Below are 70,724 nucleotides of genomic sequence, written 5' to 3' on the forward strand. Positions count from 1 at the left end.
AAGTGATGCCCCTTCCTCAGCCTCCTGAGTAGCTGAGACTACAGGCGCCTGCCACTGCACCTAGCTAGTTTTTTTTCTATTTTTAGTAGAGATGGGGGTCTTGCTTTTGCTCAGGCTGGTCTTGAACTCCTGAGCTCAAGCCATCCACCTGCCTCAGCCTCACAGAGGGCTAGGATTACAGGTATGAGCCACCGCACCTGGCCTACTCTACTCTTATAAAATGTGACAGGGTGCCGTGGGCAGGCACTTCTCCACTCCCAGCCATACTGGGGCCTGACCCCGTAAAAAGTAGACATAAGAACAGAACTTGTACTCCCTTACTCCAGAGGGAAGGAAGGAGGAAGGGTCTGGCTGCATATAAAATGTGAATAAAATTTTATTTCTCAGAATTTGAATGAGAAACAATGACCCCTAACATGTACAGAAAATGCTCTGTAGTAGTAGGTACTGGGTCTTCCTTTTTGATATGTATACATATTCAAGTTCTTCTCTTGTTGGGGCGGCGCCTGTGGCTCAGTGAGTAGGGCGCCGGCCCCATATGCCGAGGGTGGCGGGTTCAAACCCAGCCCCGGCCAAACTGCAACCAAAAAATAGCCGGGCGTTATGGCGGGCGCCTGTAGTCCCAGCTACTCCAGAGGCTGAGGCAAGAGAATCGCTTAAGCCCAGGAGTTGGAGGTTGCTGTGAGCCGTGTGATGCCACAGCACTCTACCCGAGGGCGGTACAGTGAGACTCTGTCTCTACAAAAAAAAAAAAAAAAAAAAGAATTAAAATTCGCCGGGTGTGGTGGCTCACGCCTGTAATCCCAGCACTGTGGGAGGCTGAGGTGGGAGGATTGCTTGAGCTCAGGAGTTCGAGACTTGTCTGAGCAAGAGTGAGACCCTGACTCATGAAAAAAATGGAAAAACCCAGCCGGGCGCCGCGGCGAGTGTCTGTAATCCCCGCGGCTTTGGAGGCTGAGGCAGCAGGATGCCCACAGTCGGAGTCTGAGGTTGCAGTGAGCTACGATGCCATTGCCCTCTGCTCAGGGCATAGGGTAGAACTGTGTCTCGACAAAAAAAAAAAAAATAAAATAAAATTCATCTAGATCCTCATACATGTAATAGTTACATTTGACTTCAAAAGAGTAGCATATGGTCTTGAAGAGTTTGAAGAGTTTGGAGAGTTAGACTGCCTACCATGTGAGTGAAGTGACCTATTCAGTCTGATTTCCAGTACCCAGAACAGTGTCTTGCACCTGGTTGAATGAATGAATACTTCCTCATGTCATGTCCTTCTTACCTGCTACAGCTCAACCACCCCGTATTTCCAAACCATAAGCACTTTTCTGATCATATGTTTGTGTAAGCTTCTTTTGACCCTTGATGCTGCTGACCATTTTCACCTTGAAGTTTCCCTTTCTTGGGTCTCTGTGACCTCATCCTCCCCTGGTTTTTGTTTTCTTCCTACCTGGCTGATCTTACCCTCTCAGTCCGCTGGTCCTTCATCCTGTATCCACCCCTAAATATATAGAAGCTCTATCCTTGGACTTTGTTCCTCTCTGTTTTTCTGCATATTTCCCCTGAGTGATATTCAAATCCTTAGCTTCAACTACAGGCTTGATGAGCTACAAGCCGTGGTGTGGGCCCAAACCTCCCTCCTGAACATCTGTCTACTGAACATCTCAAGCCCCTCAAACCCAACAAGCCGAGCAATCAGATTAGCATCTCCAGCACTCTGCTCTTCCTTCTGAAGAATGGCAGCCCCATCTACCCAGTTAAGTCAGAATCTTTGTGTCATTTTGACTCTGTCCTCCCCCATGCCTCTCATGGAGGCCTTCACCTTAGACTGTCATGATACCTCCTGACCGTTGGCCCTGATCCATCTGCTGCCATCACCACCACTCAGGCCCTCGGGTCCTCTTCCTGGAGACTGTAATAGCCTTCTTGTTAGTGTCTTTGCCTTCAATGTTATCCAATTAATGGGTCTTCTATCCATGAGGTGTTTCCAGAAAGCAATGATGACTACGTCACTCTGCTATGAACATCTTTTTTTAACTGTTTTTTTGTTTGTTTGTTTGTTTGTTTGTTTGTTTTTTAGAGACAGAGTCTTACTTTGTCGCCCTTGGTAGAGTGCTATGGCATCACAGCTCACAGCAACCTCCAGTTCTTGGGCCTAGGTGATTCTCTTGCCTCAGTCTCCCAAGTAGCTGAGACTACAGGCACCCACCACAACACTCGGCTATTTTTTGTTGCAGTTTGGCCAGGGCCAGGTTTGAACCTGCCACCCTCAGCATATGGGGCTGGCGCCCTACTCACTGAACCACAGGTGCCACCCTTTTAAACCGTTTTTATTTTATTTATTTTTTGCAGTTTTTGGCTGGGGCCGGGTTTGAACCCACCACCTCTGGTATATGGGGCCAGCACCCTACACCTTGAGCCACAGGCGCTGCCCTAAACCATTTTTATTTTGTATTCATTTATTTATTTTTTTTGGGGGGGGGGACAGAGTTTCACTGTGTCACCCTTGGTAGAGGGCTGTGGTGTCACAGCTCACAGCAACCTCAAACTCTTGGGCTTAAGCAATTCTCTTGCCTCAGCCTCCCAAGTAGCTGAGACTACAGGCGCTCACCATGACACCTGGCAATTTTGTTGTTGTTACAGCTGTCATTGTTGTTTTAGCAGGCCCAGGCCGGGTTCGAACCCGCCACCCTCGGTGCATGTGGCCGGCCCTGTAACCACTGTACTACAGGCGCTGAGCCTGCTATGAACATCTTAACCCATTCAGCAGCTGCCTTTTACCCTCGGGTCTAATGAAGCATGTCAGGGTCTGTATATCACTAAGCCTCATTGGTGGCCACGCCCACCTGGAATGCTAGGCTCCTCTCCTATTTCTTCCCATTCTCCTTATAAGTGGTAGCATTTCATGCATCTTTACCTTTGCACATGATGTTCTTTCTGCCTGATGAGCCTCATCTCTGTGCCCTGATGTGTTCCTACTCATCTTCCCAGAATCCACCCACGCTTGGTTCCAGAATCTGCTCTGTGGTTTCATTATCACTTCATGTACACTGTACTTTCTTTTTTTTTTTTTATTTTTTTTGTAGAGACAGAGTCTCACTTTATGGCCCTCGGTAGAGTGCCGTGGCGTCACACAGCTCACAGCAACCTCCAACTCCTGGGCTTAAGCGATTCTCTTGCCTCAGCCTCCCGAGTAGCTGGGACTACAGGCGCCCGCCACAACGCCCGGCTATTTTTTTGTTGCAGTTCGGCCGGGGGCCGGGTTTGAACCCGTTACCCTCGGTATATGGGGCCGGCGCCTTGCCGACTGAGCCACAGGCGCTGCCCACACTGTACTTTCATTTTACTGTTATTCCCAATGCATAAAGCATCTGTTTGCTCGTATGACTTCAAGAGGGGAGGATCCTTGTCTCATCTTCCTTTATATCATCAATGCCTGGCACAAAGCAGATTCTTTAATGAATCATTATTTTTATTAGAGGCATAGTATTCTATATTATAAATATGTGAGTCATACTTTAGTCAACTAATTCCAAATATTAGACATGTTCATAGTTTTTGAATTACTATTGTTCATTTTTCAAAATAGTGAAGGCAGTTGTCCTCTTTTTTTTTTTTTTCTTCCAACCATATCCTGCATGGTCTCTTCTTTTTTCTTTTTTTTTTGAGACAGAGCCTCATGCTGTCACCCTGGGTAGAGTGCCATGGCGTCACAGCTCACAGAGGCGATTCTCTTGTCTCGGCCTCCCGAGTAGCTGGGACTACAGGCGCCCGCCACAATGCCCACCTATTTTTTGTTGCAGTTTGGCAGGGGCCAGGTTCAAACCCGGTATATGGGGTCGGCACCCTACTCACTGAGCCATAGGCACTGCCCACTAAGCTGATTTTTTGCTTCAAATAGAATCCTTGATATTAAATACTTGGGTTGGGGACTTGCACATTTGTAAATCTTTGGCCAGATTGTTTTCAAGGATTGTACATGTTCTCTTCCACCAGCAATGGAAGACAGTGCCGATCTCCCCTTGCCAAGGAGAGATTGTCAATATTGACAGCCTCGCCAATATTGTGTATTGCCACATGCTTCACCTCTGTCAACCTGGGGTAGGGAAAGAAATGTTCATGTTTATATTCCCTTTGAGAGAATGCTAAGCAGCTGTAAGGTCAGTATCTTCACAGATAATCGCAGGGTAGGCGCTTACTAGGTCTCTTATGAAAGAAAGAATTGATGAGTGAAGACAGATGCATGGAACTAACCCCCCTGCCCCACCCCGCCCCCTTATGGGATAAGCTCTGGACGTGGGTCAGACACGTTGGGTTCAAAACCTGACTGTGGCTCAAGGAGTAGGAGTATGCCGGAGGTGGCGGGTTCAAACCTAACCCCAGCCAAAAACCAAAAAAAAAAGAAAAGATTGTTCAAAACCTGATTCTGTTACTTAATGCTTGTACAGTCATAAATAAACCATGTGACTTTATTCAATCTCTATTTGCTCAGTTGTGAATGGAAGGTCCTAATTCCTACCTCATAAGATTATTTTGAGATTAATGAGATACTGTGTTTTTTTAAGTGCCCAAAGCATTCAAAAAATACTTTTACATGGCAAAAAAATACCACAGATTATGTTATAGAAAGTCTCCTTCTCACTCGCTCTACTGTAGCTTATTTCACCAATCCTCTTCTGATTGACAGGTTGCTACCTTTTGCCTGCAATTATAACACTACCACAGTGTGCATCCTTGTACGTATATCTTTGTACACTTACCCAATTATCTTCTTTAGAAAAATTCTTAGATGTAAAATTGCTGTGTAAAAACATAGGCATTTTAGGGCGGCGCCTGTGGCTCAGTGGGTAGGGTGCCAGCCCCATATACCCAGGGTGGCGGGCTCAAACCCGGCCCTGGCATAACTGCAACAAAAAATAGCCAGGCGTTGTGGTGGGCGCCTGTAGTCCCAGCTTCTTGGGAGGCTGAGGCAAGAGAATCTCCTAAGCCCAAGAGCTGGAGGTTGCTGTGAGCTGTGACGCCATGGCACTCTACCAAGGGCGACGAAGTGAGACTCTATCTCCCCCCCAAAATATATATATATATATGCATATTTTTAAGGCTTTTAAACAATTTGTGGGATTGATTTTCAGAAAGGCTCCCCAGGTCACACCTTGACCAGCCAAGTACATGTCAGGTTTCAGTTTCTTCATATCCTCACCTGCTCTAAACATCAAGGGCATTCCCCCCGATTTGGTATATGAAAAGTAGTATTGGCGGCACCTGTGGCTCAGTGAGCAGGGCGCCGGCCCCATATGCCGAGGGTGGCGGGTTCAAACCCAGCCCTGGCGGGTTCAAACCCAGCCCCGGCCAAACTGAAAAAAAAAAAAAAAAAAAAAATGACTGAAAAGTAGTATCCCCCATAATCGTAAGCTGCTCTTACCTCTCAAGCAATGGAAGGGAAGAGAGCAGATGCATGTGCCTGCATTCTCCAAAGAGAGTGTAATTTTCCAAACCTAGCATTTGCTCTGCCTGGAGCATTCCCTGCTGGCTAGAAATCAGCCAGGGAATCAAGCCTGTGGATATAGGGGTCTAAATCCCAGCTTGCCCTGTGAGCACATGAGGTAGATGAGGACAGAGCCAGGGATGCTGGGACTTTCCCCTGGACACTGTGGCTTGGGTCACTGAGGCTGGTGGGTGTGGAGGTGGGCAGGTGAGCTTGAGTCATGCAGGACGCTGGGCGTGGTTTCCTGGATCAGCTCCAGAGTCGACATGCAGGTTCCAGTAACGGGCGGCTGAGCTGGGCTAATTGCTGCCGCTATTGCTTCAGCCCAACCCTGCACGTAGCAGGAGGAGGAGGAGGAGAAGAAGGGCAGGAGAGGAATGGAGAAGGCAACACCCCCAAGGGATGGCCACCATGAGAATCTCTCAAGAACTGAAAACTCACCTCCCACCCTTCCCATAGGATAAAGGAATCTCTGGAAAGTACCCCCCCCACACACACACACCATAAGCACAGGGCGCTTCTCAAACTGCACATCTAGTGGTGAAAGTTTAGGGACCTCTCAAAATGCAGTCAGTTGTGCAGTTGCAGAAAGAGGGTCAGGAAGCCAGGGTTCAAGTCCTTTTTTCCTGAACTTACGTAGCATCATCAGAGCTTACTGCAACCTCAGACTGGACTCACATAATTCTCCTGCCTCAGACTCCTGAGTCACTGGGACAACAGGTGCCCACTATGATGCCTGTCTAATTTTTCTACTTTTAGTAGTGACAGGGTCTCACTCTTGCTCAGGCTGGTATCGAGTTTCTGAGCTCAAGAGATCCTCCCTCCTCAGCTACACTGAGTGCCAGGATTACAGGTGTGAGCCACCAAGTCTGGCCTCGAGCTATTTCTTTTTTTTTTTTGCAGTTTCTGGCTGGGGCTGGGTTTGAACCCACCACCTCCAGCATATGGGGCCAGCGCCCTACCCCTTTGAGCCACAGGCGCTGCCCTCGAGCTATTTCTTAACCTTTCTAAAGCCTCAGCTTCCTCAGCTGTGATATGGGACACTCATCCTCTACCTTGCAGACCTGTATACACACACACACATCTCAAGTTCTAGGCTCCAGTGTTAGCCCTCTACTCCCCTCGGGTGATCACTTCCCTACTCGGTCCCCTGCACTCAGTGTGGAGCCACACAGCAGACATTAATGACACTGAGCAAATAAACGATGTATACGAAGCAATAACCGGATACATTAGTCCACTGTCAAGCTCAATCTCCGTATCAATATGCTATAGTATTTTGAGCAAGTCACCTTCCTTTTCTGAGTCTCAGTTTCCTTATCTATAAAGGCAGGTTGTTCTTCTAGATCTAGCGCTCTGTTCTACAAATCACTGGTGAATAGTCATGATATATGGACTAATTAAAGGTATGTGTTCTTCCTAAAAAGAGATGAGTTGAGGGGAAAATATATGAAGAGCTATTATTATTATTATTATTATTTTGAGATAGAGTCTCACTATGTCACCCTCGGTAGAGTGCTGTGGCATCACAGCTCACAGCAACCTCAAACTCTTGGGCTTAAGTGATTCTCTTTCATCAGCCTCCCAAGTAGCTGGGACTACAGGTGCCCACCACAACCCCCGGCTATTTTTTGGTTGTAATTGTCATTGTTGTTTGGCAGGCTCGGGCTGGGTTCGAACCTGCCAGCTCTGGTGTATGTGGCTGGCACCCTAGCCACTGAGCTATAGGCATCGAGCCTATGAAGAGCTATTATATAGACAATTGTGGTTCTCCTAATGCTCTCCCCCCAGCAGAGAGCGCAGTGTGTGGATGGGATAAGACTGTGGCAGTGGTGACATCTTCGGGCACTCTGAGCTAAACAGCCATGCCCAGCACAGAAGATGGTGGTGGGGAGATACTCCACTGTGCGTGACAAAACTGATACGCCACGCATTGAACTGGGCTAACGGCAGTTGTGCACGGGGGTGGGCCAAGATGTCGAACCCGTTGTCGCCTCCAAAGTTGTTCCCAAAGTATGTTCTGTCTTCCCTTGCCACTCTGCCCCAGACCCTCGACCCAGCCAAATACGACATATCTCCGGAAACCCAGAAGGCACAAGCCAAGTGTTGGCTATAAGAGCCTGGCTTAAATGGGAGTACCTGCTTCAGTACAAGGACCCCAACTATTCAGGGCTCAACAAAGATCCTGCCTTGATTTCTTGGACCTGTGCAAGATCAGCAAATGTCTATCCCAAGAACTCATTGTTAGGAGCTGTGTTTGGAATTGGGCCCCTCATCTTCTGGTATTATGTTTTCAAAACTGACAAGGATAGGAAAGAAAAATTTATCCGGGAAGGAAAATTCAATTAAACATTTAACATTACGTATTAAGTCTGGCAATGATGACTGGATATATTCTTGCTTAAATAAATCTTCTATTAATTACTAAAAAAAAAAAAAAGAAAAGAAAGGGGCTAAAAATGGTATTGGAGGTGAGAACATTTGATACTTCTCAGTATCAGGGGGCTCTGATCCCATCCTAGTCCCTCACAGAAGTGTCTAGTTGGGTTTTCACACTCAGGACCATCACTCTTCTCCTCTACCCTCAGTCAGGCTCCAACATCTGTTCAATTACTGACATCCTCAACAAGCCATCACTTTGCCATGTAGAGGGCCACAAATGTGCTCCTGGCCTAGGAGCAGTAGGTGGGGTCAGGCATAGATGTTTTTAACCGTGGCTTGAAAACTCTGTACCTCTGCATGGTGGTGATGGTGGTAGCCTTAAGACTCCACTGCTACACATCGTGGCCCAATGAGAAAGCTGGCTCAGCTCAGAAGGTCTTCTGATTTTCTTTTTTTTTTGAGAGAGAGTCTCACTATGTCACCCGGGGTAGACTGCTGTGGTGTCACAGCTCACAACAACCTCAAACTCTTGGGCTTAAGCCATTCTCTTGCCTCAGCCTCCCGAGTAGCTGGGACTACAGGCGCCTGCCACACGCCCGGCTATTTTTCTTTTATTACAGTTTTCTTTTATTACATTATTGTTTAGCTGGCCCTGGGCTGGGTTTGAACCCACCAGCCTTGCTATATGTGGCTGGCTCGGTAACCACTGTGCTATGGGTGCTGAGCCGGTCTTCTGATTTTTTTTTTTTTTTTTTTTTTTGAGACAGATCCTCAAGCTGTCACCCTGGGTAGAGTGCTTTGGCATCACAGCTCACAGCAACCTCCAACTCCTGGGCTCAAACGATTCTCCTGCCTCCGCCTCCCAAGTAGCTGGGACTATAGGCGCCCCCCACAATGCCCAGCTGTTTTTTGGTTGCAGCCATCATTGTTGTTTGGCAGGCCCAGGCTGGATTCGAACCAGCCAGCTCAGGTGTATGTGGCTGGCACCTTAGCCGCTTGAACCAAAGGCGCTGAGCCTGGTCTTCTGATTGTTTTAAAAAAGAATCCACAGGGCTGGACATGATGGCTCACAGCTATAATCCTAGCACTCTGGGAGGCTGAGGTGGGAGGATTGCTTGAGTTCAAGAGTTCAAGACTAGCCTGAGTAAGAGCAAGAGCCATCTCTACTAAAAATAGAAAAATTAGTTGGGTGTTTTGGTGGGCCCCTGTAGTCTCAGCTACTCGGAAGATAGAGGCAAGAGGATTGCTTGAGGCTCAGCACCTGTAGCTCAGAAACTAGGGCACCGGCCACATATACTGGAGCTGGCGGGTTCAAACCCAGCCCGGGCCTGCCAAACAATAATGACAACGACAACAAAAATATAGCCATGCATTGTGGCAGGTGCCTGTACTCCCAGCTACTTGGGAGGCTGAGGCAAGAGAATCACTTAAGCTCAGGAATTTGCGGTTGCTGTGAGCAGTGATGCCATGGCACTCTACCAAGGGCGACGTAGTAAGACGAGGTAGGCTGATGGGACACTCTAGCCTGGGCAACAAAATGAGACTGTCTCAAATGAAAGAAAAGGAGAGAGAGAAGCCATAAATTCATTTTTTTTTCCATGAAAACTTTTCATATTTTAAAAGGTTGGCACGTTTTCATTTTTCGTGACTATTGCAAATGCATCTATAGTAGAAGTCATGGTGGGTAGCTCCCTGGGGCTCTTACCCGTTCAAGGGCAGGGAGGCAGAGTGGCTTCATGGGCATGTGACCAGTGCAGTTGTCCTGCAAGACCCCAAGTTTAAAGGACTGGGCCCCATCAATGGTAATGAGCCGCTCTGCTATGGCCATTTTGAAAGTCTTTTTTTTTTGAGACAGAGTTTTACTTTGTCACCCTCACTAGAGTGCCGTGGCATCACAGCTCTCAACCTCAAACTCTTGGGCTCAAGCGATTCTCTTGCCTCAGCCTCCCAAGTAGCTGGGACTACAGGCACCTGCCACAATGCCCAGCTATTTTTAGGGACGAGGTCTTGCTCTAGCTCAGGCTGGTCATGAACCTGTGAACTCAAGCCATCCACCCGCCTCAGCCTTCTAGAGTGCTAGGATTACAGGCGTGAGCCATCGAGCCTGGCTCATATTTTGAATTATTTTTTTCTTTTTTTTTTTTTTTTTGAGAAAGAGTCTCACTATGTCACCCTCAGTAGAGTGCTGTGACATCACAGCTCACAGCAACCTCAAACTCTTGGGCTTAAGCGATTCTCTTGCCTCATCCTCTCAAGTAGCTGAGACTACTGGCACCTGCCACAATGCCTGGCTACTTTTTGGCTGTAGTTGGCCTGGGCTGGATTTGAACCCACCAGCTCATATGTATGTGGCTGGGCCCCCTAGCCGCTGAGCTACAGGTGCCAAGCCCAAATTTTGCAATTTTTAATAATTTTTTTTTTTTTTTTTTGTAGAGATAGTTTCACTTTATTGCCCTCGGTAGAGTGCTGTGGCGTCACACAGCTCACAGCAACCTCCAACTCCTGGGCTTAGGCAATTCTCCTGCCTCAGCCTCCCGAGCAGCTGGGACTACAGGCACCCGCCACAACGCCCGGCTATTTTTTTGTTGCAGTTTGGCTGGGGCTGGGCTTGAACCCGCCACCCTCGGTATATGGGGCCGGCGCCCTTCTCACTGAGCCACAGGCGCCGCCCAATAATGTTTTAATAAGTAGCCAAGTTGTCACTTTGCCCTGGGCTCTGCAAGTTACCTAGAGGGTCCTGCCTGGAGGGAAGGGTTGAACCCACTTTGTGGAAAGAGAGGACAGAGGGAGGTCAGGAAATGCTTCACAGTTGGGAACCAGTGGATGGGAGAGAGAGGAGCTATGTAAACCAAAGGTTGATCCTGTGAGCAGGGGCTGCTGATTTGAGCAGGGGATTGCACCTGTACATGAGTGTCGGAGGCTGTGGTGTGTGAGTGTGTAGAACCTGCCAGTACGTGCAAGCATGCGTGTTTGAGACTGTGTGAGTGTGGATGTAGTGTCTGCAGTGTGTGCAAGTGAGTGAGGGCTTAGGAGAGTGTGCGAGTATGTATGTTGAGTATGTATGAGCGTGGGTAGCATGTGTGAGTGTATGTGTGTTACATGAATGTGTATGAGTGTGGGTGGCATGTGAGTGTGTGGTGTTAGTGTGGTTGCTATGACGTGTGTGTGTGTGTGTGTGTGGTGTGTGAGTCGGTGGGGGTGGGGGGGTGGCGGCCAGGGCAGGGAGAGGCACAGGGCAGTTTAACAAATATTTATCGAGCACCTTCTCTGTGCCAGGCACCGTGCGGGGCGCTGAGGTGAGTAAGCCCCAGAGGTGCTCACAACCCACTAAGGGAGCGAGATGTGTAAACAGATCGTGGAATAAAAGCAGACTGAAGTAAAACTCTTGATAAAAATGCAGCCTCTTTACCTACTTTCCCCAAGAGGGCCAGCAAAGCTAGTTTTCCTGGGAATGGGTGGGAGGGGTGGGGCTGTGCAGGGACTCTGGGAACGGCTGGGGAGGCTGACCCCAGCTCCTCCTCGGGCACACCCAAACATGGGAGGGGTGACCTCCCTCTGACCAGCACAGCGACAGACATGCCCTGACCCACAGATGCAGATAAGAGGTGACCAGCAGCTCAGGGCAGGATATAAACAGCCCCACCCTGTGGCCTCTTCCCACCCCCACTCCCCAGCCCAGGACACACCCAGGGAACAGGGAGGGCTTGGAGTCTATTCAGAGGCCCCTGGGCTGGTGAGAGCTAGGGGACAGAGAGGGGGCCAAGAAAGTTCAGCCTGGCGATCTGTGCAGGTATCCGCAGAGACTCTGTTACCTGGGCTAGAGTGCTGTGGCATCATCAGAGCTCAGAGCAATCCCAAACTCCTGGGCTCAGACGGTCCTTTCTTGCCTCAGCCTCCTGAGTACGTGGGACTATAGGCACCCAACTAGTTTTTCTATTTTGAGTAGAGATGGGGTCTCGAACTCCTGAGCTCAAGTAATCTTCCCACCTTGGCCTCCGAGAGTGCTGGGATTACAGGCATGAGCCACCACGTGGGCAGAGAAATACGTCTTGGGGGAGAAACAAGGCTGTCTCCAGGGCTGCTTTCTCTCAGGCTCTGCTCCTAGAACCTCAGGGCAGCCTCACTGAACCTCAGTCCCCACTCTCACCTGTGCTCCCACCCCCACCTGGATCCCCACTCCCACCTGGCTGGTGACCTTGGGCCAGCCACTAGCCTCAGCAGTGAAACAGGGACACCCAGTCCCCTCAGAAGGCTGTGGGGCGGACCAAATGAGATAATGGGATGAGGAAAGCGCCTCATAAACTGAAAACAGCAGGACAAAGGTCGGCCAGCAGTGCCTCCCAGCCCTTCAGCGTGGAGGATGAAGGGGCTTGACCTGCAGCCTCAGCCCTCCTCCCCCACACGAAGCCTCACAGGGTAACTCACTGCTAGGATCTTCTTAGAGCTGAGGAAACTGGGGCCAAGTGAGGCTCAGCAAATGCGTCCTGGGTTCCAAAGTTTCCTCCCTTACTCTTTGGCAAGGTGACTTCAGGCAACACTAATGTCACCTCTCTTAAGGGCCCTCAGATAATGCAGGTGGAGAAATCAGCAAGTCGATGTGTTTAACACATATTAATTTTTAAGATATGAGGCTACTGGTCCCCCCCACCATTAAGTGGCCAGGTCAACATGGAGCCAGCTCTGTTGAGGTCCCTATTACTGCTACCCTTTTGGCTAAACCTGTTCAGACTTCAGAAAAGGGATGTGACAGAAGTTTTCTTCCTAACTGGCTCCAAAGAACTCTCTAGGTTCTCTGAGAACCCACTCTTCTCCCCAATCAACTTCCCCACTCTCTTTCCCACCATTCCTTGTTTCTCCAGAGCAAGCTCCATTTCCGCGTGCACACTCTCTTCTGCTTTTCTAAGATCCCTCTTTACCCACATCCCTTCAGCAAATAATCTGCTATTTCCAAGACAACTGAGCAGTATTTCACATTTACGAAATGGGATTTTATTATTTATTTATTTTTTTGAGACAGAGTCTCACTACGTTGCCCTCAGTAGAGGGCTGTGGCATCACAGCTCACAGCAACCTCAAACTCTTGGGCTTAAGCGATTCTCTTGCCTCAGTCTCCCAAGTAGCTGGGACTACAGGCACCCACCACAACGCCTGGATATCTTTTTGTTGTGGTTGTTATTGTTCTTTTAGCTGGCCCAGCTGGGTTCAAACTCACCAGCCTCAAGGTATGTGGCCAGCGCCCTACCCACTGAGCTACAAGCGCCACCACAAAATGGGATTATAATGTGCTCTGTGGAATTCAAAGCCTCAGAATTAAGGAACTTTCTACCTGGCAGGTATTTTTCTTAACACTCATCAATAAGATATCCTCTCTGGGGCGGCGCCTGTGGCTCTAAGGAGTAGGGCTCCAACTCCATATGCCAGAGGTGGTGGGTTCAAACCCAGCCCTGGCCAAAAACTAAAAAAAAAAAAAAAAAAAAGATATCCTCTCTGAAATCTAGACACATCATCACTGGAAACCAATTAACATAGTTCTGGAATATACTTAGAATTAAGTTAGAAGAGGCTTGGTGCCTGTAGCTCAAGCAGCTAGGACACCAGCCATGTACACTGGAGCTGGTGGGTTCGAGTCCAGCCCCGGCCCGCCCAACAACAATGGCAACTGCAACAAAAAATAGCCGGGTGTTGTGGCGGGCACCTGTAGTCCCAGCTACGTGGGAGGCTGAGGCAAGAGAATCGCTTAAGCCTGAGAGTTTGAGGTTGCTGTGAGCTGTGACACCACGGCACTCTACCCAGGGTGACAGCTTGAGATTCTGTCTCAAAAAAAAAAAAAGAATTAAGTTAGAAGAGCCCCGAATGGATGGAGAAAAGCTGCCAGGAAAGAAAGGCTGAAGGGCAGAAACAACGTGCAACGTGCACCTACTGAACCTCATTTTCTGCATTTGTAAATGGGATAAATCCCCTTCTCTTCTTGGGAGAGGATTAAGTGGAGCCAAGCACAGTGCCTGGTGTGAGACTAGGCTATCAACAAACGTCAACCCTTCCCTCATTCCTTATTAGCTCCACTTCGTTTGTTTTCATGTCAGACACGAAAGCTAGGGTTTATACTACAGTTATTTAGTTTACCGCCAACTTGGCTAAAACACAAAAGCATCAGTTACACACGGCAGGACATACAATCCCAGACTTCTTATAGAACATCAGGTCCAAACCCCAGACTTACAGGAGGAAGCTGCCCCAGAGAGGGCAGACTTGGCCAAGGTCACTGCAGCAAAGTGTCACAGCAGCAGGAGAGCCTCTGGCCTCAGCTTTCTGAGCTGATGTCCTAAGATTTTGCAGTTGAGAATGGCCTCACCCGATTCCTACTCGTAAGCCCAGCCCTCCTGTTCTAGGAAGCTGCATACCTCCTCTCCCACCTGCCTCTACCCTAACCTCAGTCCGGTAGACCCCAGTCTTCCCTCCCTATCCAATCAAGAAGCCCAAATTTCAGTACACAGGTAGTTAAGAGAAAGGTTAGAAAAAGCCCAGAAGGCACTTTATTGGAGGTCTTTGCCTCCATACACAGGAGAAAGGAGCCAGGAGCCCCAGCCTGAGGGCTCTGGCATCACCCCATCCCTTGCTGGCCAGGGCCTTAGAACAGTCAGTATGGCCACCAGCACTTGGTGGGGGAGGAGTAGGGAGGGTAATGTTTTAGAAAAAATAGATCTCTATATACATCTGACATATTTATAGCACATAAATTAGGGAGTGCTTTGACCCCTGCCCATGAAACCCAAGCACTGAACAGGTAGGTGGAAGCCAGTCCAGAGAACGGGCGCTGGAGGACCCCACTTAGGCCTCTCTGTTTTCTCTGTCACAGTGTAAGCCTAGGGCCGCCCCTGGCCTCCTTGATTCAGTCCAGGCATCTGCAGAAGGAAGATGTCTTCTGCAGCTGGTATCTGGGATTGGGTTTGAGGAGGCACCAGATAAATGAGCCGCACTCACAGAGGACTAGTTGCTTCGCCTCCAGGGTTTGTAATTCCAAGAGGAGGGCAGGGAGGAGAAGACGCGGGCTCCAAATCCCGGGGCAGTGGCTGATGATATACCAGAACTTCAGCTTCTCTCCACAGCACAGCAGGGAGCCTGCCTGAGCAGAGGGTCCTTCCGGCCTGCTTGTTCTCCCAGGAGGGGCTGCGGGCCTACAGTGGTCCCTGAGTTTGGTCCAGGCTCTAGTTGAGACCCTCAGTTCCGATTCTGGATAACCTCTTCCTCCTTCCAGCCACTGGAGTTTTTGCCAAACTTGTAGACAAGCCGCCGACCGTCCACCCGTTCCAGGATCTCCCGTTTGTAGTAGTACCTGGGTGGGGAGGAAAAGGTCAGAAGTGCTCAGGCATGAAACAAGCCCTGGACCGCCCCACCACCAACACCTTGCCTCCCGTCCAGCCACATTATCCTCAGGTGACCTGTCCCCACTGGTTTCCACCAGACTAACTAGAGTCTGACCCTCACTGTTTTTTTTTTTTCTTCTCTGAGACAGAATCTCACTATGTTGCCCTGGGTAGTGTCACAGAATCATAGCTCACAGCAACCTCTAACTCCTGGGCTCAAGTGATCCTCTTGTCTCACCTTCTGAGTTGCTGGGACTACAGGTGCCTACTACAACGCCCGGCTGGTTTTTAGAGGTAGGATCTCACTCTTGCTCAGGCTGGTCTCGAACTCCTGACGGCCTGCAATCCACCCGCCTTGGCCCCACAGAGTGCTAGGATTATAGGCTGAGACACCATATCTGGCCTGACTCCCATTTCTTTAACTCTGTTCTTCTTCCCACCTGTAAGGAGAAGCTGTCTGCTCTGTTGCCACACTGGCCTGCACTGTAATTGTGTCCAGGGAACCTGGTGGCTCTGCCCTTGCCTCTCTGGATCTTATAGCTATGTGTTGGGGCTTATCATGAAACCATATGATTTTAGGGCTAGACAGGACTGTAAGATAATCTAGTTCACCTTGGTTTGTACATATGAGGACACTGAGGCTCAGAGACAAACAACTTAATTACTTCAACAGTGGGAGGGCCAGGCCCTGGCGTGGGTACCCTTCATCTAGGTATTTTCCTGCGGACAAGCCTAGGTAGGGACACCAAGAAATGTTGCCAACAGGTAAGTATACTGTGTCTGCTCTGCGCCAGGCTAATGCCTTCTCCCTGTTGGCATTTAGGCAGACAAGCTGTCATCCTCACTCCACAGGACTCAGAACTTGTCCCATAAAGTCAGATCGGCAAGTTCCTGCATCCATCCCAAAGTCAGATCGGCAAGTTCCTGCATCCATCCCCAACTTGAAGGTCCCGGCCACCAGCTCACCTCATGGCCCGGCTCAGCTTTTCGTAGGTCATGTTGCTGTTCTTTTTCTTCTGGCCCCACAGCTGGGCCACAGCCTCAGAGCGCAGGAACTTGAAGACACCCTCATGCCGGTTCTCCCACTTCATGAGGCCCTCATTGAGCTCTGGGTGGATGAGGATGTCACGGATAAACTCCCACAAGTGGGTGCCTCTGGGGGCTGCAAGGCCAGATTCCATCAGTTAGCGCCTGGGCGTCCCCTCTCACCCAAAGCCAGCGAGCCCTGTCCGTCCCAGCACACTGCTGACGTGGGGCTGTGGAGCAGACCCCTTCAGAGACCCTCATTGGGCCCCTTGGGCATATACTCCAGGGGCTGCTTCCCTCCTCAGCTCCTCACTAGACCAGAGGCTGTGTCTGGAAAGACCCTACTACCTGGCACAGACATCCCATTCATTCCAGAGTTGAGGTGGGATCCAACAGTGGCCGAGACACGTTACTGCCTGGCGGGGCTCATCTTTCAGTAGGGCCCACAGTGAAAGCAAACACACCAAGAGGTGGTCAGGGCTCACAAGTGCAGGCACCAGAGAGCTGGCCCTAGTCTAGGGGATGAGGGGACAGCTTCCTGGAAAAATAACTCCCTGAGGATAAGACAAACAGGCTGTGTGTGTATGTGTGTGTATACACGTGTGAGAAAAAAGAAAGGAAGTGGAGAGGCAAGAAAGACCTTTGGGGCAATCTCCTAGTGGTTCACAGTGGCTGGAGCACACAGTGCCTGAGGCCAGGGGGACAGAATGACTCACGGCAGGAGGGCCCTCCCAATCTTCAGCAGGGTGGGAGCCCAGTGGCCAAGGCATTATCCTTTTTGCCTAGAGTCTCAGCCCCCTGTAGCTCTTGGGGCCCAACTAAACATCTACCAGCTGCTCCTCACACCACCAGGAACGTCCCAGCAGGCAAGACAGGCCAAGGACAGACAAAACTGGAGTGCGTGGGTAGGAAATCTAAACTCCAGGGCCATGGGCCTCCCTCCAAGAGCCTCAGTCTCTCCTCCTCTGCAGGACCACACAACCAGGCTCCATAATCACATGGCAACTAATGCCATAAAGCCACTCACTATGCACAGGCTTCATGAAAGAAGGCTGGCCATGAGAGAGGCCAGAGAAAGCAGAAGGCGGCCCCACTACGGGCAGCAGTGCTGCCAGAGGCCCTGCGCGGCGCAGGCAGCCCGGGCTCACCATGCTTGCTCTTCTTGCCCTCCAGACACTCCCAGTACTCTTTGCTCAGCTTTCGGGGCCGGCCCCGTTTCCGCTTGCCATGCTTAGGGTCCCCCTTCTTATAATCAGAGAAGCCATCTGTGGGGACAGGAAGGGGGTGGGAGGTCAGGAGAGGGACAGCACAGTTGGAGGCACAGCCCTTCTGAAGGAAAAACCTGCAGGAGAGCAGTGGGGGAAGGGGCTGGGCCCCAGGCACTGCTGAATGGGACACCCTCCTAGGGACCAGGGCCCCCTGGACTCACCTCTGGGGAAGATCTTGTTGTCAGTGAGATCCAGGTCTACATCGCTTCCACCGGAGTCGGAGGAGTGAGAGCTCTGAGAAGTGCCAGTCCCTGTGGGTGAGGTCAGAATGAGGGTCCTGGCCAGCCCCAGCCTCTGCTGGACAGGGATGCAAGCCTCCTGGGACATGCTGCCCAGCCAGCTGCTGCTCCTACCGGAAGGCAGGGGTGTAAGTTCTGGGAACCAGGGGCACTTGGGGTAAGGGAGGCTGTGGCCCAGACAGGGCCCTCACCTGTGGTGGAGACGTCTGAGCTGCCGGGGGAGGGGGCTCTTGCGCCATAGCTGCCAGGGTGGTACGGGCTGACCTGGCGACAATCATCCAGCAGCTCCTGGGTGAAAGGGCTGCCCTGGTCTGGGGATAGGAGGTGAGAGATCAGGGGACCAGGCAAGTATAGGTCAATCTGATGGCCTGCTCGGCTGGCAGTTTTCTAGTTGAGGAAGGAAGAAGTCTGGGGGGATGGGGAGGAGGATCATCTCTAGCACTCTGGGGAGGGACAAGGATGAAATAGGATAGGCTGGAGAAGGAGAGAGAAAAATGGGATCTCACCAAAGGGGCCTAGGTTTTCGAGGGCATCATGAAAGGCCACGCCATCTTTCTCCAGCAGCTCAATGATCCAGCTGAGTTCATCAGAGGAGCTGGAAGCTGGCAAGGCAAGAAAGAGAGGTCACAATCCCCCCAGTGCCACCCCCATGCCCAGCTTGAGCTCCAGGACTAGACTCAGAAAACAGCCAACCCTCCCCTCCAGCCCCAGGCCCCCAGTGGCACCAGTGGCCTAGACTCACTGAGGTCCCGCAGCTGGGCATGGAGCTGGTCCCCCAGAGGCCCGAAGACTAGACGCAGCTCCTCAAGAGCACAGTTGCACAGGGTGGCGCCATCCATGTCACACCGTGAGAAGTCAATAGAGCTCGCATCGTACTTGTTCTTCTCCACTTGGTAGCTGATCCAGTCCAGAACCTGTGCCTTGGACCAGAACTGGGGCTCCTCCTGGGACCAGCTGGCCTGCTCTGTGGGGGGACAGCACCACATGGGCTCAGTCGGTGGCCTGTAGCCCTCACTGCCCCACTTCTGGCACCTGGGGCTTCCCACCCCAGCCCTCTGAGTCCCCCCTCCCCCAGAGTGGCAGGAGATGGCACTCACAGCACCCTCATCATTAGTACCTGCCTGGTATCTCCCTTGGCCTGACACAGCACCCACAACCCCAACACCTGGGCCACTTACACCTCCTTAGCCCCTGCCCTGGAATTCGCTTGGAGATACTCCTCCCTGCCTGTTACCCCATTTGTCTAACAGGCTCTTGGATGGATCTGTCTCCCCCTCCCAAAGGCACCTCATCCCACCCCTCAGGACCCACCTGTACCCTCCAGTGACATCTGGGGGTTGCTGAGGGTCAGCACTGTATCATCGGCCCCGAAGGCGGGAGCAGGGGGAGCAGAGGCCAGGGTGGGGTCCTCTGCGCTGTACATAGCACTGAAGTAGTTGCTAAAAACGTTGCTGATCTCACAGGTTGCAGCCATGAGGCCACCTGGGGAGAGGGAACGGGCTGGTGAGGGGCCAGGGTCCTCCCATGACACTCCCAGATACTCTGCTCTATTCCGGCAGGAATAGTCTCAAGTGGCAAGAAAGTTGACAACTTTGTGGACATCCTCTCTTCCAGAAGGGCTTCTAGATCTCAAAACAAGGTGGATCCCACAAGACCCTCCTGCTGGGGCTCCCTCCTCAGATTGTGCAGCCCCTTGAGCCAGACTGGTAGTCATGGCCACACTGTCCCTCACAGAGACAGTCTCTCTGCTACCTTCAAGACACCCACAGCCCTACACTCCTGCTCAGAGAATCTAGATTGGAGAGGGCAGGTTCAGAACTGCAAATCCACTAGACCCCTCCTCCCCAGTTTCCCAAGGCCTGGGCCAGGGACTAACAGGTAGGGGTCCTACCGGAATGGGAGTACGAGTGTGGCAGGCAGGAGGGTTTAAGAAGCCACAGGTAGGAGAGAAATCCAGACAATGAGCAGTCACCAGGTAGCGCGCGCGGAGGTGTCTGGCCACTGTGCGCCCCCACCCCGCCCTAAATAGAGCCATGCAGGAGCTCCTCCTCCAGCCTGGGCTTTTATAGCCTGTCCCTGGTGGTAACCTGAGCTGGTGGCTCATTGGACAGAGGGGATTTCCTGGCCTTTAGACTGGGCTCCTGGCCCCAGGTGATTTGCATATTCTGTGCCACTTGGCCCGGATCCTAGCAGGAGGTGCTGGGAAATCAGGCCCAGCTGGTTTAATGATTATCAGAGTCTGTCATCCCGCACCCTCTGGGGTTGGGCACAGGGCACTGGCCTGGGCAGGTGGCGGGAATGGTGCTGGGGTGGGCATCTGTGCTTTGGGCTGCCCTCTGGCCCAGTAAATTCCTCCCGGTGGCCAGGCTAGGGATTAGCCAGGTAGGAGAAGAGCAAGTGGGGGAACGTGAGCTCCTGGCTTAACTAGGTCAGAAGGGCTCCTAGACCCCAAACGTCCAGAGATCTGGGGACAATGGGAACTAATAGAGAAGATATTGAAGTTTAGGGATTGTTCCCACAACACCCAGCACGCTGGGCACAGCCCGGGTGATTCCCCAGGCTTGATGCTGGACAATATTTATGAGCTACTAGATATGGGCCTGCCAGCCTAGTCCCCGGCCCCGAGGTTCCTGCCTTAGGGCCTATTCTCTGGCACCCACTTTGTTGGCAAAGTCTCAGCACCCATTGCTTGCCCAGACTCCATCCAAGCATCAGTGTTGCTATAGCCACTTCCGGAAAGACTGGGGTGTATTGAAAGTTCTTCCCTCAGCACCTGAAGGAGCCCTCCTGGCCTAAGGGCTGCTGGAGGTGCGGAGTCTACCTCGTTAGGTTTATCCCCTTGCCCCTCCTCCACCTAATCCGGGGTCGGCTGGTCTGTTTTCCAGTTTCTGTCTTCTGCCCTCTAGTGGTCAGAAGCCTGACTACCTGGGTCATGTCACTCAAAGAAGAAAAGAGGTATAGTATTTCATCCTCACACATACACAAAACCCAGTAGAGAATGCACAGCTATCCCCATTTTATAGATCAGAAAATTGCAACTTGGAGAGTTGAATGGCTTGCCCAGACCACACAGAGTTAGTTAAACGATGGGGCTGAGGATTAAATCCAGGTATGTTGTACACTGAAACTCCCACTCCTTCCCTGGACAGCACCAGATGTCTTCTGGCTTCAGAGTCCTCCCACTCAGCCCCATGACCAGAGCTTGCCACTCTGCGGCGGTCAGTGGGTCCCCCATGTCTGTGGTTCTCAGTGGACTCAGCCCAAAACACAATAGCCTAGTCCCTGTCTGCAAATCTGTGATCTTGGGCAAGACCCTTGCATTCTCAGTTCAGTTTCCACATCTGTAAAAATAAGGTTGTTTGGATTTAATATTCCCTAAGATATCTCCTAGATCTAGGTTTTTAGGCACCTAAAATGTAGGATCTCTCTCCTCCTTCACCTCCTTCAACCAGGGTGGGTGAAATGGTTATTAAAAAAGACAAAACAAAACAAAAAGGTGACTCCACCCCCAGAGATACTCTTTTCTTTAACTCTATTGCCTGAGGACTAAAAAAGTCCTTCCCAAAGAATCTGCATCTCGTTTTCCTCATTTCAGAAACTGGTGCCTAAGAGAGAGGGCGAAGGTCCAGGATCCCTCCACCGGGCCAGGGGGCAGGAGAGCCTGGGGCTTGGGTAGGATTTTCCCCAGCCCTTCAGGGGGCCTCCCCCAGGGAGCCCGAGGCGGCACACCCTCTGCGCAGTCACTCACCCTGGAATGCGGGAGAACCGGCTTCTAGCCCGGGGCTGCTCACGTGCTCCCTGCCCTGAAGAGCACCTGGCTGGGTTCCGGACGGTGGGAGAGGAGGATGTGTGGAGTCTCAGAAGGATATCAACTCCCTGGGCTTCATGAGGCTTCTTCCCAGGAGAAATGGAGCTAAGATAAGGAATTCCTAGAGCCTAGCATTTTAAGATAAGTGGGAAAGCTTGGATTTGAGGTCAGAGCCTGGGGCGGAGGTGCCAGGATGGTGGTCAGTGCCATGGGAGAGGGGTGGGAAGGGGTGTTCTCAGTACCTCATGATGGTGAAACACCCCACGGACCTCCCCGCAGAGCTTGCAGGGATGGGGGTTGTCATATAAAAGGACAGGCGCATCCTGGAGGACTGCTGAGTGCCCAGGTGGCAAGTGAGGCAAGCTACACAGCTCAGGAATGGCTTTTGGAGAAACGGCTGCCAGCCTTTTTGCTCCTAGTAACCCTCCATTATTACTCCGCTCTCTGATACTCTAGGTTTTTGCACAGAACAAAAAAGATGGCTACTGTCTCAAAGCTGATGAACTAGACACCAACTTGGGGAGAGGGGTGACAACTGCATAGCCCTGAAATAGTCCTTGCCTGTCCTGGCCTGCCAAGAACAGTCCTGAGAGAGCTGGGAAGCAGTCTGCTATCAAAAGGCCGGGGCCTAGAGTAGCTCTTACAACTCTGGGCCTCCAATCCCTCTCCTGTGACCCCGTGCCCTTCCTGTGGTGCCACTGCTTGTGGCATGGGCAGAGGCCCTTTCCAGCCTGCGCTCCTGTACTACTCATCCCTTGCTCTTGCTGAGAGTGAGAATAAATCTTAAATTCAAATTCTTTTTCCCAACCGTTGTGCAGGGGAGGAAAGAGGCCTGTATTGACAACATAAAGACAAGGACAGGGAAGAGCCACAAACAGGAGACTGGTTCAGAGGTGCCCTGTATTTAAGGAAGGCAACTGAAACAAAATATTTAAGTATTTTTTCTGGACACAGTGGCTCACACCTGTAATCCTAGCACTCTGGGAGGCCCAAGTGGGTGGATTGCTTGAGCTCAGAAATTGGTGACCAGCAACCCTGTCGCTACTAAAGAATAGAAAAAAAACTAGCCCAGCATTGTGGTGGGCGCCTGTAGTCCCACTTAGTCCAGAGGCTGAGGCAAGAGGATTGCTCAAACCCAGGATTTTGAGGTTGCTGTGAGCTATGACACCATGGTACTCTACTGAGTGAGACAGAGTGAGACTGTCTCAAAAAACAAACAAACCAACGAACAAAAAAGCAAATTAAGTATTTCTCAAGTATTTCCCCTTATTCCACTCCCAAATCCAAGTTGCTAACTGCTTAGATCCCCGTGTTGAGGTCAGGAATTTAGTGCCATGTTCTGAAGATACTAATTACCACATCATTAAAATCGTTATCCAGGGCTCAGCACCCATAGCTCAGTGGTTAGGGTGCCAGCCACATGCACCAGGGCTGGTAGGTTCAAACATGGCCAGGGCCTGCTAAACAATAACAAAAAAATAGCCGGGCATAGTGGTGGGCGCCTGTAGTCCCAGCTACTTGGAAGGCCCAGGCAAGAGAATGGCTTAAGCCCAAGAATTTCAGGTTGCTGTGAGCTGTGACACCACAGCAGTCTACCAAGGGTGACATAGTGAGACTCTGTCTCAAAAAAAAAAAAAAAAAAGTTATCCAGGAGCAAAGGCAGGTAAGGCCTGGTAAAGCCCCAGGGATAGGGAGAAGGGTAGAGAAATGACACCAAAACACACATTTATTTATGCATTTATTTTAGGGATGGAAAAGATGAATGGGAATGATATTGCGGATACAGAATTTAGCTGCCTTCATAGAGAACTGGAATGCTATTCCTTTGTTCATTTTTCCTGCCACAGCCATGCCATATGTTTTCTCATATGTGTGTGTGTGGGACACACACCTCCTGCAGCCTGGCCGTTCCCTAAGGACAGGGAAACACTGTCATCCTTTGAGTGTCCCCCAGTGACCGTCTCTGAACACTCACACACAGGTGAACCCAGGTAGATGAAATTTAATAGATAACTCCAACTTATCTATTTTTTGCTTAAAAATGTTTATTAAAATGTGGATTAAACCTGAAAACAGAACAAACAGAATGCCAGCCCTTTGCATAGAGGAAGGAAGGGGGGGGAGGGATGGAGGAAGGAAGGGAAGGAAGGAACAAAAGTAGGGAGGGAGAAAGGCAGGCAAGCCCTCTTCTCCTCTTAAGTTGGGAGGAGGGAGAAGGCAGCTGTCCCTCCAGTGTCAGCAGCTGGGAGAGAGGAGAGCTGTGGGCAAGTTCTCTGGTATCAGGACTCCGCAGGCCAGAGAAGTTCCCACCAGAGCAGAGGCCCAAGAGTCAGAGATGCCAAGCCCACAGAACAGATTATCCTGAGGAGATACAAACTTTAGGAAGTTGGCTGAAATACTAGAATTTGGGAACGATTATTCTGAAAGCCTGCAAAGTCTGAAGAGACAAAGGCCACACCAACGAGCCCCTAACTGCCCTTGGGCTCCACGATCTGCCGCACATAGTTGACAACATTGCTGTGGAGCTGGGAAGCAGTGGATGCAAAGGTCTCTTTGGCGAGGGTCTGGGCCACCTCGCTGCCACTCATCATGGCATGGTACAGCGGAAGAGTGTACTTCTGTTTCCCCTGCAAGAAACACACACACTCACACACATGTGCCCAGGCAGCCCACGCAGGGGGTCTGACCAGCCCTCCTGCCCCCAGCAGCAGTCCAACAGCAGTCATAGTCAAGGGCTAAAAGCAGTGAGGGGATCAGTGCTGGGAGGAGGAGTTTCCCAGCCAGAAGTGCTCTAACTCTGACATCTTCTGGGGGGGTCAAAGACCCAGGGAGATAGGTTTCAGTATGCTTCCCAATCCACACTAACATAGAGACAGCTACCCTCAACAAATGAGATGGGTTGATGCCACAGGACATCAAGCTTTTTTTTTTTTTTTTTTTTTTGTAGAGACAGAGTCTCACTGTACCACCCTCAGGTAGAGTGCCATGACATCACACAGCTCACAGCAACCTCTAACTCTTGGGCTTACGCGATTCTCTTGCCTCAGCCTCCCGAGCAGCTGGGACTACAGGCGCCCGCCACAACACCCGGCTATTTTTTTGTTGCAGTTTGGCCATGGCTGGGTTTGAACCCGCCACCCTCGGCATATGGGGCCAGCGCCCTACTCACTGAGCCACAGGCACCGCCCCAAGCTTTTTTTTTTTGAGACAGAGTCTCACTATGTCGCCCTTGGTAGAGAGTGCCATGGTGTCACAGCTCACAGCAACCTCAAACTCTTGGGCTGCAATGATTCTCTTGCCTCAGCCTCCCAAGTAGCTGGGACTACAGGTGCCCGCCACAAGGCTCGGCTATTTTTTTTGGTTGTAGTTGTCATTGTTGTTTGGCAAGGCCCAGCTCTGGTGTGTGTGGCTGGCGCCCTAGCTGCTGAGCTACAGGCGCCGAGCCAGGACATCAAAGCTTTTGGCTAACCACCCTGTTAATAGCAGATCTCAAAGGCACAGAAACCCAGGGACATACAAGGTCCAACCGCAGTTCAGTAAAAGAAAATCCAAAGTCAAATTCACATAGGTGGAACCAGCTACATCATAAGTTCCTACAATCCAGAGGCTTAAAGAAGCTGCCGGCAGGCTCAGAATTCCTCCAAACAGGCACGAGGCTCCTGCTGCACACAGATGAGGGACTCAGAGCACAGCTTTGTGTCCAGCCAGCCCCCTCCCTGCTCTGGAATCTGATGACCCTGAGAGTTCACCCTGAGAGCCCCTGGGCCCTTCCCCAAGGGGCAACTCTCACAGGGTCATGTAGGATCAGGCTGGTGTCTCAACTGTTGTTGAGTCACAAGGCTTCTTTCCCTGGAGCAGAGCCCTATCATCTAACCCTCTGCTCGTCTTGAATGTCCTTTGGCCCCTTTCCCTCTGTGTTTTCCCCATGACCAGCCCCTGCATTACGCATTACCCTCTTTCCCAGTTTTGGGTTAGCTCTGACCAGCTTTTTCCCCTCAGGTCTCACCAGCTGATCTGCAGAAAGCTCCCCGAGCCTGTGGGCTTCCCCTTTCCCCAGGCAATGCCTCCACCAGCCTCACTAATAACCAGACTGATGAGCAGAGTCCTCCGGGAGGTCACCTGAGCCCTTCCTCTGTAGCTCAGAGGCAGCTCTGCCCACACCACTACTTCAAGTGTAGCCGCGTGGTCCCAGAGGGCTTATGAGGGGACAGGGTGACAGGGTCACCCACCTGGCTTTGCAGGAACCCCTTCACTTTCCAGAAGTCCTCCTGGTAGTTGTTCTTAAGGACGATTTGGCCCCATCGTAGCCGCAGCTCCGCATTCTGAGCATTTGAGATCTTTGGGTATGTCTCGCCCAGTTTTTTTACATTTCCTGGAAAAGAGAAAGAAAAGGTTTGTGAATGCCCAGCAGAGGCGGCTGGGAAGCCCCATTCTCAGGGATACTGTGTGTCTGCCCTTAGATCTTCCAAAAGCAGTGGGAATAAACTATTTTTTTTGGAGACAGAATCTCATTTTGTCACCCTTGGTAGAGTACTGTGGTATCTTAGCTCACAGCAACCTCAAACTCCTGGGCTCAAGTGATTCTCTTGCCTCAGCCTCTCAAGTAGCTGAGACTACAGGCACCTGCCACAATGCCCGGCTATTTTTTTTTTTAAGAGACAGGGTCCCGCTCTTGCTCAGGATGGTCTCGAACCCATGAGCTCAGGCAATCCACCCACCTTGGCCTCCCACAGTGCTAGTATTACACATGTGAGCCACCACACCTGGCAGAATAAACTCTTTGAGGAGTTTCCTAACCACCTACTTTACCATTCACTCTGTTCATTTTATTCTCTGAAATGGTAATGTTCTCTTCCCACATTTCCTTTTTTTTTTTTTTTATGCAGTTTTTGGCTGAGGCCCCATTTGAACCCACCACCCCCGGTATATGGGGCCTGGCGCCACCCTACTCCCTTTGAGCCACAGGCGCTGCCCTTTTTTTTGAGACAGAGCCTCAAGCTGTCACCCTGGGTAGAGTGGCATGGCATCACAGCTCACAGCAACCCCCAACTTCTGGGCTCAAGCGATTCTTCTGCCCCCATCTCCCACGTAGCTGGGACTACAGGTGCCCACCACAATGCCCGGCTATTTTTTGGTTGCAGCTGTCATTGTTTGGTGGGCCCAGGCTGGATTTGAACTTGCCAGCTCAGGTGTATGTGGCTGGCGCCTTAGCTGCTTGAGCCACAGGCGCTGAGCCTTCCCACATTTACTTAATGTCTAAGACTCTTCTACCAATTGTCCCTTATTATTATTATAAACTTTCTGCTTTTTTCTTGTAATCATCCTACTTTCCTTTCCAGATTAAAGCACATATATCCCCCTAAAATAGCCCACTCCACTTTTTCTCCTACCAACCTGCTAAAAGTCATCTCAGTTTTAACTTTTCTGCATCCTTTTGTGAATGTTATTTCCAATTGTGTAGTAACAAAGCATTAGTAGCCAGAGCTTTGGGTGACCAGCCCAACTAATTATTGGCTGTGTGACCTATTTGTGCCTCAAGTTCATTCTGTTACCTGGGTACAATAATCATAGTATCTACTTCACAGAATAATAATGACTAAATGATTTAATAGATGCAAAGGACTTACAAGAGTCACCTGTCGGCTTGGCGCCTGTAGCACAGTGGTTACGGCACCAGCCACATACACCAAGGCTGATAGGTTCGAACCCAGCCCTGGCCAGCTAAGCAAAAATGACAACTGCAACAGAAACTATGCTAGGCTTGGCTGCTTAGCTCAGAGTGCCCAAAGATGTCACCACTGCCATCCATACACCACGGTCTCTGCTGGGGGAAGAGCATTAGCAGAACCACATTTGTCTGTATAATATCTCTTCATAGGCTTGGTGCCTGTAGGTCAGCGGCTAAGGCATCAGCCACATACATTGGAGCTGGCAGGTTCGAACCCAGCCTGGGCCTGCCAAACAACAGTGACAACTACAACCAAAAAACAGCCGGGCATTGTGGCGGCTGCCTGTAGTCCCAGCTACTTGGGAGGCTGAGACAAGAGAATCACTTAAGCCCAAGAGTTTGAGGTTGCTCTGACACCACGGCACTCTACCGAGGGCGACATAGTAAAACTCAAAAAAAAAAAAAAGTCACCTGTAGAACCCTAGGACTTGAGGAATGCCAGGCCTTATTATTTTGTTCTGCATGGTAAGTGCAGCTGTAACAGGTGTAACCCTTACCCATTTGATGGCATATTCCTTGCAAAGTGCCAGACTCCCCATTCCATCTGGCAATCATCAAGGGGCAAACATCGCAACTTTTTCTGAGTCTCCCTCTGGCCCCTGATATAAAGTCTGCACACAAGGAGCTTTGATTCAGCCCACTGAAGAAATAATCCACTTTTTCTTACCAGGCGGGAGAGGTGATTTCTGGAGGATCTTATCCAGGAAGTAGACCAGTTGATAGGTCTTCCAGGGAGAAATGGCCACATCTTCAATGCTTTTCATGTCCAGCTCCTCAGCTGCCCACAGCTGGGCCAGTTCTTCAGCAGGCTTCATGAGTGAGTCCCCAGGGGAGAGATCAGGAAGGTATGGAGGCCACCCAGGGGTATTCAGCCATCTATCAAACTCAAAACCTGTTTGGTAGAAGGAGAGAAGATACTACCACAATCCTCTGGCTGGGTTATAGTCAACTTGCCCAAGCGACTCCTAGAGATCCTGAGCTCCTGATTTTCTTTTTTTTTTATTTTTATTTTATTTATTTATTTTTTTGGCCGGGGCTGGGTTTGAACCCGCCACCTCCGGCATATGGGACTGGCGCCCTACTCCTTGAGCCACAGGCGCCGCCCCTGAGCTCCTGATTTTCTCCATCCCAAACTCTCTCCAGCATTTAACCTCACTTTACTACACAACGACTTGCTCCAGCAGGGGCCCAATTATGATATCTAGAAACTCCCATAGTAAGACTGGACCATGCCTATTTCTACCATGAAAGTATTCTGTGCTCCAAATTAACATTGTGTCGTCAAAGCCAAGGTGATAGATGCTGTATTTGGGTACACATTCTCCTCCTGATTACCAGGACAGCACTATGCTTAAGCACTGGGACTCCAGGCTGTCTGGGTTCTCTTCCCAGCTCTGCCATTAACTAGCTGGGAGGCCATAGGCATGTTAGTTCCTTCACCTTTCTGAACCTGTTTTGTCTATTAAAATGGGGAATGGGGCAAAAGGCTCTTCTTTAGTTAATAGCTGTGAGGATTAAATGAGCAAATATACATTAAAAGGTTTCATGTACTGCCTGGTTGCATAGTAAGAACTTAGTAATTATTATTATTATTTTTTTTTTTTCTGAGACAAAGTCTCACTCTGCCGCCCTGGTTAGATAGAGTACTGTGACATCATAGCTCACAGCAACCAAACCCCTGGGCTCAAGGGATCCTCTTGTCTCAGCCTCCCAAGTAGCTAGAACTACAGGAGCCCGCTATCATGCCTGTTAATTTTTCTATTTTTAGTAGAGACAGAGTCTCTTGCTCAGGCTCGTCTTGAACTCCTGAATTCAAATAATCCACCCTCCTTGGCCTCCAAGAGTGCTAGGATTACAGGCATGAGCCATTGCACCCGGCCAGTACTCAGTAATCACTGTTGTTAGTTACAAGAGTCTCATGACCTTGAAATGTAGGTCTCTAAACAAAAAGTAGGCACTTCTAAGGCCAGATCAATTCCCACAGTCAGAAGTGTCAGAGTGACACAGGGTTCACAGCATCAAGGGAGGGGATGTCTCACAGACCGTCTCATCCATGACAGGACATTTTCTACTCTCTTGTAGAAAGCAGTCCCTCCCAAGCTGACATCACAGTAGCCCCTGGGGTGGCCTTCAGAAGGCCACAGAGGCCACTGCATGGTCTTAAGGCAGGAACTATGGCCACAGCAAACTCTCAGGGCAGAGTAAAGGGTCTGATTATTGTGTCCAGGTGTGAGGAAAATAGGAGAGAGTAAGACAACAAAATAGGAGAAAATGAGGCAGAGAGGAGGGAAAGAAGTCATTTTTGTGGAATATAGCCTAAGATCCTGAATTTGCTCCCCAGTGCACCACTTACTAGAGGATTTTGACCCCATGTTCTCCCAACCCTCTTAGTTTTCCCTAAGGTAAATTAGATATAATTTTCTGCTGTGCCCTAAGAGATGTAGGATAGTCCTTCTGCTTACCTGGGATGGAATCCACTTTCTTTTTCTTTAGCTCAGGAAAATACTCCAAATAGAACTCCAGAAAGTCTTCGGCCATGATACTTTGGAATTTAAATTCATCAACATAGGCCTGTGGGAAGGGCAGCGCTCTGAGTGACCCTCTGGCCCCATGGGGAGGAGAGTCCCCCATGTGGTGGCCTCCTCCAACCCCTCACCTCTTTTGCCCCCGGCTCCACCCTTGTACTCCGGCCCAGCTGCTCCATCTGCTCCTCTTCCTTCTCCCCTCCTGAGAGAAGTGACTATACCTTGAGAAAATGGTCAAACTGCTCCTGATCACCCACTAAGTAGGCCAAGTATGAGACAAAGCAGAAACCTTTCTCGTAAGGGGTCTCATTGTATGTGTCATCTGGGTCAACACCTGGCAGAGGAGAGAGCAGACAAGATTAGAGCCGTTGTAACCTGTCACCCTTATTGTTCTTCTCTAACTCCAGCTTCAAAGATCCACCATGGAAGAGATCACAACTCAGCTTTCCTGGGGATGGCAAGGCCAGGAAGGTTTACAGATCCATCTCGGCCTCTCCCCAGGTACTTCAAAGGAGGTCTCAGCGGGTTATTAACCATGGCTCTAGTAAGAGGACAAAGATTGACCAGCCTTCCAGGAATTGATGTGTCCTTATTCCTTGGATATGCCTTGCTTGGGTAGGTTCCCTTCCATCAACTCTTAGGACTGAGCACTGGGCTCAGTGTCTTTTCCAGCCCTATGGGTTCCCACCTAAATACCTGACCTCGTCTCCCAGAGCAACATGTTGTTTTTACAATTGTTCTAGGTTAAAACTAATGACTAGACTACAAGAAGTTCATTTTCACAGTCAATGGCATCCAGGAACATGAATTTCAATCGCACAAAAAGATTTTAGATTAGTCACACATAGAATAAAGAAGAACATTAGAAAATAAAAAGATTTGAACTTGGAGAGAGGACTTGGGTCTGAGTTCCTGTGATGCCATTTTACGGATATGACTTTGGATGAGTCACTTAGCTTATCTGGCACTCAGTCCTGTCCTCTATAAAGTAAGGATAATACTTTCTAGAATCCACAGGTCTGACGTGAAAGAGCCTTGCAAAATAATGAGGACCTGTAAAATGCGCAGAATGGGACAGAACTCCTATCTGGCTAAAACGGCTTGGGCTCAGCCAGTCTAAAGGCCTACACAGAGTTCTGGAAGTCCTTTCCCTCAAAGAAAGTATTCTAAATGTTCACTAATCAACACGAAGCTTGAACTAACTTGGGGCTCCATCCTCAACTTAGGGGAGGGGTTTCAGACAGAGCCTCCTGGACCTGGTTCAATCTTCACACGGAGCTTGTTGAGTGGGTGCTCCTCTCCAGTGATGTCCATGTGCTGGCGCAGCAGAGCCCGCCCAGTTGCTGCCTCCAAGCAGGTGTATGCAGCCCCTGGGGCAAAATCAAACAGAAGTCCCAAGAAGTTAGTCACCACCTTGAAGTATACTCTCCGGAGACTCATGCCGTGCTGCCCCCTTGTGGCCTCACAAAGAACAGTGACAGACACCTGAAACTTACCACCACTACCCTCATGGGGACCTGAGGACAAACAAGGTCACTTACACACAACCTGACTTACTCCCCAGTTGCTCTGGGCTACAAAGGACTTGGTTGGCTTAGGCTGTGGGGCTCTAGTACAAAGAGGACTGGGAGAATCATATCTTTTCTCTGACAGATACCTTTGTCTATTAACATTTTTATTTATTTAATAATAATAACAAATTATTTATTTATTTACAAATAATAAATCTGGGCTGCTCTTGTGGCTCAGTGAGTAGGGCATTGCCCCCATCTACCGAGGGTGGCAGGTTCAAACCCAGCCCTGGCCAAACTATAACAACAACAATAAAAAAAATAGCCAGGCGTTGTGGTGGCACCTGTAGTCCCAGCTACTCAGGAGACTGAGGCAAGAGAATCACCTAAGCCCAAGAGCTGGAGGTTGCTGTGAGCTGTGACGCTATGGCACTCTACCATGGGTGATAAAGTGAGACTCTGTCTCTAAAAAAAATAATAATAATAAATCTGTTGCACTGGGTAGAGGGCTGTGACATCATAGCTCACAGCAACCTCTACTCTTGGGCTCAAGTGATCCTCTTACCTCAACCTCCTGAATAGCTGGGACTATAGGCACCCACCAAAATGCTTAGCTAGTTTTTCTATTTTTTCTTTTCTTTTTTTTAGAGACAGAATCTCATTTTATCACCCTCAGTAGAGTGCTGCAATGTCACAGCTCACAGCAACCTCCAACTCCTGGGCTTAGATAATTCTCTTGCCTCAGCTTCGTGAGTAGCTGGGACTACAAGCACCCGCCACCTGGCTATTTATCTGTTGCAGTTTGGCTGGGACCAGGTTCGAACCTGCCACTCTCGGTATATGGGGCCAGCACCCTACCCACTGAGCCACAGGTGCTGCCTAGTTTTTCTGTTTTTTTTTTTTTTTTTGTTGTTGTTTTTTAAGACAGAGCCTCAGCTGTCGCCCTGGGTAGAATGCCATGGCATCACAGCTCACAGCAACCTCCAATTCCTGGGCTTAAGCGATTCTCTTGCCTCAGCCTCCCAAGTAGCTGGGACTACAGGCACCTGCCACAACACCTGGCTATTTTTCGGTTGTAGTTGTCATTGTTGTTTGGCAGGCCCGGGCTGGATTCGAACCCACCAGCTCTGGTGTATGTGGCTGGTGCCTTAGCTGCTTGAGCTACAGGCACCGAGCCTAGTCTTTCTGTTTTTAATAGAGACAGGGTCTTCCTCTTGCTTAGGCTGGTCTCAAACTCCTGACCTCACGCAATTTTCTGACCTTGGCTCTCAAAGTGCTAGGATTACAGATGGAGTCACCATGCCTGGCTATGTACTCAGAATGAAACAATAAACTTGTACAAACTTTTTGGTAGGTAATGAACAATTTACACCAAAAATATTTTTAAATGTTCACACCCAGAAATTATGTTTTTAAGAATCTATCCTTAGTAAAATCACCTAAGATAAGCATTTTCAAAATATGTCAATGGAAAATTGCTAACAACCCTTTCAACAACTAGACATTGACTAAAATATCCATACTATGCAGCTGCAGAAGAAAAGTTAAATGAATTAGGGAAATGTTTTAACCTTATCAAGTTAAAAAAAATCCAGTTTTAAAACCACATACAGTTTGATAATTCACACACATATGCAAATGTTTGAAAGGATATAGTACTACCTCCCCCCTTCCCACCCATCTCCATCCTGAAACCCCAAAAGGAGATCCCATGGGCCTTACAGGTGAAGGAAGGGGAGGCAGAGTCCTTAGGATGATGGGCACCTTACCAAAGAGGATGGTGGAGATCCTCCTCTGGGCATACATGGTGAAACCTTCATTGAGCCAGAATTCACCCCAATTGGCATTGGTGACCAGGTTTCCAAACCAACTGTGGGAGATCTCATGGATGATGACATCAGCCAAGGAGCGGTCCCCTGCTAGCAGGCAGGGTGTGACAAAGGTCAGACAAGGGTTCTCCATTCCTCCAAATGGAAAGGATGGTGGCATGAAGAGCAAGTCGTACCTGCCAAGAAGGTGGAAGGTCTCAGAGAGGTCTCGGCTCCCCAGAGCATACCCTTCCTCGATTTCCTGAGCAATGGCTTTCCCAATCTACAGTGGAACCTCTCTGTAAGTTGCCCACCCAGGGGACTGTAACAAACTAGTCAATGTACAGAGGTGGTCAAAACAAGGAGTTAGCCTACTGCATGTCCAGTCTATGAAAATTAGGTCAACTTAAGGAGGAGGTATGTGGAGGTAATGAACTATAGAGGTTCTGCTGATTTCCAAGCCCTACAAGATGCACTCACTAAATAGGCTAAGTACAATTTTCTGCCCAGTGCTGAAAATAAAGCCCAGGCTCCTCCATTCTTCTCCCCGTGACTTCTGTGCCTTGTGCAGATTTCCCTTTTTTTTATATTAATTTTAATTATTTATTTTATTTTATTTCTTGAGACAGTCTCAAGCCTAGGGTAGACTGCCGTGGCCTCACAGCTCACAGCAACCTCAGACTCTAGGGCTTAAGCGATTCTCTTGCCTCAGCCTCCCAAGTAGCTGGGACTACAAGCACCCACCATAACGCCCTGGTATCTTTTGGTTGCAGATGTCGTTTCTGTTTGGCAGGCCCGGGTTGAATTCGAACCCTCCAGCTCTGGTGTATGTGGCTGGCATCCTAGCCGGTTGAGGTACAGGTGCTGAGTCTATTTTATTTTATTTATTATTATTATTATTATTTTTGTAGAGACAGAGTTTCACTTTGTCACCCACAGTAGAATGCCATGGCGTCACACAGCTCACAGCAACCTCCAACTCCTGGGCTTAGGCGATTCCCTTGCCTCAGGCTCCTGAGTAGCTGGGACTACAAGCACCTGCCACAACACCGGGCTATTTTTTTGTTGCAGTTTGGCCGGGGCTGGGTTTGAACCCGCCACCCTTGGTATACAGGGCCGGCGCCCTACCCACTGAGCAACAGGTGCCTCCCGTATTATTTCTTTTTGAGACAGTGTCTCACTCTGTCACCTGGATAGATGTTGTGGCCTCAGCCTAGCTAACAGCAACCTCAAACTCTTGGGCTCAAGTGATTTCTCTTGCCTCAGCCTCCAAAGTAGCTGGGACTACAGGCACCTGCCACCACATCCAGATAGTTTTTCTATTTTTATTTTTTTATTTTATTTTATTTTTATGAGACAGCCTCAGGCTGTTGCCCTGGGTAGAGTGCCATGGCATCACAGCTCAGCAACCTCCAAATCCTAGGCTCAAGCGATTCTCCTGCCTTCGCCTCCCAAGTAGCTGGGACTACAGGCACCCGCCACAATGCCTGGCTATTTTTTGGTTGCAGCCATCATTGTTGTTTGGCGGGCCCAGGCTGGATTCGAACCCGCCAGCTCAGGTGTACGTGGCTGGCGCCTTAGCTGCTTGAGCCACAGGCGCTGAGCCAGTTTTTCTATTTTTAGAAGAGATGGGGTCTCACTCTTGCTCCAGTTGGTCTTGAATTCCTGATTCTCCTGTGTCAGCCTCCCAGAGTGCTAGGATTATAGGTGTGAGCCACCACACCCATCTGGGACTTCCCTTTTCTAGGTGGTGTTTTTCTCTAAATCCTTGTTTCCCTCTCTCCTTCAGAGCAGGATGTGTATATTATCAGCTCTATCACATTTAGCTCATTGGAGGCCAGTTTGGAGTTGCAAAGACCAAAGCACAGCCTTTTGTCTAAGGAGTGTAAAGTCTGAAGACATCAAAAGAAAAAATGGAGTGTGGGCAACTTCTAGCAATGAGGATAGAAGGTCAACCAGGGCCCCGACAGTGTTTCCACATCTCAAACATAGGAACCGCAAGGCATATTTTTATCACCTCCAGAACCTCTCTTCTAGAGTCCCCTTCTCAGCAACAAGGAGGAGCCTGGCCAACCCTTCCCCTGCTCTTCCTCCTCTCCCTCACTAATGGTGTCAGGGAAACTTTGCTCGAGGAGACGGAAGGAAGAGAAGCTTCAGCAGAAGGAAGAGTAGAAACCAGGACTCGTTTAACAAAAGACATCACAGTCAGTGTGATACCACACCTGCCCCAGACGTAGGGTCCGAAAAGTTTCTCTCCTGTTGTCAAAAATTCTTCTACCACCCCGTTGTACTCCTTTTTGGCATCATCAATCAGACAGGGCTCTGTCCACACGCGGCTCCTAAAGATAAGGTGTAAAGAAAGCAGAGTGGTGTTTAGAGACCATCGCCATGACCTGATCTGGAAAGCACCTATAGAAGAAAACTGGACGCGGTCCCATATTTGAGTCAAATGAATGTGACGATGTGGTAAGCCACAGAGACAGGAGACATAAGGATCACCTGCATAGGTGCAAAAAACTGCTCACCACATGTGAGAAGTAAGAACCCAAGACCGCCTTGTGGGGATGGGAGCTGCCTCCTCTAGGAAACAGGGTCTAAACCCACAGTGCTATAGGGTTACAGCTTCAACACTGGTGCTATCTTGAAAAAGGTTAAACAACCTCTCTGAGCCTCAGTTTCCTCATCTGTAAAACGAGTAGTGAGGCTCGGCTTGGCGCCTGTAGCTCAAGCAGCTAGGGCGCCAGCCAGACACACCAGAGTTGGCGGGTTCGAATCCAGCCCGGGCCTGCCATACAACAATGACAACCGGCGGCGCCTGTGGCTCAAGGAGTAGGGCGCCGGTCCCATATGCCGGAGGTGGCGGGTTCAAACCTAGCCCCGGCCAAAAAAAAAAAACAATGACAACCACAACCAAAAAAAAAAAAAAAAAAAAAATAGCAGGGCGTTGTGCCAGGTACCTGTAGTCCCTGCTACTTGGGAGGCTGAGGCAAGAGAATCTCTTAAGCCCAAGAGTTAGAGGTTGCTGTGAGCTGTGATGCCATAGCACTCACCCCAGGGCAACAGCTTGAGACTCTGTCTCAAAAAAAAAAAAGACCCAGACATGATTGGGTAGTACCTGTGGCTCAGTGAGTAAGACGCCAGCCTCATATACAGAGGGTGGCGGGTTCAAACCCGGTCCTGGCTAAACTGTAACAAAAAAAAATAGTCAGGTGTTATGGCAGGCGCCTGTAGTCCCAGCTACTCCAAGAGGCTGAAGCAAGAGAATCGCCTAAACCCAAGAGCTGGAGGTTGCTGTAAGCTGTGACACTATGGCACTCTACCATGATACCATGGCACTGTACCGAGGGTGACAAAGTAAGATTCTGTCTCTCTAAAAAAAAAAAAAAAAACGAGTAGTGAGGCAGCATTCAAAAGCCCTTCATGTAGTAGCTTGTTGCAGTTTGGCCGGGGCCAGGTATGAACCCACCACCCTTGGTATATGAGGCTAACGCCCTATCCACTGAGCCACAGGCACCACCGCAGCACCTGGCTACTTTTAGAGACAAGGTTTTGCTCTGGCTCTGGCTGGTCTTGAACCTGTGAGCTCTGGCAATCCACCTGCCTTGACCTCCCAGAGTGCTAGGATTACAGGCATGAACTATCACGCCTGGTCCTCAACTTTCCTTAAATCATAACTTCCACCAAGAAACCAGACAGGTATAGTGATATCATTGTGCAGTTTCATTATTTTCTACATCTCTCTAACACCCACCTGCAGAAACAGAGAAAGGGAATTATATGACTGAGGACAGTGGGTACAGGGGCTTGAAGTATTGGTAAGAGAAGACCAACCACAACCACATGCTTGAGTCAGGGAGGGAAGCCCAGTGAGAAGAAGGTAACTGTCCCAGAAGAAATGAGCAGCTTGAAGGAATGGAGGCCACCATAAGCTCAAGGAGGAGACCTGGTGGGGTATAGCAGGAGTGAGGCCCTCAGAGGCCTGGAAGGTTAGGAGGGTAGAGTTAGAAGATGAAGGCGGACAAGATGCTTAAAGGTTCTGGTCTGGTACCATCCATGACAAGGAGTGTGTCTAGGCCCTGGAATCCACAGCATGGCTGTGCATGTGAGTAGCTGATCAAGCGGAGAAGGCTCCCTGCGTAGAAAAGGTCAAAAAACCCTGAAGCCACCCTCAACCCTACACGTTTGATGGGATATCCGCAGGGACAGAAAAGTCACTAGTGATGTGACAGGCACCAGGCAGGGTAGGGCTGGGTAGGGCTCTGGCCACATACACCCAGGCTGGAGGGTTCAAACCCGGCCCGGGCCAGCTAAACGACAACTGCAACCAAAAAATAGCCGGGCATCGTGGTGGGCGCCTGTAGACCCAGTTACTTGGGAGGCTGAGGCAAGAGAATTGCTTACACCCAAGAGTTTGAGGTTGCCGTGAGCTGTGATGTCACGGCACTCTACCCAGGGCGACAGCTGCTGACTGTCTCAAGCAATAAAAATAAAAAAGAAAGAAAAACTCCTGGTACAGAAGTCAAAGTCTTTGAGGAGTTACTTGGGAACTGCTTCACCACCAGCTTGGAAATCTTACAGTCCTTATGGTGTTAACATCCTTCAGCTCAGGGGACTTCACCTTACTTGGCCTTAAGAAAGCTTAAGACCGGCCAGACAGGGTCATTCAGGACACTCCTATCAGTACACACAATTCTGTCAAAATAAATTAAGATGCTCTAGCTAGAATCTCATCACGACAGCATACAGTGCAAAGAATGCTAGGTTTATAATAAAAATACCTTAATTTTAATTCTACTGGGTTTTTTTGTTTTGTTTTGTTTTTGTTTTTGTTTTTTTGTAGAGACAGAGTCTCACTTTATGGCCCTCGGTAGAGTGCCGTGGCGTCACACAGCTCACAGCAACCTCCAACTCCTGGGCTTAAGCGATTCTCTTGCCTCAGCCTCCAGAGTAGCTGGGACTACAGGCACCCGCCACAACGCCTTTGTTTTTGTTTTTTGAGACAGAGTCTCACTCTGTTGCCCCAGGCTATAGTACAGTGGGGTCAGCCTAGTTCATAGCAGTCTCACACTCCTGGATTCAAGTGATCCTCCTGCTTCAGCCTCCAGAGTAGCTGACACTATAGGCACCAGCCATGATGTCCAGCTAATTTTTACAGATGGGGTGTCACTCTTGCTCAGGCTGGTCTTAAATTCCTGAGCTCAAGGGATCCTCCTATCTCAGCCTCACAGAGTGCTAGGATTACAGGTGTGAGCCACTGTGCCCCACCTTAATTCTAGTTTTGTTGACATGACCTTGTACAAGCCATTCCACCAGAGCCTTGGTTTGCTTATCTATAAAATAGAGATAATATCAATCTCACTGAGTCTATGTAGTGATTAGAAGAGATTATACATTGGCTCAGCGCCTGTGGCTCAAGCAGCTAAGGTGCCAGCCACATACACCTGAGCTAGCGGGTTCAAATCCAGCCGGGGCCTGCCAAAACAACAAAAAATAGCCAGGTGTTGTGGCAGGCACCTGTAGTCTCAGCTACTTGGGAGGCAGAGGCAGGAGAATCGCTTGAGCCCAGGAGTTGGAGGTTGCTGTGAGCTGTGATGCCATGGCAGTCTACCCAGGGCGACAGCTTGAAGCTCTGTCTCAAAAACCAACAACAACAAAAAAAGGGCTGGGCGTGGTAGCTCACACCTGTAATCCCAGCACTCTGGGAAGCCGAGGTGGGTGGACTGCCTGAGCGCACAGGTTCAAGATCAGCCTGAGCCAGAGCGAGACCTTGTCTCTAAAAAATAGCCAGGCATTGTGGTAGCCTGTAGTCCCAGCTACTCAGGAGGCTGAGGCAAGTGGATCGCTTGAGCCCAGGAGTTTGAGGTTGCTGTGAGCTATGATGCCACAGCCCTCTACTGAGGGTGAGAAAGTCTTGTCTTAGAAAAAAAAAAAATAAAAGGGGCCTAATGGGATCTATTCACAACTCTCTTCTGCCCAGGATTTCCTCTCTGTGGTAACAGAGACTAGGAAAGGTGGCATACTTTGCCAGAAGACCGCCACCCCCCCACCCCCCGAATTTAACTTACTCCCATAAGACTCTAAGATGTGACCCATGAGATAGGGCTGAGGCGGGTGGATTGCCTGAGCTCACAAGTTCAAGACCAGCCTGAGCCAGAGCGAGACCTCATCTCTAAAAATAGTCAGGCCTTGTGGCGGGCGCCTTCCCAGCTACTTGGGAAGCTGAAGCAAGAGAATTGCTTGAGCTCAGGAGTTTGAGGTTGCTGTGAGCTATGACACCATGGCACTCTACCAAGGGTGACAAAGTGAAACTCTGTCTCAAAAAAGAAATAGTTCATACTCTTACTGATAGAACCTTAATGAGGGTAGAGTCTTTCCACCGCAAAGATGACATCCTTTTGGTTCTCACCCTACCTATCAGGAAGATAGCCCTTTGTGAGAGGGGGACACTTGTCGTTCAAGGCTGGTGTTCGAGTGTGTGTGCTGGAAGCAGACACCAATGGAGTCCCATGTGTTATCCTACCAGATACCAAAGGACTAAGATTCATGACACTAGCACTGTTCCCGAGCCCAGTTGTGAAGTCTGAGGTCTATAACTAATCCTGTCAAGGATACCACTGCCTCCAGGAGCGGAGAGCAAAGCCAGAGATAAAGAACAGCGATGGAGGCAGGGAAAGGGTCACAGCTTTACTGTCCAACCTTTGATCTTGTCTCATAGAGGTTAAGCTATACTCGCAGATAATATGACGGTCAGGGAAAACCTACACTCTTGGTCAAATTTTTTTCTTCAGGAAACCTTACAAAACCCCTTTTTATCTCCATTAAATCCATCTCACTTCATGGAAGTATCACTGTCACCAAAGGTTAGATTCACAAATCTGCAGAAGACAGAAAGGAGAGTCCATTTCCCTCTCTAGAACACAATCAAGACACCTAAGGGTCTGGAGAAAATGGGGAGATTTGGGTCAAAGATAAAAAACTGAATATAGTTGCTAAAAGGGCATTTAGAAGTTAAAGATACTGTGGCTCAGTGGCCAGGGCGCCGGCCCCATACACTGAGGGTGGCGGGTTCGAACCCGGCCTCAACCAAACTGCAACAAAAAGTAGCAGGGCGTTGTGGCGGGTGCCTGTAGTCCCAGTTACTCATGAGGCTGAGGCAAGAGAACCATCTAAGCCCAGGAGTTGGAGGCTGCTATGAGCTGTGACGCCACAGTATTCTACCGAGGGTGATAAAGTGAGACTCTGTCTCAAAACAAACAACAACAACAACAAAAATAGAAGTTAAAGATACTAATCAAGATCAGTCTTCCAAAACTGCTGCCTAAGCCACAACGCCACTCGGCAAGGCAGCCAGGACAGCAGCTACTGCTCACGGGACTGCTGATCTCATTCCAGATGGCAGGATTCGAACAGGAGGGTAGGAGAGGGAAAGAGGGGAAGAAAAGTGCTCCCTCCAGCTGTACAGCTGCACGCTCCACTGCAGGAAGCCACAGACTCACACAGAGGGCCTCAGGGTCCTTCTTTTCTGAGGCCAATCCAACCTTGCCTGTTGGGTCTTTGTCTCCTACCTGGGTCCAACTTCAGCCGAAACCAGATCTCCAACGGCCAAAGCTATCAGATAGGAGGGGATGGGCTGAGACATCCGGAAGAAGAACTTATTTGGACTCCTCTTTTCCCAGGTGCTAGCACTCATCACAGCTGTGAAGCCATCCGGGACCTGACAACAGAGAACGCTTAGGAGATTTCACCCGGAGAGATTCTCCTTTCCATTAGCTTGAAGAATAGCAAGGATCAGCAACCGGCCTGATGCTGAATAATAATGACCCCGAAGAACACGAAGGTTTTAAGAAACCAAACTGTAGTAAACTAATGGGATTTAGAGGAAGACTATATAAAATTTCAGTTAGAATTTAAAGGTAAGCAATTGTTCAGAGCTACCACTGGATGGATATAATAATTTACTAACTGAAATGCGATCTGATAGATCTAAAATCACATTCTTAATACCAAGGGCAGGTGCACGTAACCTTAGTCCCCTTACCTCAACAAAAGCTGAATATTTGCACTTCACTACAGGGGTGTCGAAGCAAGGGAAGAAGGCCCGGTTTAGGACAGCCTGACCTTGGGTGTAGACGAAGGGCTTCTTCTTTCCTGCTGTCTGCTCCGGAGCCAACCAGCAAACCTAAGAGAACAGGAAAACATTTCAGAACTGACATCTCTTATATGAACTCTGGTCAGAGAAAGGAGCTAGCTGCCATGGGATAATCCTTAAAATTTTTCTGCTAGCCAGTCTGGCTTTGACTGGACAGTTCTCTTCCACTGTGTTCATCCTAGAATCCAGGCCAAGGTATTAAGTCTACTTCACAAGCCAGAGCCACCACCAAGAGTCCATTCCTCACTGTACCCCATGCATCATCTCAGAAATCCCAGACACGGCTTTGACCCCGTTATCTCTCCTCCTGTGCCCTTCTCACTGCACTGGTTTCTCATCAAAGAAACAAATATGGAAGCAACCATGGTTGGATAAGACAAATGTGCTCTTTATCCCTAAACTTTGCTTTCTCAGAATAAATACATTTTATATTATGGACATTGGTTATATGATTCTTAATTTGTTTTCCATTAGCCCTTAAACCAAAGGCAAATCTGAATGATTATAATGAACTCAATTTTTGCCTATAGCAAAAAGGAGTTCACTTACAATACAGATGTAACTGGGGAGGCGGGATATGTCAATAACAAATGCCATTTAGAATTCAGAAAAGGATTAGATTATGCCAGGAAGATTTCATAGGGGAAGCAAAACTTTCCAGAAAGCAGAATTTAGATGGTTGGAAAGGAAAGGAGAAGACAGTCACAAGGAGATGAGTAGCAACATGAGCAGAGGCAGAAAAGGCTGCGGACTCTGAGAACTGGTGGTAGGTTCTAGAGACAGAGTGGTGGGTGGGAGGCACGCCAGGGCACATATCATGAAGGGCGTTGAACACAGAGGTATCTGAGACCTATGATAAGAGGCATACGGAAGCTGCAGTTGGGATGCTGGGTTTTCCTTTGCTTGAGTTGTTTGTGTGTGAAAATTTTAATTAGTCTCATTCCAAAGAGTACAGCACTGTATGGAAAGAGAGGAGGAAAAAAGGAAGTTCACAGTGGAGAAGGCTGACAAACACCACCTCCGCCAGGTGATCGACGCCAGCACGGACGGTAATAATCACGTTGATGCTAGGTACTCTCAGTATGACGTTGAAAATGGCACTTTACCTTGGTGAATTTCTGCTCAAAAACCCATAATCCCAGTCCAATAAAATAAACATCAGACAAATTCCAATAGAGGGGCATCCTGCAAGATACCTGACCAACACTGCTTAAAACTATCAAGGGCATCCAAAACAGGCCAAGTTTGAGAACTGTCACAGCCTCAAGAGGAACGTAAGGATACATGACAGCTAAATATAATGTGATACTTCACAGGGGATCCTGGAACAGAAAAAGAGATTTGAAAAATGAAAGACTTCAGTTAGTAATAATGTATCAGCAGTGGTTCATTAAAAACAAATGTATCTGGGGCGGCACCTGTGGCTCAGCGGGTAGGGCGCCGGTCCCATATGCCAGAGGTGGCGGGTTCAAACCCAGCCCCGGCCAAAAAAAAAAAAAAAAAAAAAAAAAACAAATGTATCTGGCTCAAAGGGGTGGGGCGCAGGCCCTATGTGCTGGAGGTGGTGGGTTCAAGCCCAGCCTCGGCCAAAAACTGCAAAAAAAAAACAAAAACAAATGTATCATACTAATATACACATAAAATGGCAGGAAGGGGGAACTCTGTGTGTTTGTGTGTGTGTCTTTGTGCATGAAGGGAGTACTATATTATATATGAGAACTCTTTGTATTATCCATTCAATTTTTCTGTATTTTTTTTTTTAAGACAGAGCCTCAAGCTGTCGCCCTAGGTAGAGTGCTATGACATCACAGCTCACAGCAACCTCCAACTTCTGGGCTCAAGCGATTCTCTTGCCTCCGCCTCCCAAGTAGCTGGGATTACAGGCGCCCACCACAACGCCCGGCTGTTTTTTGGTTGTAGTTGTTGTTGTTTGGCGGGCCTGGGCTGGATTCAAACCCGCTAGCTCAGGTGTATATGGCTGGCACCTTAGCCGCTTGAGCTGCAGGTGCCAAGCCTAATTTTTTTTTTATAAAGTCTATCAGTCCAGGTGAGGTGGTTCACGTCTATAATCCTAGTACACTGGGAGGCTGAGGTGGGTGGATTGCCTGAGTTCAAGACCAGCCTGAGCAAGAGCAAGACTCCCTCTCTACTAAAAATAGAAAACCAAAACCAAAACAAAAAAAACTAGCTAGGCAGTGTGGCAGGTGCCTGTAGTCCCAACTACTCAGGAGGGTGAGGCAAGAGGATCTCTTGAGCCCAAGAGTTTAAAGCATGACACTCAACTCACGGCGACAGAGGAAGACTGTCTCAAAAAAACAAAAAACCAGCAACAACAACAACAAAACTCTAAAATAAAGCATATTGGGCGGCATCTGTGGCTCAAGTAGTAGGGCGCGGGTCCCATATGCCAGAGGTGGCGGGTTCAAACCTAGCCCAGGCCAAAAACAAAACAAAACCAAAACAAAACAAACAAAAAAAATAAAGCGTATTAATTTAAAAAAAATAAGTTGGCACACTTATAGATTACTACTTATAGAGTACACAATTATAGATTACTATGTACTAGGCCCCATACTGGGCACTTAAGTAAAGACAACTCAATTAACTTATTTCAACCACTTAGATTAGCACTGGCACATCTTAATAAATATTAGCCATCATACCCGCCATCAAAATTCCTTATCCATTATTTTTCCTGGAGTTTCATTTGTTTGTGTTTCAGATGACATGTGGATAATTGAATGGAGGAGCCTGGTAGTACATACTCTTTGGGTGCTACCTACAGTAATCAAGGTGAGAACTCACTGGAACGGGGGCAATGAGAAGAGAAGGAATGAGGACCTTCACAGTGCAAAGGACAGTACTTTCTAAAGTGCAGAGCTCTGCCTTAGTCTTAAATCAAAACTATTCAGTTATGATATTTAAGTTGAGGTCCCACTTTTAGTGGACAAATACAGGGAGGGTTCAATTTTTCCAGTCATCCTGTTTGATTTCTGGTTCCTGCCAAAAATCAGGAACCAGAATATAACACAGCAAACAGACATATTTACAGAGGTTGTTTCCCCACAGGTTACTGGAATTTTCCTTTGCCTTAGATGTATCATCATGTGCTTTGGTTTTTATTTTTATTTTCTGTTTTTGAAACAGAGTCTCACTTTGTCACCCTCCGTAGGGTGCTGTGGCGTCATGGTTCACAGCAACCTCCAACTCCTGGGCTCAAGTGATGCTTTTGCCTCAGCCTCCCAAGTAGCTAGGACTACAAGCAGCTGCCACAACACCAGGCTATAGTTTTTTCTCTCTTTTTTTTTTAGAGATGGGTCTCACTCTGGTTCAGGCTGGTCTTGAACTCGTGAGCTCAAGCAATCAATCTACCAGCCCTACCAGCCTCACCCTCCCAGAGTGCTAGGATTACAGGCGTGAGCCACCCAGCCTGGCCTTATCATGTGCTTTGGACTTTCATTTTCTAAACAAGTTCTATCACAAGGTTCAATTATTCCCCCAACAGTGACAAATGGAAATAGAACTGCTCTTTGAGCCAGTCTAAGAGGAAAGGAGAATTGTTGGCCAGATAAGCAAATTTCAACCGTAGACAAGCAATTACTGTGAAACTTGTGACTCAGAAACAACTAGTGACCACAGCCTGAGGATTCTTCTCCATGAAGGATTTTCTCTTATACTTAGTTGCAGGCCACACAACCTCCCATCCTACTTCCAATATTCCTTCCCTCCAAAAAAATTTCAGATGGAAGAATCAACCAACAATGACAAGGCCACGCTATTATAAAGCCTAGAACGCCCTAATTCCTAATAATTTGAGTTCTTTTACACAAATTATTTTGCTAATCAAATCCAAGACTTCACAGAAGAAAACAAAAATAATTACTAGGGCTTCCGAGTTGTTACAAGACAAGGAACTGGAAGGGCCCACAGAACAAAGGACTGAGTCAGCACTCAGCTAATTAGCCAACTTTGTCTTGGGTCACCAAAATGCAGAAGTAAAGCAGCTAATTATCAAGGACCTAGGCCCAAAAATCTGAGCATTAAGTTAAACTGTTCGAAGAGATCATTATTCAGAAAGCCACGTAGGATATTAGGTACGCTGGCGACGATGAGAGGGGATGTGGGCTAATCTAGACAAGCCACAAAGGCCAGGGAGGAAAGGCAGGCAGATGGAAAGGATAAATGGTGCACAGCTCGGTAGCTAGAGCTGCCAGCGCCCAAGAGGGGCACCACGCACCCGGAAGGAACGCAGGGTGCTGACACCTCGAGGCCGAGGAGCGGATCACAGGGGAGCTCGGGACCTCCCACCCCCGCCCCCCGGGAAGCGCTGCGAGGACTTCTCCCTTCCTTCCTCCAGGGTGCGGAGGTGCCGAGCTAGAGGTTCCTCACCCGCCGGAAGGGCGGCGGGAAGCGGCCAGGGCTGAGCTCCGGGGACACACTCACCCCGGGTCCCTCCCCGACGCGGTAGGTGAGAAGAAGCTGGAAGCGCTCGGCGGCGCGGCAGGGGTGCGGGAACACCACGCACAGGGCCTCGCCGTAGTGCGAGAAGGGCCGGGTGTGGAACGACACGGGCTCCGCGGGAGGCTCCTCGGATCCGGGCTGCTCCCGCCGCAGCGCCGCGGCCGTCACCTCCAGGCACGGGTGCGAGTCGAGCCGCAGCTCGGCGGCGCCCTCGGGCACCAGGCAGCGCAGATCCAGGACCGCCGTGCCGCTCAGTCTCCGGCTCCCGGGGCCCGGCCCCGGCGGTCCGAACTCGACCCGCAAGTCCAGGTGTATGTGCAGCATCTCGAAGGCCCGGAAATTGGAGGCCGAGGCCACGTCCACGGCCTGCGCTGAGTGCAGCGGCCGCCCGGCCGCGCGGCCGGTGGTCGAGGCCCCGCTGCTCGCCATGGCCAGCAGCGCCGTTGCTCACCCGCCGGGACAGCCGCTGGAAGCCCCTCCCCGAGCACCGGCCCCGCCCCGCCCCGCCCCGCCCCGTCGCCGACCTCGCCTCTGGCCGAAAATCTCGGACCTGGCCGCACCCTCTTACTTGCTCTCGGGAGCCCCACCCACTCGCTTTACACAGGCATCTTGGGGCTTTGGGTTAAAGAGGGCGGTGGGATGATTTGGCTCCCATTTGCCCCAATTTATTTTACTGTGATGTTACAGTCGTCCCGGTGGGACACCTTCTCTGCGGCTATTTCCTGTTTCATCATCTTCTAGGAAGGTGGCGGAGGGGTCGGCCCATCCCTGGACTGGAAGGGTCTGAGTTCGCGATCTCACGCTCCGCGCTCGGCGGGTTATTAGGCCTGTGTGTGTCACCTTGGGCAAATCGCCCAATAAAGGTGAATCTTTGCCAGCGCCTTTCTGAACCTATATAATAGAGTCATAACTATCGCACGAGTAATGTGTCTAACCCCTTGTAAAACGGTTAAATCCTATGCAACTTCTCTGATTTCTACACCAGATCAAGGCTCATCCCGTAGCAGCCCTAGGCGCGCCTGTCTTTCGGTTCCGGTGCCCAGGCACAGGGAATCAGCACCACACAATCCGGCTCTTGGCTGTCTATGGCAAGTCACTTTTTTTTTTTTAGACACAGCCTCAAGCTGTCGCCCTGGGTAGAGTGCTGTCGCATCATGGCTCACAGTAACCGCCAACTCTTGGGCTCAAGCGATCCTCTTGCCTGAGTTTTTCTATTTTTAGTACAAAAGAGGTCTCGCTTTTGCTCAGGCTGGTCTTGGCATGTCGCTTTTACGTCCTTTACTGTAATGTACAGTTACCCAACTGGAAACACCTCTACTGAATACTTTGTGTCTCCTCTGTACTAGCGCGTTGCAATGGCCTTTCTATGAATAGGAGCCAATCAATGATGTTTTTACCAGTTGTGGCTCAGTGAGTAAGGCGCCGGCCCTATATGCCGAGGGTGGTGGGTTCAAGCCCACCCCCGGCCAAACTGCAACAAAAAAATAGCTGGGCGTTGTGGCGGGCGCCAGTAGTCCCAGCTGCTCGGGAGGCTGAGGCAAGAGAATCGCTTAAGCCCAGGAGTTGGAGGTTGCTGTGACCTGTGCGAGGCCACGGCACTCTACCGAGGGTGATAAAGTGAGACTCTGTCTCTACAAAAAAAAAAAAAAAAAGAAAATATGATTTTTAAAAAGGACAATGTAGGGCGGCGCCTGTGGCTCAGTGAGTAGGGTGCCAGCCCCATATGCTGAGGGTGGCAGGTTCAAACCCGGCCCCTCCAAACTACAACCAAAAATAGCTGGGCGCTTTGGGGACGCCTGTAGTCCCAGCTACTCAGGAGGCTAAGGCAAGAGAATCGCCTAAACCCAAGAGCTGGAGGTTGCTGTGAGCTGTGATGCCGCAGCACTCCACCAAGGGTGACAAAGTGAGACTCTGTCTCAAAAATAATAATAAAATAAAAATTAAAAGTACAATGTAGAAAGTTTTTCATAAAATGTGCTTTCTAGTTTTAAAGAGTTGAAAGTATTTTATGAAGTGATGTTTATGGTATATAATTCTCTAGTACAGTGCTTGGTACATATTAGATGATCCCCTCCTTGCCCATCTCCCCTAGCTGCTTCTCCTGTTTCTCCACCTTTTTGTGCCTTTCTTTTTTTTTTTTTTTTTTTTTTGAGACAGTCTCACTATGTCCCCCACCCCGGAGTGTCATGGTGTCACAGCTCACACCAAATTCAAACTCCTGGGCTTAAACAATTCTCTTGCCTCAGCCTCCGGAGTAACTGAGACTACAGGCGCCCTCCACCACGCCTGGCGATTTTCTGGTTGCAGTTGTCATTGTTGTCTAGCAGGCCCGTGTGGGGCTGGAACCCGCCAGCCTCAGTGTATGTGGCTGGCACCCTACTCACTGAGCTATCAGCGCTAACTTCTTTACATCTCCCCTAATTTCCTCGTCTGTCTCCACACCCTTCCTTGCCTGTGTCCACTAACTTCCTCTCTGTTGTAACTTCCTCCCCTCCCCACTCCTTTCCTGTCTTCCTTCTGTCCTTGCCTGTTTTTCTCTCTTCCGTGCCTGTTTCCCTTCCCTTCCTAGACTGTCTCTCCTCCCTTCTTCTTTCTGGCCTGTCTGGCCTACATTCCTTACCTTTCTCTCCTGTTCTTGCCAGTCTCACTTTCCTCCTTGCCTTCTCCACTGATTTTCCCCTCCTGGCTTCCTATCTTTGTTGCTTTTCTCCCCTTTCATGCTTTCTTGTCTACGTGGCCTAACATTGCCTGTGTCTTCCAACTTTTTACCTGTCCCCCCAACTTCCTTGCCTGGCCCTCTGTTGGGTGTCTGCACAGGGTTTCCAGTAGCTGCCTGGGTCCTCAGTTCTTGGAGCACTCTTGGTCAAAAAATGACCAGACACCCCAAAGTAAGGCAAGTGTGAAACGTTTATATTAAGAAAGGGAAAAATAGGCTTACAGAGTAACAGCGAGATACTATCTTACAGAGCAAGATACATTCACATAGAGAGTGAATGGGGTCCGAGCCACAGCAAAGAAAAGGCATCGGTCATGGCTGCCAATTCTATTTTATACTGTCTGGATCAGGCCTACCTCATGGTTCAGAGGTCATCTTAAACCTGAGTCTTACTGCACATGTGGAGCTCCCATGAGCCTCTCTGAGAGCCCACTGAGGAGTGTGGACCACAGTGTAGATTTACACTAATGACATGATAGTCTTAAGGCCTTTCTAGGTCACCTTTAAGATCCTATTGTAGGCTAGGTGAGGTGGCTCATGCCTGTAATCCTAGCACTATGGGAGGCCAGGAAGGGGGCAGTGGGAGTGGGATCCCTTGAGCGCAGGAGTTCAAGACCAGCCTGAGCAAGAGTAAGCCCCCTGTCTGCTAAAAATAGAAAATTGTGGCAGTCACCTGTAGTCCCAGCTACTCAGGAGACTGAGGCAGAGGAGGACTCCCTTGAGTCCAGGAGTTTGAGGTTGCTGTGAGCTAGGCCGATAACACAGCACTCTAGCCTGGGCCAACTGAATAAGCTGTCTAAAAAAAAAAAAAAAAAAGACTATTGCATCTATTGCTAGCCTAGAGAGTCTTCCATATCCTTTGGCAGTTGGCACACTAAGTTCTGATTGATTGGTAAGATGTCCCTGCTCCTGGGTGGCACCTGTGGCTCAAGGAGTAGGGCGCCAGCCCCATATACCGGAGGTGGTGGGTTCAAACCCAGCCCTGGCCAAAAACTGCAAAAAAAAAAAGATATCCCTACTTCCCAGGAACAATCTCTTGGGACAAAATTAATGTGGGAGGCATAAAGATGGAGGCCTGGGGGACCCCACCTTTGTCTTCCTTCCCCAGAGGAGCCAAATTTACACCTATCTACCTAAAATTTCCTTATTTTCTTACCTGTCTCCTCTCATGATTTTTTTGTTTGTTTGTTTTGAGACAGCATCTCACTATGATGCCGCCAGTAGAGTGCTGTGGCATCACAGCTCGCAGCAACCTCCAACTCTTGGGCTTAAGTGATTCTCTTGCCTCAGCCTCCCAAGTAGCTGGGACTACAGGCACCCACCACAATGCCTGGCTATTTTTCTGTTGCAGTTGTCGTTGTTTAGCAGGCCCGGGAGGGGTTCAAACCCGCCAGCCCTGGTGTTTGTGGCCAGCGCCCTACCCACCGAGCTATGGGTGCTGAGCCCTCCTCTCATGTTCTTGCATGTCTTCTCTAAGTTCCTTGCCTATCTCCCCTCATTTTTTTTTTTTGCCTGTCTTCCGTCCCTCATCCTTTCCTGTCTTCCCTGACCTCCTAGACTGTCTCTCTTAAATTACATGGCAGTTTTCCCTCTCTGCCCTAACTTTCCATAACTTCCTTGCCTATCTCCACTCCTGCCCTTCCTTGCCTCTGCTCCCTCTTTTTCCTGTATCCCCCCTCTTTTCTTCTCCCCAACTGCCTGGATGTCTCCCACAACTTTCTTGACTCTCTCTCCTCCCTTTCTATCCTCTCTCCCCTACCTTCCTTTCCTGTCTTCTCTAACTTACTTGAGTGTCTCCCACAACTTTCTTGCCTCTCTCCCCTTTCTTCTTTGCCTGTTTTTCCTAACTTCCTTTCCTCCCTCCCCTAACTTCCTTGTATATCTCCCCTAACTTCCCAGCTCGTCTGTAGACTACAGGGTAGTAGCTGGGACTACAGGTATCCCCCACTCACACACAGATAATTCTTCCATTTTAAGTAGAGATGGGGTCTCCCTCTTTCTCAGGCTGATCTCAAGTGATCCACTTGCTTCAGCTTCCCAGAATGCTAATTACAGGTGTGAGCTACCACGACTGGCAGATGTTTTTCTTTTTTTTTTTTTTTTTTGTAGAGACAGAGTCTCACTGTACCGCCCTCAGGTAGAGTGCCGTGGCGTCACACGGCTCACAGCAACCTCTTTACTCTTGGGCTTACGCGATTCTCTTGCCTCAGCCTCCCGAGCAGCTGGGACTACAGGCGCCCGCCACAACGCCCGGCTATTTTTTAGTTGCAGTTTGGCCGGGGCTGGGTTTGAACCTGGCACCCTCGGCATATGGGGCTGGCGCCCTACTCACTGAGCCACAGGCGCCGCCCATGTTTTTCAACCGCCTTTAATCCCAGAACTCTGGGCAGCCAAGGAGGGCAGAAGGCCTGAGCTCACAAGTTTGAGACCAGCCTAAGCAAGAGCGAGAGACACCCACCCCACCCCCATCTCTAAAAATAGCTGGGTGTTGTGGTGGGTGCCGGTAGACATAGCTACTTGGGAGGCTGAGACAGGAGAAATCACTTGAGCCCAAGAGTATGAGGTTCCTGTGAGCTAAGACACCATGGCAACTCTATCAAGGGTGACAAAGTGAGACTCTGTCTCAAAAAAAAAAAGATTTGAAAACTGCCAGGCACAGTGACTCACTTTGTGATCCAGCAATCCTACATATTTACCAAAGATAAATGGAAACATATATACAAATTATAAGTGAACATTTATAGAAACTTTATTCATAATTGCCCCAAATAGGAAACAACTCCAATTGGCAAATGGATGAACAGTGCTACATCTGTACAATGGGATACTATTCGGCAATAAAAAGGAACAAACTGGCCGGGTATAATGGCTCATGCCTGTAGTCTTAGAACTTTGGGAGGCCTCGGCAGGAGGACTGCTTGAGGCCAAGAGTTTGAGAACAGCCTGAACAAGGGCAAGACCCCTGTCTCTACAAAAAACAGAAAAATTAGCCAGGGGTGATGGTGGGACCTGTAGTCCCAGCTACTGGGGAGGCAGAGGCAAGAGGATCCCTTGAGCCCAGGAGTTAAAGGCTGCAGTGAGCTATAACAATGCCATTGCATTCTAGCCCAGATGATAGAGCAGGGGTCCTCAAACTACAGTCCACGGGCAACATGCTGCCCACCAAGGATTTTTATCCGGCCTGCCGGGTGTTTTTGCAGCTGCTGCCTGCCCTGCTTAGCAGCCAACTCGTCCCGGGCCCACAGTGCACATGTGTGGAATGTGAGCCAAACTCTCTGACTCCCCTGCATTTATATTCTGATTGCTATTCAGTTGTGTATGATGTTGTATGTTGTGTGCTGTGTAAGCCCCAATTCATACTGCTGTGATCTCTGAGCAGTGCGAGTTCAGCCATATTGTTGTATGGCTGAACTCACATTAGATTCAGAAGAAGAAAGGCATACATGCCTTCTTTTTTCCTGCAGTGGAATCTGATCACATGGGCCTTTTCACCCATGCAATCAGATTCCTGTGCGAGTTCACAGATCACAGTGCAGTTTGCACAGGGTAGTGTGAACTGGAAAGGTGGTGGAGGAACCGGCTCTGTAATCATGCCTGTTCCCACACTGCACCAGTGTGAGCCTGAGGTAAAAGCAGACTTCCACCAATATGGGCTCTGGCGAGGCTGAAATGATGTGGACTGGCAAGGCTGCATTGATGGACACTGATCAGACTGCATCGATGGGCAGTGCAGTCTATATGTCTCTGTGTGGGCAAAGTTATTGCTGGTATATTGTTTTTGTAGTGCTGTATGTGTATATATATGTATATATATATATATTGGTATTTTATTGGAATTCCTAGGAAACAATGATATCAAGAAAGAGAAAAATTGAGTCAGAGTGTAGGATATTAAAAAAAAAGTAGACTTATGATTACTTTTTCATGTAGTACAAGGAAAGAGCTGTGTGTTTGATATGCCAGAATATAGGGTCTGTGTTCAAAGAATACAATTTGTGTCGACGCTATCAAACTCAACATAAAGATAAATATGATTGTTTGGTCAGAGAAGTGAGAAAAGATAAAATATTAAAACTGAAAAATACATTGATAACTCAGCAAAATACTTTTGTGAAGCAGAAGCAGCTAAATATTTCATCACTGTGAGCAATTTTTTCAAGTTGCCAAGTTAATAGCGTGCACTGGCAGACCATTCGTGGAGGGAGAATTTGTTAAAGAATGCCTTCTTTCTGTTGCCAAAGAGATGTGTCCAGAGAAGGTCAATTTATTTAGTACAGTGAGTCTTTCAGGACCTACAATTACATGAAGGATTGAAGAAATGGGAGACAGTTTGCATCAGCATTTGCAAAACTCCGCAAAAACACTTTCCTATTTTTCCTTGGCACTCAACGAAAGTAATGATGTTCGTGATTTTGCACAACTTCTAATTTTTATTCATGGGACAAATGACTATTTTGAAGTCACAGAAGAGCTTGCTGCACTGCAAAGCATCAAAGGAACAACTACAGGAGAGGATATCTATGAAAAGGTTTGCCAAACTGTGAATGGTTTGGAGCTGGACCGGGCTAAACTAGCCAGTGTGACAACTGATGGTGCTCCTAGCATGGTGGGGTCTAAGAAAGGAGTAATTACTTGCATTAACCAAGAGATGGACAAACATAACCATTCCCATCCAATAGCCATATACTGCCTCATCCACCAACAAGCGCTGTGTAGTAAATCACTGAAGTGGGACTCTGTTATGAAAATTGTGGTATCCTGTGTTAACTTCATTAGAGCTAATTCACTAAACCACAGACAATTTCATGAATTTCTGTCTAAGCTAAATGTTGCCTATGAAGATGTTCTGTGCCACATACAAGTCCGTTGGCTGAGTCGAGGGAGAGTTTTGAAACATTTTTATGACTTACTTCCACAGATTACAGCTTTGCTGCTTTCAAAAAACAAAGAAGTACCAGAGCTGAATGATGCAAAATGGAAATGGCATCTTGCCTTTCTGACAGATGTAACAGAGCTACTCAACAGTTTCAATGTGTAACTTCAAGGAAAGGGAAAGCTCATCTGTGATATGCAATCACATGTGAAAGCATTTGAAGTAAAATTAGGCCTCCTCATCAAACAAGTGAAGGAGGAAAATTTCTGCCGTCTCCCCACAACTCAAAATCTGTTAGCAGAAAAACCATTGGTTACATTCCCAAACAAAACATGTGTGGATTCACTGGAAAAGTTGCAAAAGGAGTTCCAATTTAGATTTAAAGAGCTTCATCTCCATGAACAGGACATAGAGCTTTTCCATAACCCATTTTCTATTGACATTGAAAATGTGGATACAATTTACCAAATGGAAATGGCTGAACTGCAGAATTGTGACTCTCTGAAAGACGCATTCAAGTCAAGTAGCCTTCCTAATTTCTATGCATCTGTTCCCTCTGAGACATATCCTAATCTCAGGAACCATGCACTCAAAATGGCAACCATCTTTGACAGCATTTATGTCTGTGAACAGACTTTTTCCAGAATGAAACATCTGAAATCTCCAACCAGATCTAGACCAACTGATGCACATTTGCATCACTTGTTACGACTACCAGTGACAAATATGGAACCAGACATTGACCATCTCATTAGTCAAAAGCAGGTTCATAGTTCCCATTGAAATACTGGTAAGTTTGTTGACTTAACTTTACTTTTTCTTCATTTTAAATATTGTATTTGTTCCCGTTTTGTTTTTTTACTTCAAAATAAGATATATGCAGTGTGCATAGGAATTTGTTCATAGTTGTTTTTTTTTTTAAACTATAGTCTGGCCCTCCAACAGTCTGAGGGACAGTGAATTGGTCCCCTGTTAGTTTGAGGACCCCTGTGATAGAGCAAGACTGTATCTCAAGAAGAAGAAAAAAGGGTGGTGCCTGTGGCTCAAAGGAGTAGGGTGCCGGCCCCATATGCCGGAGGTGGTGGGTTCGAACCCAGCCCCGGCCCAAAACTGCAAAAAAAAAAAAAAAAAGAAGAAGAAGAAGAAAAGGAGAACATCATATATGATCATGGATGAATCCTAAGTGCACTTAGCTAAGTGAGGAGATTTAATTTTTTTTTTACAATTATGTATGCCTTTCCTATTTTTTTATTTTTACATATGCATATGTTTATTAGGTTTCCATTTTTTTGCCTTCACAAAATTAAAAAGGCTTAAAATTTAATAACAATAACAATGTTTAAGGTAAGGACTAGAAACAAAAACCTCATAAAGAATGAACGAACATAAATACATTCAGAAAAGGAATCAGACAATTGCTACATCAAAATATTAAGCAATAATAATAATAATAATGCAAAGAAAGTAACATTCACATTGTCAAGAGTATGTCTATTATAAAATGCTTTGACTCTGAGATTCAGTATGGCGTCATCAGTTAACTTCTTATTATTTTTTAAGTATCAAAAAGTAGACAACTAATATTTATAAACAAAAGTAAAAGATAATTCGAAAAACAGATTATGCCAAATCTTATAGACAATAGAAAAAGAAGAAATACTTCAAAATCATTCTACTTGATCTAGGTACACCTGATATTAAAAATTGGAGAAAATGTATTATAATAAAGGGGAAATTACAGACATATGTCACTTATAAATGAGGATGCAATATCCTAAACAACATATTAACAAGTTGAATTAAAAATTAATGTTTAAGTAATGTACTTTGATCAAAATTAAATCCAATTTATGTGAAAATTAGTCACTATTTTCTTTTCTTTTCTTTTTTCTTTTTCTTCTTTTCCTTTCTCTCACCCCTTCCCTCCTTCTCTGTCACCATTACTATTCAACATAGTCCTGGAAGTTCTAGCCAATACAATTAGACAAGACAAGAAAATAAAGTGCATCCGAATGGGAGCAGAGGAGGTCAAACTTTTTGCTGATGATATGATCTTATACTTAAAGAACCCTAAAGACTCAACCATAAGACTCTTGGAAGTCATCAAAAAATACATTAATGTCTCAAGATATAAAATCGATGTCCACAAGTCAGTTGCCTTTGTATACGCCAACAACAGCCAAGATGAGAGGTTAATTAAGAACTCAACTCCCTTCACCATAGCCCCAAAGAAAATGAAAGACTTAGGAATATATCTAACAAAACATGTAAAGGACCTCTATAAAGACAATTATGAAACTCTAAGAAAGGATATAGCAGAGGACATTAATAAATGGAAGAACATACCATGCTCATGGCTAGGAAGAATCAACATTGTTAAAATGTCTATACTTCCCAGAGCAACTTACTGATTCAATGCCATCCCTATTAAAATACCAACATCCTACTTTCAAGTCTTGGAAAAAATGATTCTGCATTTTGTATAGAACCATAAAAAATACCCGTATAGCTAAGGCAGTTCTTAGTAATAAAAAAAAAATCCGGGGTATCACCATACCAGATTTTAGGCTATATTACAAAGCCATAGTGGTCAAGGCAGCATGGTACTGGCACAAAAATAGAGACATAGACATTTGGAATTGAATAGAAAACCAAGAAATGAAACCAATAACTTACAGCCACCTAATCTTCAATAAACCAAACAAGAGTGTCCACTGGGGGAAAGACTCCCTATTCAATAAATGGTGCTGCGAGAATTGGACAGCCACATGTAAAAGACTAAAACTGGACCTGTACCTTTCTCCACTCAAAAAAAATTGATTCAAGATGGATAAAGGACTTAAATTTAAGGCAGGAAACAATAAAAATCCTCAAAGAAAGAATAGGAAAAACACTGGAAGATATCAGCCTGGGGAAAGACTTTATGAGGAAGACTGCCATGGCAATAGCAATGACAGCAATAATAAACAAATGGGATTTAATTAAACTGAAAAGCTTCTGTACCGCCGAGGAGACAACAACCAAAGCAAATAGACAACCTACCCAATGGGGGGCGGCACCTGTGGCTCAGTCGGTAAGGCACCGGCCCCATATACCAAGGGTGGTGGGTTCAAACCTGGCCCTGGCCAAACTGCAACCAAAAAATAGCCGGGCATTGTGGCGAGTGCCTGTAGTCCCAGCTGCTCGGGAGGCTGAGGCAGGAGAATCGCTCAAGCCCAGGAGTTGGAGGTTGCTGTGAGCTGTGTGAGGCCACGGCACTCTACCAAGGGCCATAAAGTGAGACTCTGTCTCTACAAAAAAAAAAAAAAAAAAAACCTACCCAATGGGAAAGGATATTTACATATTTGGGGGGTTTTTTGTTTTTGTTTTTTTTTTTGAGATGGGCTCTGTATTATTATTTTTTTATTGTTAAATCATAGCTGTGCACATTAGTGCAATCCAGGGGTACAATGTGCTGGTTTCATATACAATGTGAAATATTCTCATCAAACTGTTCAACATAGCCTTCATGGCATTTTCTTAGTTATTGTATGTAGACATTTGTATTCCGCCTTTAGTAAGTTTTGCCTGTACTCATTCTAAGATGCACTGTAGATATGGCTCCACCCATTACCCTCCCTCCACACAAACCTCCCCCGTCCCTTCCCCTTCCTTGGCCCTTTCCTCATAGTCTTGTGCTATAGTTGGGTTATAGCCTTCATGTGAAAGCTATAATTTAGCTTCATAGTAGGGCTGAGTACATTGGATACTTTTTCTTCCATTCCTGAGATGCTTAGCTAATAAGAATATGTTCCAGCTCCATCCATGTAAACATGAAAGAGGTAAAGTCTCCATCTTTCTTTAAGGCTGCATAATATTCCATGGTATACATGTACCACAATTTGCTAGTCCATTCGTGGGTCGATGGGCACTTGGGCTTCTTCCATGACTTAGCAATTATGAATTGGGCTGCAATAAACATTCTGGTACAGATGTCTTTGTTATATTGTGATTTTTGGTCTTCTGGGTATAAACCTAGTAAAGGAATTATAGGATCGAATGGCAGGTCTATTTTTAGGTCTCTAAGTATTCTCCAAACATCCTTCCAGAAGGAATGTTTTAGTGTGCATTCCCACCAGCAGTGTAGAAGTGTGCCCTTTTCTCCACATCCACGCTAACATCTCTAGTTTTGGGATTTTGTTATGTGGGCTACTCTTACTGGGGTTAGGTGATATCTCAAAGTAGTTTTGATTTGCATTTCTCTGATAAGTAAGGATGATGAGATTTTCTTTATGTGTTCGTAGATCATGCATCTGTCTCTTTAGAGAAGTTTCTCTTCAAGTCCTTTGCCCACCCTGAGATGGGATCACATGTTCTTTTCTTGCTAATATGTTTGAGTTCTCTGTGGATTCTGGTTATTAGACCTTTATCGGAGGTATAACCTACAAATATTTTCTCCCATCCTGAGGGCTGTCTGCTTGCTTTACTTACTATGTTCTTGGCTGTGCAGAAGCTTTTTAGTTTGATCAGGTCCCAATAGTGTATTTTTTTTTTTAGGCTGCTTTTATTTTATTTTTATTTATTTATTGGTGCCATGAAGAGTGAGGTAACAAACATTTTTGTACATTCTTCCTTGTACATATGGCAATAAAGGCAAATTTCTTTGGACTAAACATTCTGAGTCATGGTGTAAGGACATTTTCAGCTTTGCCAGGTGTCGTCAAATTATTTTCCAAAGGTTGTTCCCATTTTCACTCCTATCGGCAACTTGCATCTTCTCTATACTTCCCATCATCAGACTTTCTACTTTGTTTACAACTAGAAAAATGTGAGCTTTTTTTCTCCTTATTGCTTAAACTTGCATCTTTTAAATTGTAGTAGAATTCTTTTTTTTTTTTTTTTTTTTTGCTGAATTCAGGGAACTTTATTGATCCTACATGACAAGGTGGGGCTCCTTAGGCCCCTCCCATTCTTTAGGGGGTCTAGTGTGGAAACTGTGTCGAGGGGAGATTCTCAGTGCCCAGTAGTGAGAATTTTGATACTGCTTCAATTGCCTGGGGAGTCCTCCTCATAAAATATTCACCGAGGCCGATTCCTTCAAGAGTTTTTCCCTGCACTTTCTTCAAGTATTTTTATAGTTTCATGTCTTAAGTTTAAATTTTTTTTTTTTTTTTTCAGTGTTTGGCCGGGGCTGGGTTTGAACCTGCCACCTCTGGCATATGGGACTGGCGCCCTACCCCTTTGAGCCACAGGAGCCACCCTTAAGTTTAAATCTTTTATTCAGTGAGAGTCTATCTTAGTTAATGGCAAAAGGTGTGGGCCCAGTTTCAATCTTCTACAGGTTGCCAGCCAGTTCACCCGGCACCATTTGTTAAATGGGGAATCTTTTCCCCACTGAATGTTTTTAATTGGCTTGTCAAAGATCAAATAACGGTAAATAGCTGGATTCATTTCTTGGTTCTCTATTCTGTTCCAGACATCTACTTCTCTGTTTTTGTGCCAGTACCATGCTGTTTTGATCACTATTGATTTATAGTACAGTCTCATGTCTGGTAGCGTGATTCCTCCTGCTGTGTTTTTATTGCTGAGTAATGTTTTGGCTATTTGAGGTTTTTTCTGATTCCATATAAAACGAAGTATTATTTTTTCAAGATTTTTAAAATATGACAATGGAGCTTTAATAGGAATTGCATTAAAATTGTATATTGCTTTGGGTAGTATTGACATTTTAACAGTGTTGATTCTTCCCAGCCATGAGCATGGTATGTTTTTCCATTTGTTAACATCTTCAGCTATTTCTTTTCTTAAAGTTTCATAGTTCTCTTTGTAGAGATCTTTCACGTCCTTTGTTAGGTATACTCCCAAGTATTTCATCTTCTTTGGTACTACTGTGAAAGGAATAGACTCCTTGACTGTTTTTTTGGCTTGGTTATTATTGGTATATATAAAGGCTACAGATTTATGGGTGTTGATTTTGTAGCCTGAGACACTGCGGTATTCCTTGATCACTTCTAAAAGTTTTGTAGTAGAATCCCTAGTGTTTTCCAGATATATGATCATATCATCTGTGAAGAGTGAAAGTTTGATCTCTTCTGACCCTATGTGGATACCCTTGATCGCCTTTTCTTCCCTAATTGCAATGGCTAAAACTTCAATTACAATGTTAAAGAGCAATGGAGATAATGGGCAACCTTGTCTGGTACCTGATCTAAGTGGAAATGATTTCAATTTAACTCCATTCAATATTGAATATCCACAGTACTGGCTGTGGGTTTGCTGTAGATGGCCTCTATTAGTTTAAGAAATGTCCCTTCTATACCAATTTTCTTAAGTGTTCTGATCATGAAGGGATGCTGGATATTATCAAAAGTTTTTTCTGCATCAATTGAAAGAATCACATGGTTCTTATTTTTTAGTTTGTTTATATGCTGAATTACATTTATAGTTTACGTATACTGAACCAGCCTTGAGACCCTGGGATCAATCCCACTTGGTCATGGTGTATAATTTTTTTGATATGTTGTTGGATTCTGTTTGTTAGGATCTTATTGAGTATTTTAGCATCAATGTTCATTAGTGATATTGGTCTATAATTTTCTTTTCTTGTTGGGTCTTTCCCTGGTTTGGGGATCAAGGTGATGTTTGCTTTGTAGAATGTGTTGGGTAATATTCCTTTTTTTTCTATATTTTGGAAGAGGTTTAGTAATATAGGTACTAGTTCTTCTTTAAAGGTTTGGTAGATTTCTGACGTAAAGCCATCTGGTCCTGGACTTTTCTTTTTAGGGAGATTTTGTATAGTTGATGCTATTTCAGAACTTGATATAGGCCTGTTCAACATTTCCACTTCATTCTGGCTAAGCCTTGGTAGGTGGCATACTTCCAGCTATTGGTCGATTTCTTTCAGATTTTCATATTTCTGAGAGTAGAGTTTCTTGTAGTATTTGTTAAGGATTTTTTGAATTTCTGAGGGGTCTGTTGTTATTTCATCGCTACCATTTCTGATTGATGAAATTAGAGATTTTACTCTTTTTTTCCTGGTTAGGTTGGCCAAAGGTTTATCTATTTTATTGATCTTTTCAAAAAACCAACTTTTGAATTTATTGATCTGTTGTATAATTCTTTTGTTTTAATTTCATTTAATTCTGCTCTGATTTGGGTTATTTCTTTTCTTCTGCTGGGTTTGGAGTTGGAGTGTTCTTCCTTCTCCAGTTGCTTGAGATGTCCCATTAAGTTATTAACTTCCTCTCTTTCCGTTTTCTAGAGGAAGGCTTGCAGTGCTATACATTTCCCTCCTAGGACTGCCTTTGCAGTATCCCAGAGGTTCTGGTAATTCGTGTCTTGATTGTTGTTTTGTTCCAAAAATTTGGTGATTTCCTTCTTAATCTCGTCTATAACCCATGTACCCTTCAGCATAAGGTTGTTTAGCTTCCATGTTTTTGTATGCGTATGCAGGTTCCTGTTGTTATTGAGTACAACTTTTATTCCATGATGGTCTGAGAAGATGCAAGGAATAATTTCTATTTTTTTAAAATTTGCTGAGGTTAGATTTGTGGCCTAGGATGTGGTCGATTTAGGAGTATGTTCTGTGGGCTGATGAGAAGAATGTGTACTCAGTTTTGTTGGGATGAAATGTTCTGTAGATGTCTGTTAAGTCCAGATGTTGAATGGTTAATTTAAATCTAATATTACTTTGCTTTGCTTCTTTTTGGAGGATCTATTCAGCACTGCTAAAGGGGTGTTAAAATCTCCAACTACTATGGAACTGGAGGAAATCGAGTTGCTCATGTGTGTTAGAGTTTCTCTTATAAATTGAGGTGCATTCTGGTTGGGTGCATAAATATTAGTAATTGAAATCTCATCATATTGAGTATTAACTTTAACAAATATGAAGTGTCTATCCTTATCCTTCTTTATTTTGGTTGGTTTAAAGCCTATTGCGTCTGTGAATAGGATTGCAATGCCTGCTTTTTTCTGCTTTCCATTTGCCTGGAGTATAGATGACCATCCCTTCACCTTGAGTCTGAATTTGTCTTTTAATGTAAGATGTGATTCTTGTATGCAGAAGATATCTGGCTTGAGTTTTTGTATCCAGTCAGCCAACCTGTGCCTCTTTAGAGGACAATTTAAACCCTTCACATTAATTGAGAATATTAATAAGCCTTTTGAGAGTCTGCTGGACATTTTTAACCCTTTTGCAACTGTGGAAGTGGAATTTGATCAAAATTTTCTGGGTGGGTTTACATTTGTGGTGGAGGATTACGCTGGTCTTTATGGAGGATAGGTCTGAGAATATCCTGGAGAGCTGGTTTAGTTATGGCAAATTTCTTCAACATGTGAATATCATTGAAGTATTTAATTTCTTTGTCATAAATGAAACTCAGTTTAGCTGGGTACAGGATCCTGGATTGAAAGTTATTTTGTTTTAGGAGATTAATAGTCAATGACCATCCTCTTCTAGCCTGAAAGGTTTCAGCAGAGAGATCTGCAGTTATTCTAATATTCTTGTCCTTGTAGGTGATGGTTTTCTTTCGTCTGGCTGCTTTCAGAATTTTCTCCTTCATATTAACTTTAGTGAAATTGATTATGATGTGTCTGGGGGATGTCTTATTTGGGTTGAGTCATGCTGGGGTTCTGAAACTGTCTGCTATCTGAATTTCAGAATCTCTTGGCATGTCTGGAAAGTTCTCCTTCATAATCTCATGGAGAAGAGACTCTGTGCCTTGTGAAGCCATTTCATCGCTTTTGGGCATCCCTTTAAGACAAATATTGGTTTTCTTCAAATTATCCCAGAGCTCTCTAAAAGAGGGATCTGTTTTTTGCCCTCCATTTCTCTTCCTCTTTGAGAGTTTGGGAGCATTCGAAAGCTTTGTCTTCAATGTCAGAGATCCTTTCTTCTGCTTGCTCCATTCTGTTACTGAGGGATTCTACTGTGATTCTCAGATCTTTGAGGGCTGCAACTTCTTGTCTCAATGTGTCAAAATCTTTGGTCATTTGGTCTTTGAATTCATTGAATTCTTGAGATATCTTTTGGGTTACTGCTTGGAATTCGAATTCGGTCTTATTTGCTATCCAGTTTCTGAATTTGATTTCTGACATCTCAGCTGTTTGTTTGTGCATGGGATCTTGTGCTGTGTCTGCCCCATTGATCCTTGGAGGAGTTGATCTACTATGATTATTCATATTGCCAGAGTTTTTCTGTTGATTTTGCCTCATGATTGTTTTTCACCGTTGCCTCTGGCCGTCCTCAGAGTTGGGGAGGTGTCTCTCCAAGATTAGACCCCAGCGGGATCACTCTATTGTTGCTGGATCTTTATAGGGAGTGACCCTGTGTCATTCCTCTGGGGCTGCCCAGCCAGGGAGTTCTGGTTGTGGAAGCAGCTCTGGAGTGTGACACACCCAGATCCAGCAACAGGGTGGGAGGTGGTGCTCATGGTTCTGGAAGTGTCTGGCTCCCAGTGACTTTGGCACAAAGAGCCCAAGACTCCAGCAGTCTCTGGCCAGGAGAAGGGCTCTACGCAGAGGCCAGGAGGGCTCTGGAGGGCACGCGGCTACCAGAGTCCCTGGCCAGATGAGTGGCCGGTGTGGAGGCAGGGAGGGTATAGGAGGGAGGAAGCAGGGTTGCGTGGCTCCCGCAGTTCCTGGTCAGGGCATGCGGAGGCCTCGTGGGCAAGGGTGGTGGGTCGCAGCGCAGCTCTTATGGAGGTCCAGGCAGTGCCAAGCCCAGGAGTTTGAGGTTGCTATGAGCTGTGATGCCACGGCACTCTACCCAGGGCAACAGCCTGAGGCTCCAGTGTGCCAAAACTGGTCTCACTCTGCCCCTGAGGGTTAAGGCTGTAAGGCAGCTCAGTCCCCACCTTTAGGTTGCTCAGTCACTAGGTTACTAGCTCCTGCCTGGTCCTTGCTCTGCAACCCTAAGCGCAGAGCTTGCCAGGGCAGTTCTCTCACAATGGCTCCCTGCGTCCCACAGCCAAACACTATTAGCTCCGTCCAGCTCAGCGGCTCAGCCTGGGGCCCTAGACAATGCCTAAAGTTCTCCGCACTCCTGCTCAAGCTCTCCCCAAGGCAGTTCAACTGAGTGCCAAGTCCAAAAACACCGAAATAGTTCACAGGTAAGGCCTTTCCGGTTTGCAGTCTCACTGCTGCTTGTACTTACAGCTGCTGGTGGGATTAGGTCAATCGAACACACACAACCACTTGCCAGTTTTCCACTGTTTTTGTCCTCCTCTGGGGGTCCAGAAGTCCCTTGCTGACTCCCTGTATCCTCAAAGGGATGATTATAGGCAGATCCCACCAGCCAGAGATGCCTGGAGTCTTATCTCCCCAGACTCACCGTGCCCTGTTGCAGGGAAGCTGTTACTCGGCCGGCATCTTGGATTGTTCCAATATTTACATATTTTGAATCAAACAAATGTTTAATAACCAGGATCTATACAGAACTTCAACTAATCCACAAGGAAAAAACCAACGATCCCATACATCAATGGGGAAGAGAGATGAATAGAATCTTCTCTAAAGATGACAGACGAATGGCCACCAAACATATGAAAAAATGCTCATCACCTCTAATCATTAGAGAAATGCAAATTAAAACCACCCTGAGATAACACCTAACCCCAGTGAAAATGGCCTATATCACAAAATGTCAAAACTGCAGATGCTGGCGTGGATGTGGAGAGAAAGGAACACTTTTACACTGTTGGTGCGACTGGAAACTAATACAACCTTTTTGGAAGGAAGTATGGAGAAACCTCAAAGAACTCAACCTAGGCCTCCCGTTTGATCCTGCAATCCCATTACTGGGCATCTATCCAGACGGGCAAAAAACCTTTTATTATAAAGACACTTGTACTAGGCTATTTATCACAGCCCAATTTACAATTGCCAAAATGTGGAAACAACCTAAATGTCCTTCAACCCAGGAATGGATCGGTAAGCTGTGGTATATGTATACCATGGAATATTATTCAGCCATTAAAAAAAATGGAGATTTTGCAGCATTTGCACTAACCTAGATGGGGGTGGAACACATTATTCTTAGCGAAGCATCACAGGAATGGAGAAGTATGAATCCTTTGTATTCAATTTTGATATGAAGACAATTAATGACACGGTGGGGCATGGGGGAAGAGGAGAGATTTAATGTTTTGAGAAAATCCTGGAATAGTATAGAAAAGGCACCCCCAAACTGAGAGGGAACTGACAGATCAGAAAATGACTGACAAATCCAGCTTGGCCAGTTGGATGAGTGTATTAGAAGTTACTTAACGAGGGCCCTTGCTCCTAGGCAGCACAAGAATTTCTTTTATGGGTGCTTTTTTTTTTCTTTTTGTAGAGACAGAGTCTCACTTTATCGCCCTTGGTAGAGTGCCGTGGCGTCACACGGCTCACAGCAACCTCTAACTCTTGGGCTTACGCAATTCTCTTGCCTCAGCCTCCCGAGCAGCTGGGACTACAGGCGCCCGCCACAACGCCTGGCTATTTTTTTGTTGTTGTTGCAGTTTGGCCGGGGCTGGGCTTGAACCCGCCACCCTCGGCATATGGGGCCGGCGCCCTACTCACTGAGCCACAGGCGCCGCCCTTATGGGTGCTTTTTGCTAGCAAAATCTGCATCTGCCTACCCTGTGGTGTTGCTTTAGATCTCTTCCCAATGAGTAATGATGCAAAGAGTTTACACTGTATCTTTGGTTGTTCACAGTGAAACAAATCCAGCAGGCACACTACCATCATCTTAAACTGTCATGCAACCATGTTATGTTAATGATATTACAGTTTTCCACTAGGCAGGGATTTCAGTACTGCACATAGCTAAAGGGCATTTCAGGATAGCCAGCAACTCTGAAGTAGCCAGGGCCAGTCTGTGCTGGCCATCTCAAGGCAGGAAGTATTGAGGCACTCAAGGAAGTTCTGGGCACTCTTCCTTGGTCCAGTAGTTCTCTTGGTACCTGCCTAGTCTACTTTGTAACAATTGTGCTGAGTGCTCTACACTAGCACAGTATTTCTGTTACCTGGTAGGAAACGAGCATGTTTCCCTCATGATACTCTTGAAAAGATAAATCTGTAGCTATGGAAAACATATCAGTAGTTGCTGTGGGCTGGAAAGAGTAGGAGGAGGGGTTGACTATAAAAAAGCAGCAGAGAGAAATTTTGGGAGTGTTGCCCTGTTCTCTGTCAAACTGTGGTGGTGGGTACCCCCCCTCTATGCATACGTCCAAGTTTATAGAACTGCACCCCATAAAGACTGAATTTCATTGAATGTAAATTTAGAAAAATCAACTTGTGGAGAGAAAGATGGAATGAAGACTAAGGAAATGAATGCAGCTGTATTACAGAGGAATCACAGAACCACACCAAACAAAGCAGGGAAGAGCAGACTACATCACTTTGGAAGATGTTTTGAGTAGACACTGAAAGGTTGGAAAGAACTGTGTACAAACACTGTTCTTCCATTAGCAGCTGGCAAATCCATGTCTCACAGAAGTGTGCTTTAGTAAGTCCAGAATAGCATCTATGTAACTAGGATTGAACAAATGAGCAAATTATTATTATGAGACAGATTTCTTACTGTTACAACTAAGGGAAGGGAGACAGCTAGAATGAATCCTGTGGTGCTGAATTAGAGTTGAAAAGACTTGTGGTTTTTGTTTTATAAACACCTGGACAGAAACAGAAATAAACGTTGAAGTATATGAGCACGGACTCTATACTACACGGACTATACATGTATTTATTACCTTTTGACACTGGAATGGAATAGACGCGATGAGACCCAGAAGCAATGAGCATACTTAGCACCCAGAGCTGGCTCCTTTATTCTCCAATAAAAGGAATTTCTGGGTGGTGCACGTGGCTCAAAGAAGTGGGGCACCGGCCTCATATACCGGAGGTGGTGGGGTTCAAACTCAGCCCCGGCCAAAAACTGCAAGAAATAAAAGGAACTTCTTGTTGAAGAAGTTGATTTTAGGGTTTTGGCAGGGAAAGTATAAAATGAGCCTGGGGCACCTTGTGGTGCTAGAAAGTAAGAAAGTGCTGAAATCCAAAAACCAAAAATGAAAAGCAATGTTGAAAGGGTTTAAGCATCGTCCAGAAAGAGCTCTTAAATGGGTGAAGTTAGTAACAACCTGGGCAAATAAATAACCCATAGGATCATAGTCCCCCAATAAAATAAATATTCATGAATCCATACTGATAAAAATGAGTGAATAAATGGGAGAGAAGAGATGATTCTTTCTTACAGAATTCCAATTAATACATGTAAAATGAATGAGATAAACAGAAAATCTGTTAGAACACCACATGTAGAAAGTGTAAGCAAAAACAAGATATTAGCATAGTTTTCAAGTTTCCCTCTAAAATATTAATTACAAAAGGAAAAATAGTAATTTTTTTTTTCAGATTATTGGGTCTTTTTTTTTTGGCTGGGGCTGGGTTTGAACCTGCCACCCCCAGTATATGGGGCCAGTACCCTACTCCTTGAGCCACAGGGGCTGCCCTATTGGCTTTTTTTTTTTTTTTTGCAGTTTTTGGCCGGGGCTGAGTTTGAAGCTGCCACCTCTGGTATATGGGGCCACAGGCACCGCACCTATTGGTTCTTTTAATACGCATAGAACAGTCATAATCTTCAACATAAGACTCATCTTTGTTACTTGAGCATGATCAGACTACAGAAGCAGATGTGGGGGGTGAGCAGAAAACATCTTCAAGGTGGTCATGGGAGAGAAAATAACGTGGTTTTCTGTTTCTTAGCTATCAATTGGGCTCAATAAATTCACAACACATTGGTTTACATTTGCAAAAGCAAAATCTCACCAGTTCTGTCCTCTACTGACAGAGTTCCAGGCTGTTACTTGTGTGGGCCTGGCATAAACTACTCCAATCCTCAGCAGACAGGTCTTTGTCCTTAAAATTGTTCTTATATTTCCTTTCTTGTACCCCTTTTCCTCCAGCCTGCCAGGCAGAGAATAAAATGCCCATCAATCAATCCTTAGGCCCAAAAAGCCTACGAAGGATTGAGATCACTGCTCTTTTTTTTTTTCTATTGTTGGGGATTCATTGAGGGTACAATAAGCCAGGTTACACTGATTGCATTTGTTAGGTAGTCCCTCTTGCAATCATGTCTTGCCCCCAGAAGGTGTGGAGATCACTGCTCTTGATACTACATCAGACTGGGAGCCAGCATCCTCTCTCTGCCCCAGTTTCCGTCGAGAGAGAGAGAAGTGGCATTTCAATCTTGCTGGTCACAAAGACATTGGCTATTTAATGCAAGGTAGAGGAGGAGAAGCCCAATTCAGTAGGGGAAGAAAGTAATTTAAGACCTTCCCTAGAAATACAAAACTGTCTCTGGAAAGCCAATTTAAAAATTTTAGTGAATCCAAAGAGAACCCCCAAATGGAAAGAATGATTTTCCCTTTCTCAAAACAACAAAAATAATAAACATCCTGACCATACCAGTAAATTTCAAGAACTCAGCATGGTGGTCGGGTATGCCCCTTTTCCTCCCTCCTTCCTCTTTTCCACTCTCTACCTTTAGTTCCAGGACAAACTCACCTCATTTCTCATCATTCATTCCACCTTATTATTTCTTCCACCATTCTTTGAAAGCAAGCCCCAGGGTAAGCCACGTCTTCCTTTCATAAAGAAGCAAACACAAATTCCATGTGGAAAGCAGAGAGCCACTTGGAAAGTGCAGACCATTTTCTGATTTTCCACTCAGAAGCCTTATGAGTAGGTAGAAATTCTGAATTCTATTTAACTAGAAAAAAATCATAGCTGGAAGACCATAGCTAAATCAAAATGCAGCTGACCTGCTAGTATTAACTAGCCTAAAAATAACACCACGTGTGGGTTTCATTGTAGCAACAAAGCCACCACATATGACATTCAGTGCCTTCCAAGATTACCCTCATTTACATGTTATTATATTACACATGGAATTGGACTCTGGGTTTAAAGAAAAGCAAAAGTTCCACAGCAAGAGGCGAAATGGAGATGCAGGCTCCCAGCCAGCCGTGGGACCGCCCAGCCACCATCTGCGCTCCCAGTCCCACACTCGCTCCACTTGGCACTGCAGCCCATGTCACTGACTCCTCGCCTTCGGAACTTCTCATAGGAGCCCTTACCATAGGTAATTGTGTAGGCGATCAGGGAGTTTCTTATCAAAACTACATGCCACCTTCCACGGGGTGTTCAGCATCAATAGAGCTCCCGGTCAGTGAGACAGTGCAGCAGGACAGAGCACAGACTCAGGAGTTCCAGAGGAGGAGCAGGCCCAGCCTCCGTCTCTATACAGCTGCTTCACCTGGGGCAAGGTTTTCCACTTCTCCAAGCCTTAGTCTGCGAACCTGTAAACAGTATTAGGAGAATTATGACGGCTGTAATATTCAGAGCTGATATTTATGGCATGCTTACCCTGTACCAGAGACTCCATTTCATATTGTTACATGCGTTATTGTATTTAATAACCAAACCAGTCTGAGGAAGAAAGTACTAATATTTCTTTTCATTTACAGATGAGGATACTGAGGGTCAAAGAAGCTAAGTAACATGCTAAAGGTACATGACGATTAAGTGGCTGAGCGGGGATTTGGACCTGCTGTGACTCATCTCAAAGCCTGTGTTCTCACCCTTCCAAGTCAGCACCACGATGTGACTAGAACATACAAAGTCGCAGGAAAGGACTCTGCGTCCTCCTATTTCCTCATTGGCTTCTCCCCGGACTTTAGTTTCCTCATCCTGTGGTCTCTGCACACACCAGCTGCCCTTTGCCTTCCACCATCCATGGAGGTCCCTGCAGCTGTCTCCAGGGGCTGAGCTGATGCTGACACCTTGTGTGCTTCTCCTGCAGCCTGCAGAACCCTGAGCCAACCAGAGGTCAGGTGTTCCTTTACAGCAACACTGGGGGAATATTTAGAAAAACAGAAAGTCCTGACTGTGGCCGGAGCCTCCAGAAGTGCTGGAGCAGCAGCGTCGCCACCCTCCTTGGCTCGTGGCTCCTCCAGTATTTTATTATTACTAGAGAAAGCCAGAAGAGACCACTTTAACCAAGTGACAAAGTTAATATCGTCAGTAATAAACACAGACACCCTGTACCCCTGGATAGGATGCACTGAGAACAGCATACCATTTCTGTGGTGTCCTCTCCAATAATCCACAACGTTATTTATTTATTTATGTATCTATTTTGAGACAGAGTCTCACTCTGGTGGCCTGGGTAGACTGCAGTGGCATCATAGCTCACAACAACCTCTAACTCTTGGGCTCAAGACATTCTCCTGCCTCAGCCTCCTAAATGGCTGGGACTACAGGTGCCTGCCACAATGCCCAGCTATTCTTAGAGACAGGATCTTGCTGTAGCTGAGGCTAATCTCAAACTCCCGAGGCGAGGTGATCCACCTGCCTTGTTCTCCCAGACTGCTAGGATTACAGGCATGAGCCACTGTACCCTGCCTAATACACAACTTTAATTATGAGAACATCTCAAACCCAAACCAAAGATTTCTTCAAAATAAGACTACTATTCTTTAAAATCATTAAGGTAGGCTTGGTGCCAGCCACATACACCAAGGCTGGCAGATTCGAGCCTGGCCTGGGCCTGCTAAACATCAATGACAACTGCAAACCAAAAATAGCTGGGCGTTGTGGTGGGTGCCTATAGTCCCAGCTACTTGGGAGGCTGAAGCAAGAGAATCGTTTAAGCCCAAGAGTTGGAGGTTGCTGTGAGCTGTGACGCCACAGCACTCTGCCAAGGGTGATAAAGTGAAACACTGTCTCTAAAAAAAAAAAAAAAAAATCATTAAGGTCACAAAAGACAAGGAAAGGCAGAAATTGTCGGCTCGGGGTCTGTAGCTCAGGGCTAGAGCGCCAGTCATATACATCAGAGCTGATGGGTTCAAATCCAGCCTGGGCCTGCCAAGCAATAACAACTACAACAAAAAATGGCCAGGTGTTGTGGTGGGTGCCTCCCAGCTACTTGGGAGGCTGAGGCAAGAAAACTGCTTAAGCCCAAAGAGTTTGAGGTTGCTGTGAGCTCCGCCATGGCAACAACCCAGGGCGACATTGTGAGACTCTGTCTCAAAAAAAAAAAAAAACTACAGAAATTGTCACAGATTAGAGGAGCCTAAGGACATATGACAAGCTGCAAAATTTGGGATCATATATTATCCTGCATTAGAAAAAGAACATTATAGGAAAATCAGAGAGATACAAATGAACTCTCTAGTTAACGGAATTAATGTAAACATCTTAGTTTTTAGCTATGTAACCAATGTCAATGTCTTAGTTTTGATACTTATTTTGTAGTTATGATAGATGTTCACATAACAGGAAGCTGAGTGAAACTGGATCTATTTTTGCAATTTTCCTCTAAGATTATCTCAAAATTAAATAATTAATGTAAAAAATGCAAAGAA

At 47.2% G+C, this 70,724-nt stretch overlaps 2 protein-coding genes across 2 annotated transcripts; both read right to left on the bottom strand.

The window, feature by feature from the left end:
• Nucleotides 1–14,370: 14,370 nt before the first annotated feature.
• On the bottom strand, nucleotides 14,371–19,772 carry ELF3 (E74 like ETS transcription factor 3). Its single transcript, XM_053607269.1, has 9 exons — nucleotides 19,653–19,772; nucleotides 19,073–19,243; nucleotides 18,504–18,725; nucleotides 18,268–18,363; nucleotides 17,953–18,072; nucleotides 17,684–17,773; nucleotides 17,403–17,519; nucleotides 16,195–16,390; nucleotides 14,371–15,197 (listed from the first exon to the last, which is right to left on the bottom strand). Exons 2-9 carry the CDS (start codon nucleotides 19,233–19,235, stop codon nucleotides 15,083–15,085), a joined length of 1,119 nt encoding a protein of 372 aa, XP_053463244.1. The 5' UTR covers nucleotides 19,236–19,243; nucleotides 19,653–19,772; the 3' UTR covers nucleotides 14,371–15,082.
• A 3,528-nt stretch (nucleotides 19,773–23,300) lies between these two features.
• On the bottom strand, nucleotides 23,301–46,254 carry RNPEP (arginyl aminopeptidase). The gene is made up of 11 exons (XM_053607267.1): nucleotides 45,734–46,254; nucleotides 41,180–41,320; nucleotides 40,707–40,855; nucleotides 35,364–35,480; nucleotides 33,103–33,338; nucleotides 31,079–31,192; nucleotides 30,044–30,156; nucleotides 29,760–29,868; nucleotides 27,965–28,189; nucleotides 25,799–25,941; nucleotides 23,301–24,196 (listed from the first exon to the last, which is right to left on the bottom strand). The coding sequence occupies exons 1-11, from the start codon at nucleotides 46,178–46,180 to the stop codon at nucleotides 24,038–24,040; spliced, it is 1,953 nt and encodes a 650-aa protein (XP_053463242.1). The 5' UTR covers nucleotides 46,181–46,254; the 3' UTR covers nucleotides 23,301–24,037.
• Nucleotides 46,255–70,724: the final 24,470 nt, after the last annotated feature.

Source organism: Nycticebus coucang, chromosome 10 (assembly GCF_027406575.1).
Source record: "Nycticebus coucang isolate mNycCou1 chromosome 10, mNycCou1.pri, whole genome shotgun sequence".
In the NCBI taxonomy this organism is placed as follows: domain Eukaryota; kingdom Metazoa; phylum Chordata; class Mammalia; order Primates; family Lorisidae; genus Nycticebus; species Nycticebus coucang.

Coding starts and splice junctions, on each gene's coding strand:
- RNPEP (XM_053607267.1), bottom strand. CDS start 46,180: ATGGCGAGCAGCGGGGCCTCGACCACCGGCCGCGCGGCCGGGCGGCCG. Junction 41,321..45,733: donor GCGTCGGGGAGGGACCCGGG/GTGAGTGTGTCC, acceptor CTGTTCTCTTAG/GTTTGCTGGTTGGCTCCGGA. Junction 24,197..25,798: donor AGGGGTTCCTGCAAAGCCAG/GTGGGTGACCCT, acceptor TGTTTCTTGCAG/GGGAAACAGAAGTACACTCT.
- ELF3 (XM_053607269.1), bottom strand. CDS start 19,235: ATGGCTGCAACCTGTGAGATCAGCAACGTTTTTAGCAACTACTTCAGT. Junction 18,364..18,503: donor TGCCCAGCTGCGGGACCTCA/GTGAGTCTAGGC, acceptor TTGCCTTGCCAG/CTTCCAGCTCCTCTGATGAA. Junction 17,520..17,683: donor CAACAAGATCTTCCCCAGAG/GTGAGTCCAGGG, acceptor CTGTCCCCACAG/ATGGCTTCTCTGATTATAAG.